Source organism: Melospiza georgiana, chromosome 3 (assembly GCF_028018845.1).
Source record: "Melospiza georgiana isolate bMelGeo1 chromosome 3, bMelGeo1.pri, whole genome shotgun sequence".
NCBI lineage: Eukaryota > Metazoa > Chordata > Aves > Passeriformes > Passerellidae > Melospiza > Melospiza georgiana.
In genome coordinates this window covers 51,499,473-51,571,561 of record NC_080432.1, presented here as the reverse complement: position 1 = coordinate 51,571,561, position 72,089 = coordinate 51,499,473, and the positions used below count along the sequence as shown (strand labels likewise).

Here is a 72,089-nt window from a genome sequence, read left to right as displayed (position 1 = left end):
CTAGCATGTTTTGTGCTGCCATGGTGAACTGATGGAACTCTCACAATGCTCAGGTGTAACACTGCTGACCCACCACTGGTTTTGTATCTCACAGTCTCCTGCTGGAGGTGAAGGACAGTAAGAGATTTAGCATACTCTCTTCAGTGGACTAAAGTGCCCAAATGAAACTTAATTCTCTTTATAGCATACACTTGAAATACAGTTTGCTTCAGGATTTGAAATACACTTTACTTCAAGATATGCACATTGACCTAACCATTCTAATATTTTTATTGTCATGATCTGAGTTCTAGATGTTTGAATTGTTGTTTTTCCAGAGATCTCCTAAATAATTTTGCCATTTGCCTGCTTAAAAAAAAAGACCTGAAGAACTATAACCAGAAAGGGGGAATCAGACTAAGTGGTGGATTAGTCTTTTTTAAAGAACAGATTCATCATGGCGATTCTTAGAATCATAGACTTGTAGACATTGGAAAAGACCTTTAAGATCATGTTCATTTTTAAACAGTGTTGCCATGTCATGCTTAAAAAAGCATGCTACAGGTTAATAAAGCAATACAGAAGAGGTACTTGAGTTAGTTGATCCTTAAAAAAAGCTAAGATATTTATAGAGGGGAAAGAAAAAGAAATATCTTTTTAATATCCTACTTACATTATGGTACGTGCACCTATCAACAGATGAGAGGCAACTTAAATCTCAGCAAGTAGAAGCAAAGACATACATGTCCTCCTGTGATTTTAATTCTGAGTATAATTATCTAAGAAGGAAAAAATGAGTACTTTAGGTATAATTTAGAGGTATTGCTAATGTATTCAGTGATTAGCATTGTAGGAAATTATTAGAAGGTAAACCAATGAGAAGTCAATAAGGAGAAGCAAAACTGTTTTGTTATATCAAGCCATGGAAGCTGTGCTCATGATCTAGTTGCTGCTCAGGATCTGTTTTCAAAGATAAGGTTGTTATGAATGGAATGCCAGACATGATTAGATGCTCTGCCATGTCCTGCTTTCATCATAGAATCACAGAATCTATGATTTGTGTTCAAAGGGACCTTAAAGATCATCCAGTTCCAATTGCCCTGTCATGGGCAGAGACCTTCCACTAGACCAGGTTGCTCAGAACCCAGTTCAAAATAGTCTTGAAATCTACTGATTTATACAGGTGTGAAAAGGGACTCGATGAACTGGGAATGTAGGAGAAGAAGAATGTAAGCCCTGGTCTAAATGGTTATGTGAGTTACTGATGTTGTCTTCCTTCCCTAACAGAAGATTCATGGCTTCATTTTTATCCCAGGACCCAGAATGACTGCCAGGTGGTAGTACCAAAAAGCACAGGTAATGAAAACTGCTCAGCTAAAGATTGCATCTTCTCAGTGCATAGTTAAATTGATTTCATTTCTGAGTGTCTTTTGTACACAGCTAACTGGATGTTAAAAAACCTGTGAAAAGAAAAATATTGGAAAAATATGGCAAATATTGCTTCTAGTTTAAACCTTTGGCCCAGGGTCTGGGAATCTCATACAGCCATTGCTACCAGATATCAGCTGGAGACTGAATTTCTATAACCTGTTGCCATGGATTCTGGGTCATCCCCATTCAACTTGTTGTTCCAAAGACCCTTTAAGATACCCTGAGAAGGAAATGCAGTCTAAAACTAAATCCTGCTTTGCTCTCCTAATACATCATGAGATTTGCAAGGTGAAAGGAGGTATGAAATCTAGCTCTCTCTGCTGTGTACATAGCTTGGTGGAAATTCAAGATAATTAATGTAGTCAGGCTATGCTGAGACTCTTCTATACCTCCCCAGAGCACTTAGGACATGTATATCAGAGAGGTCTTTAGAGATAAAAGAAATGTAAGGTGAGAGCTTTGATCTCAGAAGGGGTTTAATGATTTGGACATTCCTCATGATAATAACTACGAACACTCTAAAGAGGAGAGCACATTTCTGTAGTTATTTAAAGGATTGCTTCTCTCTGCCATGTTTTTTAATTGCAAACTACAAAATCATGAGTCTTTTTGTACATATAATAATGGACAACCGTCTGAAGAAGCAGCTTAGAAGATGAGATTATCCCCCTAAAAGACAGTATCAGAGAAAAGTAGCAATAGAGAGTTTGTTGTTTTGTTTTCTTTTCAAATTTAAAGAATGTGAAAACCTTTTAACTTGGTTAAAGGGCATACAAACACTAAGCAAAACAAAAAGTGGGGAAAAATAAAGCTCTAAGAACCAGTTATATTTCAATGAAAGGGACTGAAGTGAGCCATATGATGAAAAATTATATGACCGGCTTTTTCAGAGTAGGTTTCCATTTCCAGAACGGAAATTATATGAAGATTAATGGTTCCTTCCAAGACATTCTTCAATAAAGTGCTCAGCCAGTCATTAGCGACCAGAGCTATTCTTAGCTTGCAGCTTGGGTGTCTGTGGCTGTAGGGCAGTGCACAAAGATCTCCCTCCAGCTGTCGTGGTGGGCACTGCTGTCCCCACAGGCACATGGGGGCACTTTGGAGAGATCCTTAGAGAGGTGTCACAGCTGAGTGACAGCAGACACAGCCCCAGTTGGCATTACTGCTGCCTGCTTTAAAGGGCCTATCCAGCCTCTTTGGGAAGTTACAGGACGGAGTAGTCTCATGCTTCTAAATGAGCTGCTAGCAAAACTTTGTGCCATCTACCAAGGCTTCCCTGTGTTTCTTACCTGTAAAGTGTTAGTAATATATCTTCAAACTCCTGAAATTGAACAACCTGAGGTCAAAATAGTCTTCTTAATTGTACATAGCCATTTATACTTATATCTAGTTTTGTGCTTGCTTATATGGTCGTGGTCATTTAGAATGTGGCATCCTTCCCACACAGTGGTGTTAGAAGTAACAAATCTCTGCATTACACATAGGAGGTTGTTGTAGTCAGTATCCAAATGCTACTTTTTAAAATGGTACCTATAGTATAGTATGTATGCATGTGTGTGCCCACATGCAACCATAGCAATGTTCATGTGCTTCCCCTGTAGGAATCAAACAGGAAAAACGCAGGAGCAGGAGGCTCCTGCTTCTATTCAGCATTCCAGGTCCAGTGAACAGTGATGACTATGTTTACAGTGCACAAATTGCCCCTCTGAAAGGAAAAGGAAAATTGAAATTAGCAACATTCCCGAGAGAAATTTTTGAAAGTTTCCAAATATATGTCAGACTTTTACTGTCTGAAAGTGTCATTTGCTCAATGTTTACAAAAGGAGATCACAAGCAACAATTGTGGAGTATCTTCCTAGCTGCTAATTGCCGTTATAGTATTAGAAACAATTTACATGGCTGCAGGGAGGGAACACCTTGGAACTCAAAATGCATAATTAGTTTAGAGACAGCCATGGGTGAAAGGAGCCTTAATCTAAGTCTTAACTAACTTGGAAGGTTTCTAGCAGGCTATGGCAGTGAAAATGTAATGAATGACAAATGCTCAGGGCCAGCCACTGGGAGAAATCTCCAGTGAGTTCATTCAAGAACCTACTTAAAAATTTATGACACAATTAATATACAAACATATATATATATATATATATATATATATATATATATATATACACATATACACGCACACATATCCCCACAACAACACAGAATCCCAGCCCTCAAAATAACTCTGGGAAAGTTCAGAATATGAGAAGCAAGTAAAAAATCTTTGAACAAAGATTTTCCTGTGGAACATCTGTGTTGTACCTTTTTGAGTGACTTTTTGTGAGACTTGTTGGGAAAAGGCAGTTTGAAATAAATGAGTAATATTTGTTCAGGGGAAATGAAGAGAGGAAAAGCAAATGCTGATGGATTTTTCTCTGCAAAAGGGAAGATTTCAAGGTGACTTAGAGAAGCACTTGAAATGATAAAGGACTTTGTAAAAGCTGAAAAAGATAAACAACATTCACCAATGAGGAGATGAAAACATGGCTTTATAATAGCCTCTAACTGGATTTTGTGTTATTTGGGCTTCAGCTGGGGAAACGCAGGATCACTTGACAGCAGGAGTGACCACCCATAATTAATTTCTTGGTTTAAAGGTATAGGCTACCCAGAAAAACCTTTGCTCTTTTTAATGAAACAGTTGTTTCTTGGAACATAGATGAGGGAAGAAAGGGGGTTAGTTATGTATTTAAATTATGACTTGTACAGAAAAATTAAACACACTGGATAGAAAGATCCTGCACAGATGTGAATTGATCTTTTATGTGTCTGTACTGACAGAGAAATGGGCAAGCTGGCTGGATTAAATGGGAAAAAAGGTAGCTCTCCATAATGTTCATGGGAAAACCAAAAAGGTATTTTATTAGAGTCAGAAATATTTTTTGCTTTGGCACAAAATTTTGCTTTTTTCTTTCAGCAAGGGCAAAGGTTTCAGTACTGAAAATATGGATTTATCATTACCAAGTCGTTTTCTTGAAACAAGTTTTGGACAGAACTAGGAAGATGCAAAATCTGTTAACTATTTCATGGGGAAACTTAAAGTCTCTGGGATACTGTTCTGCCTTAACATTGCTATGGTAATTTTTGGTTGCTTTACAGATATTTGCCTTTATTTTAAAGAGCTAATAAAAGGATGCATAGAATTTGTGTGACTTACGCAAACCAGCGAAAACTAGGAGCATAAAGTCCATTTTCTCAACCATTCCTTTTAAAACACAAAACTCTGACTTGGACCTACTCTTGCAGTAAGGAATTGACACTAAAGCATCAAAGGATTTATCTCTGTGTTAGTCTAAGGAAGGCTGGAAAAAATGTGGAGCAGGCATCAGGAACAAATTGTGGATATAACTGCTCTTGGCATGTTTATACTGCAAACTAAGGCATGTTTGTGGCCTTTAACAGCATCTTTGGTAAGAACGTTTTAGGAAACTTCCCTGTCTGACCATTTAGGAGGCACTCAGGCAGTCATACTCCCACCACCAGTAGCTGTAGCTGCTGGGATTGAAGCCACTTCTCAGGGAGTGGCTCCAGTAAACCAATGGATGTCCCACTTGATTCCCTATGCACTCTCTCACAGTCAGGCCACGTTTCCTTAATGCCGTGATCCCAGATTTCCCATAGCAGTCTCATACCCTCAGTTCCGTTAATTTTATCATGGAGCAGCAACAGAATGAGAGCTCAAGCTGGTGCCTCTGGGCAGGGACCCCTGAAAAAAGAGAGAAACTGGGCTTTTTGCCCTCACAGTCTATGCACATGGGGGTCTTCCAGTGGTTGATTTAATTTCCTCTGCAGGGGATTTAGAGCCAAAACAGCTCTGCAGTGTGAAATGAAACATATTGTTTTGCTAAACAAATGACAGATCAGAAATCACTCAGGACTTCTGATGCATCTTTATCGTGTGCGCTTCCTGAATACTTTTTCTTAGACACTGCAAGTCATTAGTCAGGAGTTATTGTTTTTTTTATACAGTGGCAAATAATTTGTCCATAATGACTGCAAATCTCTGAAAATAGGATCTTCAGTATTGGTGAGGCCACACCTCAAATACTGTGTCCAGTTTTGGGCACCTCACTGCCTGAAGGTTTTTTTGCTTTTCTCGTGTGTCCAGAGAAGAGCAATCTTGTGAGGTGAATAGCAAGGCAGAATACGTCATCTGTGTCCAATCTTTGTTTTTCTCATACCACCTGCACGCTAAAAATTGATGAGTTTCCAGAGTTTTCTGAAATATTTTGCCATATAGGAAGTACACACCTGCTGTGCAATCCTGTTGGATTTGATCCCACTAAACCCTCCTTTTATCTCTTTACTCCTTACTGCATATCGTGTGGAGCCAGATGAAACCCCTGATGGGTGACTGCAGGAGTTTCCCATTGTTTTTTTTATTATCTCATTATCAGTTTTGCTGGGATTATGAATAAAGGGATTATTTTTCTGAATAGAAATTCATATAGCCTGGGAACCCAATAGCCTGGATGCTGCAGGTCAAGCTGTGTTCCCTTCTGCTTCTCACATTATCACCACCAATAAAGAATCTGCAGCTGGGGACTCAGCTGACAACTCTGTCAGTGATGCATGGAGAAATAGAGACTATAGTTTCTCTTCCACGGCTGCCATAGAGCTATTGTAGGAACTGAAGCAGGAGCTTTTTTTTTCTCTTGTAAATAAAACAAGCAGGTAACAGGTGTCTACAAAAATATTGGAACTATTTAAAGTACTTGTGTACTGAGTTTGATTTCTAAATGGTCCCAAAACTTCATCTTGACCATTCTCTTGCTCTCCATATGATGTGCCCCAAGAGGTATCTCCTGCAACAGCTTTTCACTCTATTCTATCTTTATTCCCACTTTGTAGGTGCAATTAATATAATTTTTAGCTTCTGCACTGTGGCCAGCAGGTGCCTCTCTGTACTTGGCACTGGTGAGGCCACCCCTTGAGCCTTGTCTTCAGTTCTGGGCCCCTCTAAACAAGAAAGACATTGAGGTGCTGGAGCAAGTCCAGAGAATGGCAGCTGTGCAGGGTCTGGAACACAGCTCTGGTAAGGAGCAGCTGAGGAAGCTGGGATTGTTTAGCCTGGAGAAAAGGAGACTTGGGAGAACCTAGCACTCTCTAGAACTGTCTGAAAGGCTGTAGCCAAGTAGGAATAAGTCTCTTCTCCCAAGTACCAAGTGACAGGATGAGAGGAAATGGCCTCAAGTTGCACATGGGAAGGTTTAAATTGGATATTAGAAAAAAACTTCGGCATCAAAAGAGTTGTTAGGCATTAAAAGGTTGAAGTGAGGAAAGTGGTTGCATCACCATCCCTGAAGGTATTTAAAAGATGTGTAGATGTGGCATTTAGAGACCTAGTTTAATGGTGGACTTGTCAGTGTTGGGTTTATGGTTGGATTTGATGATCCTGAAGGTCTTTTCCAACCTAAATGATTCTATGATTCTATGATTCTCATTCCTCTGTTTGCACACCAATTACTGCTCTTCTCTCAAGTTTTTCAGAACTTCAGCAAAGCTGCATTCTTCAGTTTGAAAATACGAACATTTCCACTGGTCCCTGATTACTAATTTTGAGAGAGATATTCCTTTACCAAAGAAAAAAATTGTCAGGTATTATCCAATTGCTCAATTTATAATTTAAATTTGATGATTTTTTTCCCCTAGGTAAACTGGAGGAGGAACATTTTCTTTTATGAAAAAGGTCAAAACCTTTGATGTAAGAGGTGATCAGTTATGCACTTGCTGTGACTAAGACCAGCTTTAAAACAGTGCTAATATATCCAGGGGACACAGAAGTTCATATGAATGGACATAAGATTTTTAGGTTTTTGTTTCTAAATGGTGACTCAGGTGGGGAGAGACTGGGAAGCTATCTGATGATCTGTGTGAAGTTGTTTCTTGCCTTTTATGTTAATCTTGATTAAAAAATACATCACCAAAAAGAAATCTCTAAATTAACAAACCCTGCATCACAATCAGTAGCAATTGCCCCAGAAGGAGATGGCATATTGAAGAAGAAAAAGAACAAGTTGGAAAATAAACTACCTTCTTTTTTGTTAAGGTCAGAATTGAAGGGTTTGGGGTTTTTTTTGGTCAGACAGAATTTAACTTGCCCTGTACTTAAGATTTAGAATCCATGCAGTTTTTGTAAAAAAAGAAATTAAGAAAAAATATTCAGAAAGCAGAATTGATATGAAGGAAACATCTAAAATTTCTGTGTATTGGAAAACATAGGAAAAGGCAATCCTAACCCTGGGGCATACTTACCCCTCTGACTGTGCTTTATGCTTAAAAAATTCAAGCAGGGTTTTGCTTCAGCACTCAGCAGTGAGGGCAAAACATAAAGGTAGCACCACCCCTGATACCATGGATTCAGCACTTTTTGGTAAGGAGCATGACAGAGTAAAGAGTGGCTCTTTTCCAACCCAGTCTTATCCAGAGAAACAGGTTGTTCACTTGACATTTCTAAGGGAAATCATCTTTGTTCTCCCGTTTCTTTGCATCTTTGAAGGGCTCTCCCACTTTTATTTTCTTTATAGAGTTTCAGATCTTTAACTCCACATACCCAGAGAAAATCAAAGCTGCTATTCTCTGTTTTAGAACTTAACAGCCCTCTGATGAAAGTCTACTAAAGAAGTTGCTTGGCTTTTCTTGGTTTCATAGAGCCACCTGATGGGTGCCTGCTCTGCGAGCTGCACACCCCTGGGGTCATTCACTGACAGGATGTCATGCAGAGGAAGAAAAGGGGAGCCAGCTTTGATCACTGGCATCAAACAGATTCAAAGGAAAATAATAGGAACTAAAGAAAAATTTGAGATAAATTGAGGAACAGCAAAGGTAGCACTGAGTGAGGCTCTGTTCCCACTGTCAGAGGGATGGATATGAGCTATTCTGGAAGTGCAGTGTGGGGGTAAGCACTGGAGTGACATGGGAAATGGCACAATGTGCTTCACTTCTGGCTACCTTCAAGTGAAAGAGCCATCTCTGTACTGTAGCTTTACTGAAAAAGTGTGCATGTGCTGTTAATGCGCAGAAAGATGGGTGAGATTATTCCTTTCCTTTAACCACAGAATATTCTAGAGGGATTTGGAAAATGTTGTCATCCCCTGGGATCAGCAGGACAGAAAGAAAAATCACCATGTTTATTTCTGGGCCCTCCCTCCAAGGCTTTGCGGGTGACAGACCCAGTGAAAGCATCCATCTCCGCTCTGTGCTCAGTAAGCAGAAAATGAAACAGAAGAGTCAGTGTGACAGTGAGTGATTTCAAGCCACTTGTAAAGGCATGCATTCAACCCAAGGCCATCAGCTCGGGAGCCCTCACAACGATAGGGTAAGTTTTAATAAAACCACAGTCACCAGAATCCAAAGGGATCTTGAACAAGACAAACAACAAACACAAAACCTTCTAAAATTCATGCTTCTCATCAAGGTACAAAAGTTCCCCAAGGCACTTTGTCAGGATTTGAAGTTACTATGGGTATTTTTTCCTGTCCTTGTCTGTCTTCAGCCCAGCTCAGCTCAAAAAGTTCCTCCCAAAACAAACTGCACCAGCAGAGGATAATTGCTGCTCTTCTCTTTTTGTCTCGGGAGATCTGGATAATCTGCACCGCTCCTTTCACAATGCCTTGGCTCCCTCAAACCATTTGTTATAGGCTGCAAGTAGAAGAGTGACATATGTAAATCTTGGGACTGATGGAATTTTTGCCATTTGCTAATAAACTCACAATGTATTGCTATATGCAACATATATAAATACATTATTTGCCAGAAGAGACTACTCAAAACCACACTAAGGAGGCTCACAAAATTTTGAGATCACGTTCCCTTCAACTTTGAACAAGCATTGAAAACACAACAGGATCTTTTTCAGTGGGGTCCTGGATGCTTAGATAGAGATATGGACTCGCTCCAACATTATCAGGACTCCAGCGTTTGGGTTCTGAAACACAATAAAATGGCATTAATGGGATTAAAATACTAAAATGCTAAAACAAAAGACACTTTTTACCTGGATCTTCCTGAGACCTAATAGTGTCTTTATCCAGCAATCTGTATTCAGCCTTTCTCCTAATTTGTTCTGGAGTTTACACTAAACACAGCCAGGTGATTTGGGAGATGAAAGACCAAATTCTGTGATTTGGGAGATGAAAGACCAAATCCAAGTGCCATGTCAGGGCCAAGAAGTAGTTCATTTTTCTCTATGAAGTGGAAAAGTTGTAATGGGAGGCATTGAGAGCTTTTGAATCCATAACAGAATCAATGGGAGTTGGAGATTTGCAAGCAAAACTATGCAATAGACAGGTTCAGAAAGCTGCTGTGGGCAGGCCAGCTGGAGTCTTCAGGCTGGCTTTTGTGCATCTTAGGGGCAGGTTTTAAACATTGCCTGGTGGGATTTCTTGTCTCTTTCTTCTACTGGATAAAGACCAAATTTGAAATCCAAAATCCCAGCTTGATTTTCAAAAGGAAATTCCTGTTTACCACCCTGCTCTAATTTTCAGCTTTTTTTGAGAACGTGTGCTAAGACATGCTTTCTGCTGCAGCAGAGATCAATAGCAAATTATACCTTTGAAGAGGGAGATTTGAGAGATTCTGCAGGAAATCAAAGGAAACCGCATTATACTCGCCATTTCTGCCTTGTTGAACTCATATACTATTTGTTCTTTCCAAGCAGTGGCTAGGTGTATATATCCAAAACCAGTAAGTTATAAAGTTCTTAGAATAATAAAAAACAATTACTTCATTGGAGTTTCACAGTCAATGTATTCTGAAGGCTTCCTCTCTTGTTCCCCTCAAAAATGTGTTGAAAGGGAACCAAGAGTGCACTTTTCACCTTCGATAGCTCAGTCTATAAATTATGTAGGCAAGACCTTCCTACAAGTCTTATTTTAAGGTACAAACATGTATTGAGGAGAGAACTGTTGCTTTCTGCATCCGTTCTTCATGAAAAAATGCAAACAGGCTCTTTTTAACATTCTGATCTTCTGAAGGAACCAGCCTCATGGCCAAGATACTGAAAGGCTAATCTCTACCAAGAAATCTTACTGGGCTTCCTTCTCAAGCAGAAGCACAAAGGGAGAAAGCAGAGCTGAGAGGTGATGCTCACTGTGCGCAGTTGCATGCAATATATCTATCCACCACCTTTCTGAAGAAACCTATGCTTGTCTAAATAGTGACTTGTAGAAAGTCTTTTAGGAGTGAGTCTTCCCTCAGAAACTTGGTAAAAGTTGACCATCTCATCAAAGCAAATTATCTCATCTCCCTCAGTGACCAGTAGAGAGAGCCAAGCACCTTTAAAAATCAATCAATCCTTTTCCCTGGCACAAATTCCTTAAGTAGACGAAGCGGGGGTTTTTTTCTGCTTGTTGCCTCTTTATCCCCATTGACAGTAGGGACAATAGAGAGGAGCAATAGAAAGGGCAGGATATTAGGCAAACACACCAGAAAATAGCAGAGAATCTTCTCTTAATGTGTAGGCTTCATTGCATTTCATTCTGAAATGGAGGGGATTTGTTTGTTTCTCTCAGGTCTCTCCTACCTCAGTTTCAATCAACTGTTTATAAAAAAATTGGGGTTTTTTTGCTTTTGTTTTGTATGTTTGGGGGTTTGTCTTTCTTGGGTTTTGGGGTTCATTTTTGGTGGTGAGGTTTTTTTGTGGTTTGAGGTTTCTTAATATAGAAATGTACTAAAAAATGCAAATTTTGGAAGAAATTTACCTTTGAAAGAGCTGAGTTAAGCAGGGAGGGAATATAATCAGAAAAGACAGGCTTTGCATGCCATAAAATGTTCTGCAGTGCAAAAAAATAAGCACTATAGATCTGGGCATCAGTGTGCTGACAAGAGCTTACGAGTGTGTGTGTGTGTGTGTGTGTAGAGATACAGTGGTTGAGGAAAGGTTTAGACTGGATTGTGGGATAGTGATTTGCTTGAAGTAAAGCCTCCTGTATACCTTTCATTATGCTCTAATATAGAACACACCTGCATGGTGATTGGCACCTTTAGTATCCCCTTGGATCATGCAGAAAATGTTCCATGCCCTGCAGAGTTGCAGGGTCTTGTGTAAGCTTGCTTCAAAATTGATCCATATTTCAGGGAGTTCATATGCTAGTGAGCTCTGAGGATGACAGCTCAAATACACATGATATATATAATTTTTGTTTAAAAAAGCTTTCTCTATCAAGTTTCTACTAAAGCTGTGATTTATAGTGTGAATAGCGACCAAACCCAAACACTGGGATTGCAATCAGGTCCTTAATGATTACTTTTCCAAAAACACATTATCTTTGTAGTGAGTTTCAGCAAGAGTAACTGTGAAAGGATGGTTTGGGGGATTTTTTTTTTGGTCATTTGTTTGGTCTTATTGCTATTAAATTACACCAATTTAGTAATTTACCTATCTAAATCCAGTGAGCCAAATTTTCAGCCTGAAGTTACTGAGTGCAGGTACCCAGACAGCAGAAGTGTGGTGTCATTTTACAGTAAGGAGGACCTCAGCAGCTATGATGTGAGGACAAGATCTCCAAGTATTTGATAATAGTTATCAATAGCATGTAAGCTGAAGTGAAGAAAGCAGCATGTCATATCAAAACACAGGTGGAGTATTGTACACTTGAATTGGGATTTGGAACTGGACTACAGCAATAATGTAGTTTTTGCCATCTAGCTGTCTTCCCTTGATCGTCAAAAGTTATTAAGTGACCAATGTGCAAATAAAGATGATGGGTGTAATTTGTGGGTTTTAATTTCAAATATTGGTGTATATTAAATCAGTGTCTGTGCACTATCTGTTCCTTTCAGCGCAGCTCCAATTTAAAGTTCCAAGTATAAGAGAATGCAATATAATATAATTGTGGTCATTTTATTTTCTTCAATAAAAGCAATCATTGCCTGTAGCTGGTTTCAGAGTGTTGTGAGCAACTTGAAACTGTTACTGACTGTCTGTTAAAAGAAGTCTCAAGCCTGGCAAATGCCTTTGGAGAGTTTTTGTAATTGGCATTATATTTAGCTTTTAGATGGAGAAGCACACACTGTTCAGAACAGCTGGCAGTCACTGAAGTAAAATGAAAGGCATCGTTTTGCAAAAAACCTCAGGTGAGTACAAAGTAAACAATATCCTAATTATTTTACCTTAGTCAATTAAAAGTTAGTATGTCTATTAAGATCTTGATCTTTATCATACTGAAATTAATGGTAAAACTCCCACTGACTTCAACAGCAATACCAAAATGCAAGAAAAAAACCACATTTCAGAATGAGCTGAAAGAACTACTGCCTTCAAGTTTCCAACATTATATTTAATTACAAGAATAATGTTTTGAGCAAATGACTGGAAATCAGGAGCCCTGTATCATGTTCCTGGAACAGAAAACCGAATGCTAAGATTTAAGGACATGTCCTGAATGAAGCTACTTTCTGGAGTTGAAAGTTTTATTCTGATCACTGATCACTGTTCTCTGTGTCTGTGGCATTTTCAGTCAGGGAACCATCTTGCCAAAGTGGCACACACTCTTGCCATTGGTGTCAGGGTAATGTCACCTGGGTTAACTCCTTGCAGGTCCAGGATGTTAGTAAGTATCTTCATCTTTACAACAGATGAGCTAATGCAGATACTATGAAGCTAAATAATTTTATATGTTCTGCTGTGGTTAGAAATGAAGTGATATGTAAATGCAATGGTTTGCTGTGATATTAACATATAATTTCAGATGTGAAAGACATCTGGCTTCCCAGGATATTGGTTGTCTGCTTTAGATGTTTTTATTGACTTCTAAATGAACTATCTGATTAAGAGCTGAGCACTTTCTATGTAAGTGCTAACTCTCTTTCTTTGCAAGGTGGAGGACAACTGGGGAACATTCCAGTGTAATGGTTTGCCAGCAGCAATCTCTCAAAGTGCTTAGAAGTCTCTGTCTAAAGCTGAGCAGTAGTGAAACAAGGAAAGGGTGGTGATTAATAGAGGATTACTTATGCACCTTAAGAAGAAAAGCTGGAGCGATTAGTGAAGTTCCTAAATATGCTAAAGTGCCTTGTACATATTGCTTTTGCATCCTTGGAGTCTGAAACCTGATTTCAGTGTACTGTTTTCTTCCAGCGTTGGAAGCTCCTGCTTTGAAGTTGTGTTGATTCTAGTCTATTAACTGCAGAAGAGTAAAAGTCCTGTCTTATTCCACCTTCAGTCTGATCATAGCCCTTTCGGAAGTTTGTGGTCATGTCCATATCCAAAGGTATGCTGAGCTCTTGCCTCTATTCCTTTTAGCTTGGTTTTCTTGCATAAACCGCTAGACTGTTCTGAAAGTGCTCTGTGCTTTCCTTCCACGTAAATGTAGAGTTCTGCTTGTGTTTCTGGTTGTTTGTCCATCCTGGTTCTCACACATTCCTCAAACAAGGACCAAGGGGGGGCCCTGGATCACGGTTGTACTAACTTCCCACAGAAATGCCCAGGCAATTTCCCTGGCAGCAATGCTGACCAAACCACATTGTAACAATGATATAGAGACATAGTCATTGTAATAATGACATAGAGATCCAAATTGTAGGTAGAAAAGTTACAGCACTGGTTTACTTGGAGGTCCTGAGGTAGCTAATCTTTTACAGTCTTGCAACCTCAGTGATGATTGTTTATCACTCCAAGAGTTTAATGAAGGGCAAAAAAACCCTTGAAATAAATTCCCCACAAGTTACAAGTCTAGAATGTGGAATGGTACCTTGGTTTTAGCTTCAGCAATGGCTCATGGAAAGGCCTTGATTTGGAAGACAAGGAAATTCAGATCTAGATCTCAATTCCAGTGCTTGTATCCATTGCAATATGGCATGTGCTTGATGGAGCACTGAAATAGGAAATGAGAAAGTTAATAAACCCTTTTTTTCCAGTGTTATAGCCATGTTTAATTTCTCTTCACTGTTTGCATTTACAATAGATTTGAAAGTCTGGAATTTTACGGGAATATAATAAGACTGATAATTAAAGCAAGCTGAAAGAATCCAAGCCAAAGTCAATAGTTACCTATTTTCTTTTGCTTTTGTAAGCAGAAGCTTGTCAAGTTCAACAGAAAAATTTTCTTCATTATAATTTATTACAAAAGTTATAAAAATTAGATATCTTGAAAGAGTAAACCTGCAACTTTCTTTCCAAAACTGTTCTAGAAGGTTGAGGGAGATTAAACTGAAAGGGATTGTAATTTTAAGATTTCCCTGCCAAAAAAAACCCACTCCACAAACAAAACCCCTAAATGACACAATTGCAAAATTGGGCTCTATCCACAGAAGGGGAAATGCCTGACTGGGTTTCATATAGTGCTCTATGGCTCCTCTATGAGAAACTGGGCCTTGGGCAGGGACAGCTGTGCTGCTTGGGTGCCCACATCTACAGGGCACTGGGATGCAGTCAGCTGCAGGAAAGGAGAGGGGCTGTTACACCTGACAAAGGTACTAGTCTGAGAGATGGAGAATCTCATAGGCTGTTTAAGCATCTTGCAAAGCGTTAACATCTAATAAGAGAGCTTACGGCCCAAATGCTGCACTTCTGCAAACATTAATACAGGCTGTTGTTAGCCAGGGGAAATACTTTGTGAGGCTCATTAGTTTAATTGGTCCCTGTCATCTAGTTAAAAAGGAGGAAAGAAATGCTCCTGACAAAGGCACAGGCTCTGTGCAAGTGTTGTTTTGCCACTGTAGCTCTGCTGTGTGCTGGCTGGCTAGTGTGGGGCGCCTGCACCATCACAGCCTTGTCCTCCATTAGCACAGGGCAGAGCAGGCAGCAGCTCCCTGGCACAGTTACATGCCTGAACCACCACCACTATAACCAGCTTGGGTGTGTGCATGCCTCTGCCACTATGGCACAGGTTTGGGGTGCCACGTGCCTGAATGCTGTGGGTCTCTTTGCTGTGGGCAGCCATGGGTGTTTCTCCTCCTTCATCACTTCTGAGGGTGAGTGGCTCACAAAGATGTTCATCTCTACAATCATTGTAAGCGCAGCTGTGTGGGAAGCAAGATTCAGTAGGGACTGGTTTTGGAGACTAGTTGCATGAATGTCCTGTTGTATAAGCAGGGATAAGCCGTAGACCTCTATTTCCTAATCGGTGGTAGGGAGCTAATATTTACTTAAGGCACAGCCTATTTGGATGCAGATGTGCACGTCAGGAGACCCTTCCAGGGAGGGAAGGCACTGCATGCAGGTGATTACAGCTGTATCTGGCTCTCCACATTTTAGCGGTGACAGAGGGGCCAATGGCAGTGTGTCGCAGTGCTGGCCTGTGCTGCTCTAGGCTGGGCCCTGCTGAGCCCAGCTCACAGAAATTCTGTGATGGTGTTCAGACCCATGCAAATCTATTCCTGCAGGTGTTTCTCAATTGCAGCCCTGGCTGCTGTGAGGTTTTACTGAAATTTTCTTCTGTTGTAGTACCTAAGTCTACTAAGGTGAAATGTGTAGTCTGCTTTCTAGATCATTTAAGACCTGTGGCAAAATTAACTATATTGGTTTGGTTAATTGTCCACATCCAAGAAACATTGGTAGCTCCCCTGGGTCACTACAGCAACTTCTTTCATGCTGTAAGATGTTTACTTCTCTAGAGTGAAAATGTCTAGGCTGTCATTATGTGATTCTACAGTTCCACACCGATAAAGGCTACCTGTGCCTTTATTTTTTTAGCTAGTAAGAAACTGCCAAACTCACTGGAATAGTCCCAGAGTCTTATTTCTCTTCTTTCTTTCCATTGTTTTTGATTTGATGTTACATGATTGATAACAGCATTTTGTGCCATGGGAATCTTGCTCTCTTTGACTGTGCTGGTTACCTTTGCTTTTTCACAGAAGAAGCCAGCTAAGGTAAGTCTTTCCTTTTGATTCATGCAGGTTGTAAGGTCAGTTCTGGTAGGTATGATTTGTTAATGAATTCATGCTCCATTTCTCAGCTGGCTGGTTCTGCAAGTAGGCCTGGACAAATACGTTGACATTTGAATTTAAGGTGACATTGAGACTTAGGTAAAAAACATTTGATAATAGATTCAGAAACCTGTACAAAGCAAAAGAAATATTAAGTAGAATAAATAAAAACACTTTGATAATAAGAACATATATGTGTACGTATATATATCTCTATGTTACAGATTACAAAGTTTATATCATTTCATATATGTCAGCATCAATCTGAGGGATTCTCTGCTCCAAAGAAAAGTGAAAAGTGAAGCACAAGCAAAGGAAGGGAAAGGGTGTCATGTGGCAAGCAGCATTTCCAGTGCATTCATTCCTAATGTGGTAAGAGCCAGCTCAGAGCTGACTTAGAGGGTCACTATTGGGTGTCATTTCTGAGGAGCACACAGGGGGTGGGACAGAGCATGGGCAGAACTGAGTACATCGCTCCCCCTCACAGCACCAGCCACCCCAGCTGGGTCATCTTAGCCAGGTGAAGCCTAGTCTGGATTAACTTTCCTACTCCTGAAATAGGGAGAGGCTAGAATTTGAATCCCAGGCTGCAGTTGAACTTTCAGCACTCACCAAAACTATGCCTGAAACTGGGAATGGATTATAGAGGCAGGATCTCTCTGTACCTAGGCTGTTTTTTACAGTCTTTGACTCAGCTCTGGAAAATTTTTCTTTGGTTCAGAAAAGGTCAGTCCAACAGATGATACAAGGGTAAGGGGGCAAGACACCACCAGGGACTTCAGTTTTGGCTGAATCTTCCAGTTTAGAGTTGTACTTCCTATGTGAGTGTATTGAAGCTATTTAATTTATCCATGCCTCCATCCACTCTGAGGTGAAACACAATGTGCAATACTGCTTCATTTTATTGCTATTTGTTTGTAAACAGCTCAGAGGGAAAAAAAATCTGTCTCATTATTTCCTTTAGCAATGTGCTCTCCATCCTTAAAAATTATTTTTGGTCCTCCACAGTGTTAATTAGAAATGATTAATGAAGTGGTGGCTTTTCAAAAGACAGCAACATTGTGTGCTCCTTGGGACATAAATGTGTCTCAGAGGTAGAAGGAAAATAAGAATATCTATGAGGGAAACCCCAAACTTTATCTCAGCATTCTCAGTGGTTCTGACCAATACAGATTTTTATAATTCATTTAGGGTACACCAGGAGTGTTGGGCTCACCCAAAACACAAACTACAGCTTAATTTCAATGGTGAGAAGGCAGCATCTCATGGATAGAACTGGCAACTGGCTTTGACTCACTCCTGGATCAGAGGACATTCAAAACTACATTTGCCACTTCCAAGGAAGGTGTCCTAAATACCATATGGGAGTAAGAGGTATTTTCTGCATGTCATGTTGAAGTAATTTTCCTGCAGGAAGGAGACATCCAGAAAATTTACTGAGAGTCAAGGACAGACAGAGAGAAAGGCACGGAAAAATAGGGATGTAATGCTACAGTGGAGAAAAGGGGGACAACAGTGAAATGGGACAGCCGTGCTTACTCTGTTTCTATATTTTGTGCTAAATGCAAAGTGAATAATATGTCCTACTGTTATCACCACCACTGTTAGCTAGACGTATTTTTTTCCTTTTGCCAGTCATTACAGGAATGAATGGCATTAAATGAATGAATGGCTGGAGACATGAATGAATTCTGAGCAAGAAAATGAGAGGCCATGCTTCAGGAACAGGCTCCAAACAGAATGTCCCTCTTTGCTGCTGGTGCATAGTGCCAGAGCAAGAGAAGATTCCATGTTTTTAGTTTGTTGCTACTTTCTAGTCCCCAATACAGAGTCCAGAATCTGGACTCGGAGTCCCCTACATGTTGTGAGAATCTGGCATTTGAAATGTAAATGCTGTTGTGCCTAATTTCTAACCACCAAGATCTATTACAGGTTCTTATTCCTTCCCATGGAATTAAATCTTAATCCCTTTACTCTCAGATTCAAGGTAATAGTCTGAGTTTTCTGGAGGATCTCTGATATAAAACTCCCTTGATTTTGCATAGAACACACCACAGATATAGTTATCTAACATGCTCAAGAACACCTGGCCAAAATTAATTTTTTGGAAGAACTGGTAATTCAATTTCTGTGCAATAATTTGCATGTAAATAGGCATGCAAAATCCTAATTTTAGTTTCTCTGAAATCACAGCATTCAGTGTAGATACATTAAGGAATTTCAGTGGAGCATAGATAAGCTCCAGAAATATTGAATCCTTTCGATTACCACATTTGTGCTATCATTTAGCAACTAATTCCATTTTTGGTGATCTTGCCAAGATGTTCAAACTACATTAATTATGTCAAATTCTTTGATTGGTATTTAAACTGTTTTCTCTTCCTTTCAAAAAGGTTGCCACTTTAACTGCCCAAGTGTAAAACATAGTTGCAGAAGGGTTTATGTGTGGTAATGAGACGCACTAATCTTACCTGCGCATTCATGTAGATTCAGATTTGTGTGTCTGAAAATAGTATAATGTGTATGAGATTAGTAATGAAGTAATGAAGTAATGAAGTACTCTTGCTTGAATTATGCAGAAGTAGTGCATTAAAATAAATGCATTGAGATTAGTGTCAAAACTTCTTTTCTTTTAGTGGATAATATCTTGAGGACAGGGGTCTTAGGTTCAAATTAGGATAATTGCAACTAATTGAATGTAATTTAGAAAGCAACATCTTCTAGAAATGGTGGTCAGGTAATGTGTAGTCCAATACATCTAGCAGACAGATTGTTGACTGCCAAGCAATTAATTTGATGTTTCAGTGTCATTTATCTCTGTTCCCACATAGCAAAGTGAACACGGAACTCCAATGATACACAATGTCAGGAAACAAGTAGGTGCTGGATTTTTTTGGTAATATTATCATTCTCTGACTGGCTTCTTGAAGCAATCTTTACTCACAAGGTTCAGTTTTCATTCCTTCTGGCACTCAACCACAGGACCAGATCTCATATAAATAGTATTCAAACAAGTTTCTTACCAAAATTAAAAGGTTGTTTTAAGGATAGAAATTATGTATATTCAGTTGGTGTGGCAAGTCTTTAGTACCAGGGGTGGCTTCAGACAGAAGATGCTTAAAGCTTCCTGTGTCTGACAGAGCCAACTCCAGCTGGCTTCAAGACAGACTGGCCAGGGGCCAAGGCCAAGCCTGTATGTGACAGTGGTAATGTCTCACTGCTAAAATACCTAAGAAAGGGGTAAAAAAACCTGCAAAACAACAATTGCAGCTAAAGAAGAGAGGAGTGAGTGTATGTGAGATACAACATTGCAGACACCAAGCTCAGTGAAGAAAGAGGGAGAGGGCTTCTTCCAGGTGCTGGAGCAGAGTTTTCCCTGCAGCCTGTGGTGCAGACAATGGTGAGGCAGCTGTGCCCTGCAGTCCGTGTACTTCCACAGGGAGTAGGGATTCACCTGCAGCCTCTGGAGAACCCCATGTAGGATCAGATGGATGCCCAATGGAGAAGTCGGCACTGGAGCAGGCTCATGGCAGAACCTGTGGATGCAAGGAGAGAGGAGCTGATGCTGGAGTGTTCTGGCAGGTCTTGTAATCCCATGGGGGACCCACACTGGAACAGCCTGTTCCTGAAGGACTGCACTCCATGGAAGAGCCCCATGCTGGAGCAGGTCGTAAGGAACTGTGGCAAGGACTCACTTTGGAGAAGCTCATGGAAGATTGCCTTCTGTGAGTGGGATCCCATGCTGGAGCAGGGCAAGGTTGTGAGGAATCCTCTCCTTGAGGAGGACAGAGTGGCAAAGACAACTTGTGATGAGCTGACTGCAGCCCCCATTCCCCAGTCAGGAGTAAAGTTAAGGTTTGCACAAAGGGAGAAGTAGGGGGAAGGTGGTTTAAGATTTGGTTTTATTTCTCCTTGTCCTATTCTAATTTGATTGATAGTAGGTAAAGTAATTTTTTCCCCAAGTCAAGTCTGTTTTGCCCATGACAGTAACTGGTGAGTGATCCCTCTCTGTCCTTATCTTGACCCATGAACATTTTTAGTATATTTTCTCTCTTCTTGTCCAGCTAAGGTGGGAAGTGATAGAGTGGTTTTGGTGGGCACCCCTTGTGTCGCCAGAGTCACCCCACCAGGAGCAAATATTCTGTTCAACCAGTTCTCATTAACAATAGCCTTGTTGGAAACCGATCCAGTTTTATTCATTTTATAACATATCAGTTATTAATCAGATTCATTCAGTGACCCATGTCTTTACATGGCAGGATAATCACTTGTGCTAACACATGGGAAAATTTGGCAATGAGCAATTAAGGCAAAGGGATAGTGGCACTCCCTTCAGTGGTATCGTTGTCCTTGTGCTTGCCCTCCTTGTCTGTAAGCAAAAGGACAAGCAGAAGGAGGTCTGTCCCAGCCTAGCCCATGGCTTGATAACAAGGAGGATATTCTTTCTTATGCTGGACATGTCAGATCTCTGCTAGAACAAAAGGTTGAATCTGGGTTTCCTAAGCACACCAGACTCAAGAGGAAGGGAGTATTAAACAAAGCTGCAGAGAGACTAGGCAATGACACAGACCTGCTCAATGTGCAGCTATATTTTTCTTTACAGACAATGTTATATGCTGGGATAAATACTTGAAATAGCCACTAAATAGGAGGCTGGCAGCAATCAGTTGTCTTTGTCAAAAAATAACAGCTCTCTGAATTGCAAGGAGGAGGTGAGCTACTTCTTAAAGTATCGGACTTAAGAAAAATCACAGGGAGAAAAGGTGAGATAAAATTACAGAGCCATGAAAATAGCTGCTTAACCACTCATTTCCCTACTTCAAGGTGCAAACTCTACTGCAATAAGTCCACAGTTGAGAAAAACTGGACTGTCTCTGTAAACCCAGGTAGTTATCAAAAGCTCTCCTATAACAGACCCTCTAACAACTCAACAAAGCACAATCAGTAAGAAAGCAAAATAACCCATCTCAAATCAGCTGTTTTTATGCTTCCTTTCCTGTCCCATTTTTTGTGCCTCAGGACATTTTAAAGACTGATCACGGAGATTTCTGGGAGAGGTGAGAAAGGTGCAACATCAGCAAGCCAGACAAATGTGCTGTTATGTTTTGGATGAAGAGCAGCAAGATATTGAGATGTACTGAAAACATCCAACTGCATATGGTTCTTCTCTAAATGGAATGTTCTTACTTCTGACAGGTAGGAACCAAGAAACAAGATATTTTGCAGAGCAAAAAATATTCCTTTTTCTAGGGCAGAGTCTCTAAAAGATGTCTTGAATAATCTCAGCGAAGATCCAGGATCCCAGGAGATCATTTGCAGCTCTTTAACAAAAAAAGGTAAGGTGTTTTTGAAGAGTTTACATCACCACCTGAAGGATTGCTGCTTTTTAGAGTTTTTTGTTGCCTTTTTCTCTCTTACGTTTACTTTCCTGGTAGTACATTTAAGAAGCTTCTGTTTGACAATTGGTTCACCAATAATCATGATTTTAAAGCATAGCACCATTTACTCTTACACCAGCCAATCACCATATTATTGAGCATTTTTTAGAGAAGTGTTTTATGCTAGTGTTAATTAGGATTCAGCAAACTCAACTACCAGGAACATTGTACCCAAGCTGAAATACAGATGATCTTCTGTAATACATCTGTAAACTGGTATTAGTGTCAGTGTCATGTAAACACTAGAGCAGGACAAGAAATACTGCAAAGATAAATTAATTAAAGTTGGTGATTTTCTCCAGTGTTACAGTAAAAGGAAAAGCCTTTCTTTGAGTGGCGAGAAAGTTGGGCTGCATGCTGAGTTTGAAATGATGGGTTAAGAATCATTACCATCTATACTAAACTATCTGGAAGAGTTCCTCTTTTTCTACTCATCTGATTTCTGACACCACCCTAGGTCTAAGAATCATGGAAAGTTCTGGTACTCATTTATTTTAGATTTTGGAGCACCATACATTTTCAATTGGTCCTGAAGTGCATGAATTACTTCACTGCAAGATGTTTTAAATCTTCTGAACCATTTTCATAGGGCAGTCCTTCACACAGAGTGACTGGAAAGAAGACTCGTTTAGGTGAATGTGTTCCTCTCTTTGTTGCTCTTCTGCTAGACTCTGGTAGGAGTTTGCATTCCTATATCAGTTGAGGCTTGTCTCAGCTTAGAAGCCTTCATTTCATTGTGACAGCCTCATAAAATCTGGGGTGCCGTGTCCTGTCTCAGAAGAAAAAAAGGATTGCAATCAGTGTTGTGGGAACATATTGGGGTCTTGGAGAAAAAAACAGGAAACACTGCTGTGGTCTTTGGGAGTACAAACCATGGGAGGAGCAGCACAGCAAAGGAGAATGGTGAAAAGACAACCTAGAGTAGGATCAAGCCTGCCCCACAGCCTCACACTGAGCTCCTGTGTGCCCTCCTGCTGCACCACCACCGGGGCAGTCTGGTGCGGGCAGGAGGGCACGACCCACAGCCCAGGCAAGCTCTGCAGTGGGGCACTCTGAAGAGCAGGGCTGCCCCAGAAGAAGCTTGCCCTGCTAGTGAGCCCAGGGGCAAGGTCCCCCTGACAGATTGGAAAGAGATTCTGGTATTAGGCAGCCCAGGGTGGGGGATACACACCAGGGCTAGAAGACATTAGTTTTATTCGTCCACACAAAAATTAGCTTTTCTCAATCCAAGTTAGTGCATACCAGCTGTCTCATTAACATTAAATAGATAACATGATGGGGAAAAAGTCAGAGGAAAACCTACCTGAAGTTGAAAGTGTTTTGTCTAGTTTTCTTTTTAAATGGAGACCTGCTGGAATCCAGAAATGACATTAAGCTTCCTTTTAGAAAAGGTAATTGAAAAGAAAAAGGCAATCAAGGGATGAACAAATGAAGCCTTTTCTTACTGCTGTATGAATAAAAAAATGTTATTAATAAGCCCTTTCATTTCAGGCTTACACTCCACAGTCACACATTTTGAATGCATAACCACACAAATGAAAATGTTTACCTCTTAAGTCCTTCACACCACTCCCGATGTTTTTGAAAACAGAGAAAGGGAGCCAAGAAGGCATGGACAGAGAGTGACAGAGGAGAGTGGGAATAGAGATTTAATCAAAAACCCCTTAAAAATTACTCTTTTGTTTTTCAGTCTTCAGTATTTATATTGCATAACCAATTATTTTATAAGAATAGCCTGTCTCATTTTGCTGTTTTAATTTTTTAAATTTTATTTCAATATACATTTGTGGGTGATTAAAAAAAAAATCAAAATTTCAGCAGTGAGAGCAGCACCTATATGTTTTGGTTCACATCCAGCTGTTAAGACCTGGAAAAGCTAGAAACAGCAGCAGACTGGCAAAATAAGGGTAAGAAAAGAAGATAAATCAATATTGTGCCATATACAGTTTCACCCTACAGAGCCTTTCTCTCTTTACACTTCTGTGAGGAAAACAGGATTTTCCTGTATAATTTTTGGGTTTATATCTAAGCCTGAGTTTTTGTAAGATTAGTCTATGTCTTTAAGGACATGCTGACTATTCATTTTGAATAGTCACAGTGCAATGAGAATATAGCAAGTGTTCAGGGGTGGCAAATGTTGGTTTCTGGAGCAGTCTTTTGAAAAAATATTGAACAAAACTGATTTTGTCTCTTTGGTACCCTCGGCATGGTTAAAAGCTGGTGTTTGAGTGTGCATGTCATTGACTAATGCTGAAGCTAAGACTGATTTAAGAGGGTTCCCTCAGACCCCTGATGGTCATAGCAAAGAAAAGCAAGCTCTATAAATCTAATTGGCTATACACTGCAATGAGTTTATCCCTATTGTTAATTGTATTAACCTACAAAAGGAGTCAAGGATTAATTAGAAATAAAGACCAGGAGATGAACTGAAGATTCCCAAGGGAGGCACTGATACGCATTATCCTTGAACTGTATAATTATCGAAATCTGTACTATTTTAGAGTGGTGTGCTCACCTGAATGTAACCCTAATTGCCTCTTTTATTCTTAGCTCCATGTTTTTGTACAGGTTGCTAATCATATTTCAAACCAGAACCACCTGCTGAAGACCTGCAGAAACAAAAATGGAAGGATTCTTAATGTCCTAATTTGAGAGGAGGTTATAGTGCAATATTATTAAGATCAAACTGCTTCATGCTTGAAATCAAGAACAAACCACTCTTCTTTGACAAAAAGGTAGGATTCTTTCCCTCAGCTTGTACTCAGATTTTCCCTTAGGTTAAGCTTTTGTCAAAAGAGAAGTGGTGTCTGATTAAAAGGTGGGATAAATGAACTCAAATGCTTTCTGAAGGGAAAAACAGATCTTAGTGCTCTCATTTTGATGAGTGACTGTAGTACTACATATATACAATGTTGGGCTTGTCCTTAGCACTGATCTATCCTAGTCCAGAGCACTACCTAGCACCTGTGAAAGGCCACAACAAACCCCAGCTGGGTATAATGGGAAGGTACCAGGGACTGTTGCTCTGGAAAGATCTTCTTTCCATCCCTGTCACTTCCCAAGGGCTTTCAAAAGCTTTCCTCCCAGGCTGTGACTGCCTTTTTGTACCACTGTATATCTAAGTGGCATCCTTACAAAGTGATGGCGCTCCCTTTTAAAAAAGATGTGTTAAACATAAAAGTAAGAAATTCTGAAATACATATTGATAAGCTTAAAAAAAAAAAAGGCAGCAAAGTACCTTGCAGCAGTCTTAAAAAAAGGTGGTAGAATAAGCCTTTAGATCTGTTTCTTTCATCCAAGCTCCCATTGCAATGACTGAGAAACCTTGCTCATTCATGTCAATGCAAATATGTGACTGTTGTGTTTGAATATAAAACAACTAGTATTCTTTCTGGCTTTTTTTTATGCCAACAAGAATATGATGTATTTTACTACTTCTGAGAAGAACTATTGGTACTATACAGCAAAATTAAATTTTGATATTATGCTGAACTAAATCAAGTAATATTCCTGTGTCCTCCCTCTATTTAAGCCTAAATATACATTGGGAATTCTGGATATTTGGGGTCCTGATCCAACACTAACTCAGCATCAATATTGTGCTTGATTACAGGGGAAACTCTTGGAGCCCAGCAGTGATGAATCTTGAAGTTCTCAGCTGTTAAACAGACCTGAGCATTGCCCCAGAGTGAAAGAGTCCCAGTAACCACTGCTATTGCAGCAGCGGCTGTGAGCCTGCCCACTGCTTGATGTGCAATGCATTTGTCATACAGCCTGGGCTGAAAGAAGTCAGAGTAAAAGTCTATTGTCTGAAGATTCAATCAGAAGGGAGGTACCTACTTAACTTCTCTCCTGATGCTGATGTGAACACAGCATGTACTGCTCGTAGGTGGTGACTGATAAGAGGATCTGTGGTGGGGCTCCTTACCTGAGGTGAGGTTTTTATTGTAACTCTAGGTAAGCAAACATTATTAGAGGGGTGGATTTGAAATCGCAGTGCTTGAAGCTGTTCTAGAAAAATGTATTAAAGCAAAGGGATTGGGGAGGGAGGGACAGACAAAGAGAGTGGATTTTAGCCCATTATTTTAGAGGGATCAATAAAAGCCCTTCTCTCCTCAAGCAGAGCAACCTTCTCTGAGTAACCCATGGCTCTTTTGGGCCATTGACTTCAGCTGTTTGGAAAACACTGTGTCTTACTAAGACTATGTACTAGTCAGGTGACAAGAAGGACAATCAGCTGGCAAGAGTTATGATCCACATTTTTTGCTGTAATTATATAGACAGGTACCATCTCTGATTTTTTTTTCCTACTTTGTCTATTTGTACTCATAGAATGATTTGGGGCAGATGAAATGTCACAGTGCACATGACTGAAATGTGTGAAAACTTAATTAACAGAATAATTACACAGTAGATGTGAGATCTTGCCTCTGTGAAAATCTGGCAGGAAGCTTGGGCCCTATGGAATATGAGTCCACATATGTAGTCAGGGGAAAAGCCATTAGTCACAAAGTGGCTGCATCTGCTGGAAAGAGTTAATCAGGCCCCTCACTTCAAAGAACATGGTATGCCTTAAAATACCCTTCTCCAGCCTTCTCAGGCATGCTGCAAATGAATATGTGATTTTTCTCCCAGCTACCAGGGTAAATCTGCATACCTCAATTAACTGCAGTTGATTTATGCCAGTTACACCAACAGAGGATCTGGACAGAACCTAATAGCCTCTCTGTATCTAATAGTCCAGCACAGCGTATGAAAATTGGGCATTATTCTGCATCAGCTATCCCTTTGCAGTCAGGATGAATAGCAGAAGGATTTGTGATTTATTAAATGAACTCCTTCTCTACAAAGTTGAATCTGTGCTGCTTCCCATGAGTTTCTGTACTGGCAGACCATGAGTTTCTTCTGCATATCATACATTTTCTGTGAAAAATGTTAAGATAATCAGACAGTGTAATTTTCTTGATATCTGGTTAGAGACACATTGCCTAATCATTTTACTCTTATCAATCAAAATTTGCATCATGCCAGAAATTGAACACTTTCCTTTTTATTTTTTAGCCTCCTAAATTATTTTTATTTTTGCCTGTTATCAGATTGAACTCCTAATAATTAATTTGAAAATAAATTACTACCAATATTAGTTGCAGTTCATTTTTTTAAGCAGACTGTGACTATAAATCTAGAAGTTTTTAGTATTCCTCTTTCATGTTATTATACATATAGGGCAATATTTAGGCCACTGAGTTGAAGCAAATCCTGAAGTGTGATTATCTTCTCATTGAAATGCTCTCTATTGTGCCTATTTGTTTGATGTGTTTTTCTTGTATGTTGTATTTCTGATGGCTTTGGGCTAAAATAATCATTATATGTCACCCATACTATCTCTTTTAATCTCCAGAAGATTAAGCATGTTTATTTAAAAACTCCTTTGATAGTGTCTTTACTAACTCAGCTATTTTGTAAAATTGGAAATAATGAATCAAGGAGATGCAATTTTGATAATGCCATTTACACAAGTCCTATGAGGCTAGCTAGGAAAATAACTGGGGTAAGTAAGTATCTGACATACACAGAGTGAGAATGGGAAAAATATTGTAATTTCATGTAGGTTATGAGGCACTGGAAAAATACAGTCAGCAGAAGCAGTTCAGTTAATGAATCACATTCTTCAGGGACTGCTGGACTCAGGAGATGGGTCATGGGATCAGGAATGGCTCCTTTAATCTCTTTGTCACTGGTTCAGATCCAGTCTCTGGGTCACTGGTTCAAATCCAATAGATAATAATTAGATAGATAATAATTAGAAGTCACTGTTATTTGAGGGCTCTGGGATGAACCTTTTGAAATGGAACTGGGGAGGGGACATTGCAAAACAAACCACCCCAAAACTAGAATATCTGGAAAAATCACATGCTTCATAGCCAGTAGACAAACTTCAGAGACTTAGTGGAGCTGGGTGTGGGCTGCTTGTGGTCATTGACATGAAACTGATACACGTCCATGACTCAAGGGACACACTTGTGAGCTTGTGAAAGAGAGGGGGCACAGACAATCACTGGTGGTTCTTCCTGAGCAAAGGTTACACACTGCTGGGACGTTCATACCACTCCCCTGCAATCACAGCTCTTGCCTGGTGCTCCATGGAACACCACTCCTCCTCACTCAGCTTGAGGAGGTTGTTAAAGTCCCGGGCTCTGGGAGCTCTCTAATGCCCAGCTATCCTCCACAAGCTGGTAAAGACAGGGCATGCTTTATCCTCTGGGATTCCTGAGTGTTGGGATTGACAGCATGCAGTGGTGTGAGGACTAATGTTGTCCATCACCAGTCTGGAGTTTCAGACTACAAGAGGGAACTGGGAGGTCCCAGTGCCCCCGTGGTTTGCAGTGTTTAAGTTATCCCAAAGGAGGGGTGCAGAGGAGGCCATGTGGGTGGAAAGGCACATAGAGGACATCAATGCCGGTCAGCACTTTGGCAGGCTACAAGAGGAGGTGCTTTAGAAATAAAATCTGTAAGGCTGAAATATACTCAGATTGGACAGGCGAACTGATTACACCTGACATCAAGGGATTCAGGTTTATACTTTTTTTTCCCCCAATCAATGCAAAATCAGAGTAAAGGGACTTACGAGTCAACCATGGGATCATACTGTCTGCTTTCCCAAAAAACACTTCTTGACAGGAGCCATGTTAGGTGGCACAGGACTATGTTTTTTAAATATATGTAGCCTTGTTTTCTGAAACTTTTTATGCCTTTAATCTGTAAATCCAAATTCTCTGGAATTTGTATAAGACTGTGGAAGGAGCTTTTGTTTTTGTGAAGTACAGGACTCTGTAGCAACCAAATCAAAAACTGGAGAGATTAATCTATTTCAGCCATCTGAAACTGTGATTTGGCATACAGTGAGAACAGCTGAGACAGTGGGGGAAATTTCACACAGATTCTGTCCTGCTAGCTGTTAAAGCAATTCCATTTGCACTCTGCATTTTGTTATTTCCTAGAAAATAAACTCACAAAACTACCCAGATTAGCTGGTCTTGAAAAACTGAGGTTACTTTTAAGGCAAGAGATATTCTTATTCCCTAAGGAGAAAAAAAAAAGGAAGGAAGGAAAAACACTCAGAAAACCAGCAAAACAGGAGCTGGGTATACTGTTAATTAAATACCCCAGTCTATGCCTTGGCCCAAATGTGAATTTCCTATCCTCATAGCAGAGGGAAAAAACCCTGGCTCATATTCAGATATGTGAAAACACAAAATTTCCAATAAGCAAGACATATCTCACCGGGCTCTGGGAATGCTTTCCACAATGACCTGCATAATTAAAGTCTGCATTGCCTTCTTGGCCCAAGAGAAGCTAATGGCAAAGCAGCTGCTAGCATCCATTAACTGTATTTAAGTGCTGTTTATAGGGAAAGACCAAGGTGCCCTTTTGGGCTCTGGGAAGTAAGATATAAATACATGCTAGCCATTATCAACATGCATACTTGTAACAAACTGCCTTCAGGGACTGAAAGCTGTAGTCACATATTTCAGGTGTCACTGATAACTATATGAGCAAAAAGAGCAACCCATCACAGGAAATATACTCTAGGGGTATGTTTTTGCATTTGAATATGAAATGAGGCCTTCACTTAATGACCAAGTTTCTTGGACCTTTCAGTCATGTTGCCTGAAACATCAAAACAGAGAAATTATCAATTAGTTTCATGTCAGTGAATATATATGAATGTTTTGGAAATAAAGAATTTTATTTTCCTATTTCTCTTAGAAATTTTAGCTTTTTCCTACTGTAAAAATTATTCCCTCTATGTCAAATCTCAGTTTTTACTAAATCTTCCTTGTCAAGGCAATCCTTGCTTTCAGAAAAATTAACAGGCACCAGTGACACACCTTCATGATCTTTTTTTTTATTTGTACCTAGGCTGAGTTTTGAAAATCTATGAGTAGAGAAAGAAAGGAAGGAAGGAGGCAAGCAAGCAGAAAGAGAAGAAAGACAGAAAGAAAGAGAAAGAAAGAGAGAAAGAAAAAGAGAGAGAGAGTGAGAGAGAGAGTGAGAGAGAGAGAGAGAGAAAGAGAGAGAGTGTGAGAGAAAGAGAGAGAGAGTGTAAGAGAAAGAAAGAGAGAGTAAGAGAGAGAGAGAGAGAGAGAGTGAGAGAAAGAGAGAGAGAGAAAGAAAGAAAGAAAGAGAGAGAGAGAGAGAATTGAGAAAAATGGGACATTATATGCATTTCATTTTTGTAATACATTTAGGGATGGAAATAAAAAAAGTGTAAAGAAAACAGGAGAAACTGTTCCGTAAGCTGTTGATATAGTGTGTTGGTTTTCCTATGGATTTGAATTTGTGGTTGCTTAGAGCTCTGATGGAAAATCCCTAAGTACTGGAACATTTTAAAAAAGTGTTTATTTCTTGCATGAACTCTTTGATGTTTAAATGTGTGAATGTACATTGCTGTCTCTTCTCCACAGAGCCATTTACAGGGTCTCACTCTTTCTGCTCAGCCTTCCAAAGTTTATTCTGAAGATAGCCAAGAAATAAGCAGAGCCTTCATTATTTCTGAGGATTCTGTATCTTTCACTTAACTCAGGAAAGAGATACAAATTTGAGCAAAGGAAGGACCAAACTGATATGCAAGCAGAACTCACGATTATTTAAATCAAGAGTTTTCATTGTATTTTTTTTTTCATTGATGGCACTCAGTGTTTCAGTTTTGCTTCAGATTTCTTGTAAAATATAAATGAATCCTACATACTAATGATTTTTTTCTCCCTTCTTTCTGTCATAAAGTTCTATCTGCTCTTTTTTAAGAAACAGAGAGTCAAAAAAATGTCCCTCCCTCCTCTGGCCCCAAAGCAGATCATTTGTTTGGCCAGTCCTGAGCTGACCTGGCACACAATGGGCTACTGAGGAGCCTCAGTTCAGAGCTCTCACTGGCACCAAGGAGAGGCTCCTCATGGCTTTTGCTGCAGAGATCAGGATGACTCTTGGACTGGGACTGTCAGTACAGGTGGGAATGAGCCCTTTACTACCAGATGGCAAATAACATTGACTGATATATAGCAAATATCTTTTGCTTTTGCCTGTCACTGGGGAAAACTTAGTTCGCCAGTAATTCAACAATTCCTTGTAAGCCATTTTTTTTCAGGAATGGCTTTTTTCTGTGGTGTAGGCAAAAAAAATATTCCCTCTGGGATGAATCCCTGTTCCTGCCACTTACAAGTAAATGCTCTCCTCACTCTCTCCCAGAAGGTTGTTCTGACAAGACTGCTGAAAGCAGTGGGCTTCCCATGACAGATGTTCCACAAGAAGGCCAAAGCAAAGAGCTACTTGACTTACTGGTGCTATCATACTTTATAAGTAGCAAATTGTTACAGAGACAAGATGATAAAGAGGTGAAAGACATAGCAGGCAGTCAACTTTAAAGGTCTTCTGTCTTGAAAAAGCTCCAGGAGGGCCTGGCATCTGCTTCAATCTCCACAGCAAAGACCTTTGTATGGATACAGATGTCAAGCAGGGGATCTTTGATGGTAGCTGAAGGCAATACATCTGTCTGCTGCTTTTTGCTGATTTTCTTTTTAGGTCAAAATCAGAATGCAGCAGCCTGGCTTGCCCAACACACTTGGTACAAAAGTTTCCTCTGCTGAGCTTTCTGCCAAGAGTGGGCAGGAGATCAACCTTCCCCAGAGGGATTGCGAGTAGCCTGGTGGGCAGAGAGTGCTGCCTCTGCTGGGCTGGTATGGGCTCTTTTGGGGTGGCTTTCTACAGCAGCAGAGATGGTGGTGGTAGGCAGCCTTGTGTTCTTTGCTCTAGAAGCTGTGGCTTGTCCTCCTTCTTGGCACTTTAGCTGCCCTCAGTTTGACAAAGGCTGCTAATTTTCATTTCCCAGTTATACCAAGGAATAACATTATCTAGGAAAGCAAATAAGACTGTTTGGTGTTTCACTATAACATCTTTTCTCTCAAATATGGGCAAAACCATCTAATGAGGATTTTATATAAATACATTTATATAGGTATGGATAAATAAAGAAATACATATTTAGAACATAGATAGAAAATCACTTCAGCGCAGGCCTCTTCCACTTAGATCCTGAGTTCCTGACACATGAAAGGAACAAGTAGGCATTACGTGGTGCCATGAAACACAAACAGCTCTCTTAGCATGAGCACTTCCTTGCAAAGAGGAGATGACTGTGGTGAGCTCGCATTGCTCTGCTCTCCTGGACTCCAGTGCCCCATGGGTGACAGGCTCCCATCAAGGTCACTGCAGTGGGCACATCTGTGCTTCTGCTTCCCAAGGTTTGGAAAGCAGGCATGGGCCATGATATCCAGAGTTGTGGTCAACAGCTCATTGCCCACATGGAGGCCAGTGACAAGTGGTGTGCCTTTGGCCAGGACTGGAGCCAGAAATCAGCATCTTTGTTGGTAACATGGACCGCGGGATCATGTGTGTCCTCAGCAAGTTTTCTGAAGACATCACATTCTGCGGAGCAGTCACCACACTGGAGACAAGGGATGCCATCTAGAAGGACCTGGACATGCTTCAGAGATGGGCCCATGAAAACCTCATGAAGTTCAACAGAGACGTGCAGGTTCCTACCTGATGTCCCTGGTGTAATCACAGACACATCTACAGGTGGGCAGAGAAGGGATTGAGAGCAACCCTAAAGAGAAAGGCTTGGTGATGGTTGATGAAAAATTCAATACGAGTCAGCAGTGTGCTCACAGCCCAGAAAGCCAACCACATCCTGAGCTGCATCAAAAGCAGTATGGCCAGAAGGAGATAATTCTGCCCCTCTGCTCTGCTCTTGTGAGACCCCACCTGGAGTGATGCACACAGTTCTGGTGCCAACAACATAAGGACATGGAACAAATCCAGAGGAGGACCATAAAGTTGAAAAGAGGAGTGGAGCATGTCAAACGACAGGTTGGGAAAGAATCAACAAAATATTCTAAATTAAAAGGGACCCACATGGACCTTTCAGTCAAACTCCAAAGTGCATTACCTGAATAGGGTTTAAATAGGGTTTAAACCCAAAACTTTGACACTACTAGTGCCATGCTCTAACCAACTGAGCTAATCTCAGGGCTGGGGCTGTTCACCTGGAGAAGGTTGTGTGGAGACATCATAGCAGCCTTCTAGTGTCTGAAGGGGACCTACAGGGGAGACAGAGAGGGGCTCTTCCTCAGGAATTCTAGTGAAAGGACAAGGAATAATGTGTATAAGCTGAAAGGGGGGAAATTTATCTTAGATATTAAGAAGAAATTCTTTACTGTGAGAGTGGTTAGACACTGAAACCAGTTGCCCAGGGAGGTTGTGGATGCAGTGGTCACAGCTAGATTGGATGGGGGCCTGGATCAGCCAGGTCTAGGGAGGTGCCCAGCCCATGGAAGGGGGGTTGAGACTGGGTAATCTCTAAGGGCCATTCTAACCCCTTAATATTCTGTGTTTCTGTGATCCAGCACAGCCAGCGAACAGCCAAATCAAGCCCAAGGATCCCATAGAAGGGAGAGAATATTCAGATCCACAAAGTAAGTAGCCTTTGATGCTCTGGGTATGTCAGGTTAACCTTCGAATGTTAATTCACTAATTAACTAATTGATATTTCTAAAAAAACAACATCCAAGTGTATTATGGTGTGCTAAATAAAGGTATCACAGTAGTGCCTCTAGCTATTGTAGCAGTAGATGAATTCCAACTGTCCATTAAACATATTGTTTTACATAAATCAGAGTATTTTGCACAAGTTGAATTTCTTTACTTTTTATGGAGAAAATTCAAAATACAATGTTGAGACATTTAATTTTGATGGGTTGTTTAAAGTATTGTAAACAGTTCTTATCTATTATCTGTGTATTATATAAGGTATACTGAAGATGTACCAATACAACACTGAATGTCATAAAAAACAAAATGAAATGGTTCAGAGGAAAATAGTTTGAAATGATCCATTACTGACTTGACTGGTTTAAGGGACTTATTTAGGATGCTGCTGAAACAATCCTTGGCAAAGTCATTAGATAGCTCTAGGAATTTGTGCAGGCTATAGACTCAGTTTTGGGTTGCTGGTTCAAGTCCAGAGGGCCTGCATGGATACAAGGAATTGTTGATAGCATGACCTTGGCCATGTGGTAAGAGTTTACCTCCCTGGGTGTAGGTGAAAGTAATAGCAGTAATTAGTCCACCTCAGTATCTCAGCCAAGGTCTGACATGGCAAAGCAGAGAAGCCTATTGTGCTTCAGACTGAGCTGGGCTTTCTTTGTGGAAAAAAATATAGCTTCCCTATTCCAGGTCCAATCCAGGTTTTATTAGCACTGTTGGTGTGATGCCAAAGGAAAAGCTAGCAAGAATAAGAAGAAGCATCAGACTAGGTAATTGGTTAGAGATGGTACCCTGGGAAGACAGGGACAAAAGGCAATGAGCTGTAGCCAGCCACACAATCCAAAGTAACAAGCAGTCAGCACTGGATTAGCAACCAAGGCAACATTAATAATTTAACTACAGCATTCACAATGATTTAACCATGCTATTCAGAGCACAAAGCTAATGGTGGTATAGTGAATGAAGCTAGAAGGTGGTGATATTTAAAAAGTTTGTAAGTGTCAGCACATAAAAGAATCTTTATTGGAAAAGGCAATGTTCAAATTTTGCTTTCTTGTTTTCTGAAAAACAAAAAAGGCAAGCATTTACATTTGGGTAGTTGCTGTTTAGTATTTTCCAGCCATGAAGGGGTGGGCTGTTTCAGAAGTTCCTATTGACAGCCAACTTACAGAGTGTGATAGACCAACACATTATGCTGTCTTTGAAAACTGAATAACAAATGTTTTTGCTATTTACAAGTCAGAAGTGAAGGAGCTAAAGAGCTACAGAGCACCCACCCAAAATATACAAACCTCTCTCAGCATGCCCCACCTGCAAATTCTGCCTTCATTTAAGTCAACATTGTGTTATAGCTCATCCTAACTCATGGAGGGCTGTAAAAAGAAGTACAAAGTGAGAGCATAGGAATGTGATAGCTCAGAATAGGCTCTCAGAATTTATCACTTGCCTACACACAGATTTCTACCACTCTACTGCTGTGATTAAAATGGTAGAACCCTTCTCTAAGGATTACACCCTCTATCACAGAAGATATTTGCCTGAATTAAACCCACAACTGTCCCATGTTGCATTCTCTCAGTCTGTGAAGTTAAATGCTTTTCTAGAAGTGAACATGTAAAATGGCTGCTGTTTTTACACCTGGCGTGCTTTGTGTAGGTGTTCATAGGCAAAGCTTTTACTGTGGTGACAAAAAAAAATGGATTTTTATAATACTTTACTTGCACTAGTGTTGTGGAGTCCATACAGTCAGGACAAAATGAATTAGATTCGATTGTGCTTCACATAGCCTGACTGAAGCACTACAGCAAACTCCAACTGCAGCAACAAATTTTGCTAATTACATTGTGCAAACTAGCTACAGAGCCTGGACTGAAGGAAAATTTAAACTCCCAAGGAAAACACATTATTATATTACATACTGCAGGCTGCTCTCAACTTCAAGTGGCAGTGGCCCACCAAATAGCACAGTCTTGGAGCTCTGTGAATTCCCTCTGAGCTGGAAACTATGCAGGTCTGAAGTGCTCACCAGGTGCTGGGGATATTTTGGTTAGCTCTGGGCTAGTTCTAAGTGCACATTACAGGAAATGGTTTCTGCTCCTATTGTCAGCATTTCTCTGGAAGAACTGTGTTTAAGGAGTTTAGTGGAGGCACTAGGGTAGCAGTGGGGTTACAACTGTAATATTTAGGATTTGCTCACTTTCTGTGCAAAAGCTATGTCAGGCTAGATTTTCTTCTGTGGTAGGCAGATGAGAATGGATCCAGGGAGGCTGGATCCTAAGGTCATCCCTACATCTCTAAGTACATTGCAACTGCTCTTGCTAAATTTGTATTGGTCATACCTAGCAGAAGGGTAGCCCCAACTGTTCTGGATCTTATAGATAAAAAAAGTTAGTCCTATAGAGATGCTAAAAGCAAGGCTAGATTTGTCTTTGTTTGACAAAAATGTAGTATGAGCAGTATCACTCCACTTTTTGGCTCAAAGCTACATCTACATAACAATGAAGTGCTGTCATTAGTAATACCACTCCAGGGCATCTTTTCTGAGTTAACAAAAATATTAGACATGCTATTAATACCACCCATTTCACATGTTGATGTGACAAATGATTATTTGTACTGCTTACCTTCTATGTAATTTATATTATATCCCAGTTTTTGGATAAGTGAAGTCTCTAAGCATTCCTGCCTTGAGCCCATACACTTGTGCATGGGGTCTGTAGATCAAACCCAAAGAAAAGCTGAATAATCATATTCCTAGCAAGAACAAATGTCTGGCTGAGCCCATGGTTCAAGGTATGAAATTTGGTCCATGAGCATAGAGTGGGCTTTGTGCAACCTGTACTCAAGGAGCATCCCTTCCACAGTTAGCTGAGTGTCTGGCCCCCAGCAGACTGACAGGGTTCCTGCCTCCCCTCCACTGCTGAGCCTCTACTAGAGAGCGAAAATGTTGAAAAGTGAATTTATTTGGAATTTATTTGGATTTCTTTAACTGAAAAGAAAAGATAGCTACAGAACAAGTGGTTGTGGTTGGATTATATTCTATCCCCTTAATCTCCTATGTGTCTATAGCAGTAACACACTAACACACTCTGGTAAGTCAGATTTTACTCTTCTACTCTGTGCTTGGATGATTTTTCCTGCTCATTCCTGTTTGTTCTGTCCTCTTCTCTGAGTGCTTATCTTTGAGGAGCAGAAACCAGTCTTGGCTTCCTACTGAGAAAAACACATGCAAAGAGGTGCCTTTTACATCTCCCTCTGAGGACCTCATGTCACAGCCAGCAGAGGAATTGGCATTAAATTGCCACAACTGAAAATCTTGAGGTGTGAGCTCCCTGCAGCCTCAGTGAGTGTTGATAGGCAAAGACTTGCAATAGAAGAAGTCACTGAGGAAAGCTCTGCAGAGCTGATGTTGGCAGGTGACTAGGAAGCCCTAATCCCCTTGGGCCAGGATACAGCCATGTACTGAAAGGATCAGCCTTTGGTTTATAGAGAAAATTATGATTCTTGCTGAAATTCCTCGATTGTTTCAGACAAACTAGATTCATCAGAAAGACTTGTTTTTACAGGTCATTCTTATTTTTGAAGATTATCTTCTGAAAGCAAGAGCCTTCTTTGCTGTCCTTTTGATACACGTGTTTTTGTCATGCACATCCTTTCCCACTTGATTGAGTAGTGTTTTAGAATTTCAGACCTCTGGATTTTAAATGTACCACAGTAAATCCACCTTGGGATGAATCTCCGTGATAGAAGCCATACTGCTTTCAATGATTGCATTGAACATAATTTAAAAATATATTTACTGATTTTGCAAGATTTTAATGAGCTTTGGAAAGTTATTTAACATCCTTTGAAGAAACTTAGTATAAAAAGAAAATGTTACTTATATAAAACACATCATTCCGTATAGCAAGAGCCATTTACTGTGCTCAAAGCAGATTTAGGACTCAACAGTATGCTGAGAAAGTTAAACTGCCTATTAGCCAGTGCCAGCTGCACCAGAGGCTGTTTTCAGATATATTTAATGGGCAGGGATCCAGCATTACTGTCATATCTACTTCCATCCTTTGCCTGTCCCTGCAGTATGTAGTGATATTTTCGTATTGCATAAAGTCTATTTAGTAGTGAAGAGCACTCTCTTGAGCTACTGAATAGTTTCAAGACTTAGGCAATGCAAAAGAAGAAACACAAGCACCCCCCCTTTCAAAAAAAAAACAAAACAAAACAACTTTCCCCACATAAAGAAAAATAAGTCCATCAATTTAAAGCATCTGTTCTAAAGGGGTTACTCCTGCTGGTCTCCTTTTATTTTTTTCCTTAGTTTTTAATTACTTTTCTCTTAACAGATCCACATGACAAGATATCTCTCTTCCCAGCCCAGAGGGAATGACTGAAGCTCCTGTTTGACTATTCCAGTGCTTTTCTGACAGCTGTACTGCTAGCTTTGCCTTCTTATCTTTGTTGTTGTTGTTTTTTCCTTAGCTCTTGGGATTGGCTAATAGAAGATCTCTGCTGTGAAGCCCATCTACAACATGGCAGGGTCGTTGTTTCCCTCTGGCAAAGGAGATTTTGTTTGCAACAGGTGAGGATGAGTTGGTGAAAACTGCAAGCTGTGTGTAGTAGTAACTCCACCAACTTGGAGGGTCTTTATCAGAGAACATCACTCAGTGATTCATACAAAAGAGGACAAGAAGCTCATCTCTGGAAAGGAAGCACAGAAAACCTCTGAGCTTGTGCCAGACCTCAGTGAAGTCCAAGTGAGGGCCCAAGAGTTCCGTCATTGTTCCGTCATTGTCCTCTCCTGTTAGCACATGGAGCACAATGGGACAGCAGTCCTACCAAGAGCCTCTAGGGGCTACTGCAGTTCAATAAATCACAATATATAAAATGCAAACCCGGTTTTTAGTCTGATATGGGCTGTGTTAATCTCTGGTGTGCTATCTTGGACTTCAGAAGAGTTACAAGCAATGGAATATTGCCCACTGAGCCTTTGCTGACTGTTCTCACATTGCCACGAAGGATAAAGGATCACAGTGAGTAGGAATATTCTCTTAGGACACAGTGTTTTGTCTTGTTTTCCTGGGGGAGGAATTAGTCTTTCTGTTCTCTTTCTTTCTTTGTTCCCTGCTTTCTGATAATATTATAAAAGTAACATGTTTAGCTTATGCTGGGTTCTGCAGAGAACACATCAACTTTGTGTACATCACAGATTTTTCACTCTTTGCTAGTGCTTTAATGATATTTGGTTTTATTTGAGTTAATAAGAATCAATGTTTTACTAATTTTCTCTTTAAAGATACCCTGCACCCTTGATAATTCTCTCCCACCACATGGGGTTTAGTTTACTGTGAAATGTTTCACGCACCATGTGAGGCATAGCAAGAAAATGTGCATGTGAGAGAAGGAGCAGTCTTCAGAGCAGCATATTTAAGAAACTCAGAATTTAGGAGGAAATCTCTACAGGATATCAAAGCAAATTTCACTCCAAGAAGGTTTCAGTTTGTCAATAGATGTAGCACAAAGGCTTCCTGTTGTTTCACAAACAATGAATCTTCTCCAGCCTATAAATAATGTAAAGGCAAGTCTCAAGATTTTTTAAAAATTCTGCTAGCTTGAGGCTACCTACCCAGCATGCCTCCTTGTTTACAACTTCCCACTACAAATGTATATTGTGTTTGTTTTCAGGCAAACATCAGCTTTCCCTAGTCCTGCAATTAACCTCCAGTACGTATTAGCAGCAGCCTTTTAAGCAGTTTTTACACCTAGTGATACTGGGCAGCATTATCATGGAGTGGTTGGCTCTATACTATAGAGAAGTGATCTGTGTGGTAAGAAATGTGAGGTGCAGCCCATTCACCTACAGTGCTAATGAGTTACTGCTATCAGCTGCCAATCCTTGGGAAGCACCTGCTCTTCAGGTAAACTTCCCTGGAGCCATTTATAAAGGTAAAAATGAAACAGTGCATTGAGTGAAGGTGCTGCTACACCTTACATAAGTCTCGGGGATATAAATGGGATCTGCACAAAGGAATGGATTTGTAAAGTTCAATTTTTTGTCCAAAGGTTTGTCTTTTGTGTGAGAGGGCCTGAACTCCCAACATCTCCAAGAGTGCAGGTGAGTGCCCTTACTGCTTCTGATTTTGTTAGTCTCTCACATTGCATTTTTCTGTGCAGGTACAGTAAGCCCAGGGGGAGGACCTTGGGCTTAGGCTAGATGTCCTGCCAAGGTTAGGGCCCCTTGCACAGCATGGAGGGATGTGCTTGGTCTCTGGCAGGATGCTGAGGGCATCCTGTGCATGGCCCTTCCTAACCAGCAGTGTCTCATAGGAAATACAGGTGCTTGTCTGGTTTGTTTGGTGTCTGATCCTGTCCCTGTGGGCGAGCTGTACTCTATAACAAGTGTTTGTTCACAAATTTTTCAGAATCTCATTAGATTGTAGATGCTCAGAAAGAGGTTTTGTGTGCAGTCAGGAATACTGGGCATTTTTAGAGCTTACGGAAAGGCAAACAAAAGTCATGACACTGATGGAATGTGGGCAACCAAGGAGATTTGGATAGCAAGTCTGGAGTGAAGCAGTTAAAGTCCACTTTCTTTCAAATTTATCCACATTCACACTTAACTGGGATGATCCTGAAACACATTGTTCAAAAACTCAAATCTCGATCAAGGACAATTTAGTCCTTACCTCCACATTTTACATGAAAATTTTTGAGTGATGAAAGGCTTCTGTCTGGGATTGGAGTCTTGGCTAACTCTAAGCATCCTCACAGTTTCCTCTCTGTTCTTATCCACTCTGTTTTCCCTGGAGGCTTTTTACACTTGAAATGGAGTTTTTAAAAGTGAATGCAATTTATTTAAAAGCACATTTGAGGTTCAACAACAGAGATGTTCTAATTAATTGCATTCTAATATAATGTTAGACCAACACTATAAGAGAGTATGGCCCATAACAAAGATGTGGATTGATTGTTGGGATCAGCCAAGGAACAGCTGCAAGCCATAACCATCCTTCAGATTTCTGATGCTGTATAGGAAGGGGCATCCACTCAGATCTTTCCAGTTTTGTAAATCTTGGCTGACAGGTGTCTGTCCACACAATGACAGCAACACAATAAACTGCTCAGCTACATTCTGTGACTGGGCACAGAGGGAAATTCCCCTCTCCCCTGCTTCAGGCTGATTCACCCAGCATAAAAGGAAGCAGTTTCTTGAATGAACTATGACTGAACCATTGCACTAGTGACACCCATTTAGGAGCTTTCAGCCTGGCAGTTGTATAATCATGAAGTGTACCTGCAAAATGTATAAGAAAGAAAAAGCCTTGAGTCGTGTGAATTTAAGAAAGCAGCAAAGGGTGGGGGGGAAGGTTCACAAAGTCAGATGCTGTTTCTGTCCATCCCCATGAAGGTGAACTGTTCTCAGGTTTTCATTAGCTCTTAAAATTCCAGCTGCATATCTAATTTCCAGTCCCTACATATCCAGCTGAGGTATTACTTCCTTACTGCCCAAGTCAGGTTTTGTGTTCTACAAATGCTCTACAGAAATATCATTATAAATCCATAGCTGAAAGGGCCTGTGCATCTTAAGTGCTCTATCGTTTTCTACCTCTGAATATTCTGCCAGCAGAGATTTAGAACATTGGCTCTGTAAATGCTTTCATGTCAAGACTAAAGGCAACACTTGTTTAATTCATTCTTTGACCCAACAGCAGCTTTATCTTAGGTTATCACTTGTTAAGCTCTCTAGAATGTTTTAAACATGAAGGGGGCTGCTGTGTATATATACCCTGTCTATTGTATTTTACTTGCAGAAATTTGACAGTAGTGATTCATAAACATTAGAACCATTTCCCTTTTGTGCTGTAAATTATGCTTTTCTTTAGCTCCATTCACAGGGTGTGTAACCCATTCCAGACAAAAGAACAAAAAAAAAAAAAAAAAAAAGAAAATTGTATTTGTCTCCTATCAAATTTGTAGTTCTTTATTATAGATCACTAGAGGTCACAGATTTATATTTATATACATCTGCTTCTGTGTATATATTTTCATATATACTTTTGTGTATAAAGTTTTGGTGTGTGTATACATATACCTGTATGTACAGTTTGGGGACATATGTATTTATAAGTATAAATATGCGCACAAATGTGCACAATTTTATGTGCTGTGGTGTAAATGGAGGACTGGAGTTATACGTCAAATGTACTGCGACCTGATTAGAATAACAACTAAGGTTTGCTGTACATCAAAATAATTTACACGACTCTGTGTAAACCCATCATTTCTGTAAGCAGGGAATTTATCTCTAAGTTGTCAAAACAAAACTGTGTTTAAAATCAGCATCTAAAAATGACCCCTCAGAAATTACATCAACAGAATCCTTTTGGGTTTGCATTACATAACACAAATCATAAAATCAAAAATTTTGTATTATTGAGTCACAAGACTGTTGATATCAGTCTGTATTTTTACTGTCAGCAATGGGACAGACAACTTTTCATCTGAATTCATTCTCAGGTTGAAGTCTGATTCCTCTCTGAACATCATGAGGATGATCTGAGTACTTGCCATCCTCTTACTGGCTCTTTAAAAAACCCCAAATAACCAGCCAAAACTAAAGGAAAAAAAAAAAAAAAAAAAAAAAAAGGCAAAAAACCCTGATTGGGTGGGAACCTTGTGGGGAGGTTTGCAAAATTTTGCAATACATTCCCCAATCCAGATAAGCAAGGACCAGTGCAGACAGAGCAGTTTGGCCCTGTGCAACCTCTGTAACTAAGTGCCAATCGGCTGGGACACAGGCACTGAGAGCAGGAGACATCTGCCAGGTGCCTTGGTCCTGAGTAATTACTCAACAAGATATGTTAACAGGAATAATATGAAAAACCCACCCTGAGTGGAAGAACAGGACAGCAAAAGTAACAGCTCCATCAGGAAGGCAGTAGTTTAGAAATGTGGGAGATATCTAGACAAAGTTTAAATTGTCTGACTTGTAACTGGAAGTAATAGCTGCCAGCAGCAAGTGGGATACTTAGAAGAGAGATTTCTTTTTGACACCTGCTTGTTTTGAAGCACTTTATGGTTTTAATAGTTTTCAGGTGGTGCAGGAAGAAAAACCAATGAAAATACAATATGGAACTGCAGAAAGACAGTGCCTCATACAGAATTAACTGATTGTGGCAAGTGTACAGAACAGACAGGAGGTGAGCAAGAACAGTGTGCTAAAATGAGTTGGACCCAGCCCTGACAAATAAAACCAGCAGAAGATGTTACCTACAGCGGGATTCAGCTCCACTAGTCACAGCTGTCAGAAAAGTTAAATGTCTAGTCAAATCTAATCCCTTATGCTCTAGAGGCTGGTGAGGCACAAGCACAAAAGATGGCTCCACAGGTTAATGAATCCCAACTATTCGGAAGACAGCTTAAACAGAAAGATCTGTCCTCTCAAAGAAGTAAAACCAAACACCAAGGATAAAGCCTCCTCACTGTTTCCACATCTGCACTAAAATGAGGTGAACCCCATTTATGACCCAGGCTGCATCTTTCTGTAAGTAAAGAACAGTACCCTAACACAATAGACATGCTGGAACAGCCAAAATCCTCAGTTTTTCATGTGTGGTTGTGTTGGAGGGAAATAAATTCGTTAAGTACTCCAACATCAGGCACTGCGAAAGATGCAGACAGACAGTGGTAGGCATTTCCCTTAAACTCCTATGCCATGAAAGCTAAAAGGGTTTTAAACATACAACTATTACCAAAATATCAAGCCCCAGACAAGGTAGTCTGAGGTCCTTGATGAACCAGACACTAGAAAAACTTTAAATTGCTGGAGTTTTAACTCCCTTTTGAGTTCAGAATGGCATCTATTTCAGTTTGCTGCCATAACCTGTAACAAAGGAAAATCATAGCTCATACTTAACAACAAAACCATACCTCCATTTATTTTTTTGAAAGAATATATGCATATTTTTAAGAATTATAAACAGTCAGAAAGCCCTGAGACCAGTTGATGCTAATGATTTTCTAATCAATGCATAGATTTTTCTGAAATAAATAGATAAATCATCTGTCAATACTGTGCTTATTCTTCCATTAATGTCATAGTCATGAAAAAGGTATGACAAAGGAATAATTTAATATGCTCCCCTGGCACTGAGGCAATGACATCTTTTTAGAATGTGAGTAGAAGAAATTATTTCAGATATATATTTTGAATATCTATTTGAAGCTATCATGTTGCAGTGAATAAAATGTGTTTATCCCTGCTTAGTATGCAATCAAGTGGCTTAGCAGGCTGATGTTCTCATAGCTTTAACTTTCTTGCTTGGCAGGGGATCAGCCTCTCTTTGCTGCTCACATTGAGCAAACTTGCAGATTTCAATCCTTCTGGAGTCCTTCTCTGAGATAATGAGCTATAGTGTACCTTTTGGCCTCCAAAGAAATTGTGTCTGAGACCATTCCCCTCAGACAGTGTAGGACCTCAGAGAGGGGCTGTTGGTGAAGAAACTTTGCCATCAATGTCATTACAAAAAATGTGGCTTCTTAGCAAAATGCTTGAAACACATGCAGAGAACTAAATTACCCATGAACAACAACAAAACCCTGTCTATCACCACTGTAGATAAAAATACCCAGATGGAAGCTATGGGACTAAATAACCTGAACTTGAATGCAATTATCTGGGGCGTTTTGTTTCCTTGCAGGTCATATAGAAAGAAAAAACAGTGCTACACCTTTGATGTAGTTTTAATAAATATTCAAAGTCCCTTCAATTACTGCCTGAATAATTATTGTGGATGCAAATAAAATGGGGAAAACCAGAATGACTTTCTGGTCTTCCTCAGGGGAATGGACTTTGGAAGTAGCAGCACTGAATTGGATGTGAGGCAACTTCAAAAAGAGAGGAAAGGAGAAAGCTGAGAATAGTAGGTGTTGTATGCCTCTCAAAGGCATTACATTGGTAGTTATGCATGTAAAAGAGTCTACATTAGTACTACAGCCTTCCACCATGGTGAGTGGCCAACTACAGTTTTGGAAATGATACTTTCTTTTCTTTGTGACCTGAGGGAAGTCTCTGCATTCCCTTGCTGTCTGCTTCAGTGAATCCTTTACAGCAAAATAAACCTGGCCGTAAGAAACAGAAAATACTTGCAAGCCAGAGCACCCATGAACACACTTCTTTTGCTAGTGAGAGTTGATTTCCAGGGATCATTTTGAGTGCATCTTGAGCTTTGATCCACTACTAGGGTAGTTGAGACCAGCCTTTTCCAGAAGCACACCATGATCCTTCTTGTGAATCTCCACAGAACTTCAGCACCACCACTTCTCTCATGAAAACATGCAGGACTTTGTGGTAGCTTCTTTTTAAGCCATTAGAGTTGAGGAAAATATTTTTTACTGTGCTGGTGAAGAACACTGGAAGGTTTACATAGTGTCGCTAAAAAGTCTGAGATCACCTAGTAATTGTTCTCTCATTCTCTTGGACCCATAGAGATCCAAGAAAGCCTTTAATTTATATTGAGGAACAGATATCTTGTGTTATTATTCCATCTGGACTACTACTATTAATCCAGCTGGACTACCTTGTAATCTCCTACTGTCATTGTGGAGATTACAAGGTAGTAGTACGGTCCTGCTCTCCATTTTTTTCATTCATTAGCTCAGTGTCCTCATTATAGCTATTACTTCACCTGACTGTATTTGCAAGGATGGCATATGTCTCAGTGGACTCTACAGCCCGCCAATTTTCTAAGAATTCTATCATCACACACTGTATGGACATGTCCTCTCAGTCTCAGAGAATCAAGTAGCAATGACTCAACATCATGTAGATACACAGTCAGCTCCTGTGGTGCTGCTGTCTCCCAGTGAATCGGAAATGTTCTGGTCTTAGCAATAGTAGAATTTTCCTAAAACTTAAAAATGCAGACAAGGGTTCAAATACTTCGTGCCTTGGTCAACGCATTTGAAAGACTTAGGAATTATGAGGGTGAAGGATAAACACTCTGGAAATCAGAACATGGATATGAAAGTTATCATTCTGTGCTTCAGCTTCCTGGTTTGCATTTTATAATTTCTTCCAGCAGACAGCTGCATAAGGGGGCCTATATGGGGAATGCTGGGCTTCCTCTATTCCTGTTTCCATATAAAGGGCAGTATCTGCTACTGGCTCTTGAAAGTCACATTTGTGTTTTCGGGAATGCAACTCACATCAGTCAAAGCATGTGAGTGACAGGGAATTCTGCACAGGAAACAGGGTCCTTCTGTTCTGCTGTTGCTGGTTAAAAAAAAGACTCTCTTTCTAATTCCAGTGATCCACAACTTTCTGGTTTGATTAGGAGATGTATTTATTATGTCTTGCCTTCTTCTGTGACTCAGCAGCAAACAGGTTTCGATTCACAAACAAATGTAAAATGACATCAGCAATTGTCAAATACAAAAAGAACTGACAAAGACATTTTGCTTTAATACTTCTAAGCAGATACTGCAAGTAACAGAATGCGCACACACGCACAGGGGAATATTCAACATGGAATTTGAAACTGTTGCCAGCACTCTGTCTTAGAGAAAGAAGTGTTGCTGCCTGTCATTTTGTGGTCAGCTGCCCAAAGACGAGCACAGCAGTGTCTGTGGGCAGCTGCAGCAGCTGAGCCAGTGAGCCCTGGCACAGGGACAGAGCCAACAGGTGTCAGCCAGGCAGGCAGCACCCATGCACAGCAGCAGCCTCATATAAAACCTCAGCAGGGCGTGGTGCATGACCTCTCAGCTATGTTAGACATTCCTCTGCTGTTACAGCTAGTTTCTGCATGGCCAATACTGAGAGAAAAGGAATGGCCAAAGGCAGGGTAATTGTGGATCTCTGACTGTGCTACTCTGTGTATTGTCACTGAGCTCCTGTCAGTGACCATGTCATCCATGTTTTCTGCAGACAAACTTGCCCACTAAGCTAGGGAGAGACCATATGCCGGGTTTTTATGGAGCAGCTCTAGAAGCACTGCTGAACTTTGTGCCTTGAGAATCACTTGGAGCAGTCAAAACAATCCTGTATATTCCTTGTCAGCATCTAATAATTTTCTGTATCTTTTTCTATTTTTCTATGTGACTCAGAGAATCATGAAGCTAATTAATTCCATAGATGAGCTTTCTGCTATAATCAGGTATCCTGTTTGGCATTTCCTTATCTGATCAGATAACCAATTATTTTCCCTTGTACAGAAGGATGAGTACATAAGGACCACTCAGATGAGAATTGATCAGGACTTGTTCCTCAAACAGAGCCCAAATCAAACTCTTTCTGATGCTATCAGTGGAAGCCACCTAGGTTTCAAAGACAGGTGCTCATATATCTCTGACCTTTCCTTCCCACCACAGAGAAAAAGGTATTCTGACACACAGAGAGAAAGGTATTTTGCTATGGGCTTATATTCTTTCACCCATGCTTCTCTTTCTGCCTCTCCTAGATTCCCTTGATCAAGAATCTCTTGATCTTTTGGTTCTGAAAGTCATCACACCAAGTTTCAAACATATCCAGTCATTCATAACTTCTCCCTCCGAGAAATATGTCAAACTCCTTTTGTATGTTTATCTCTTATCCTCTTTACAGATACATTTAAGAGCTCCCCTACATTAACATCCCTAGTCTTTGCCTTGCTTCAGATGATTCCTTTGTCTTTTCAAAACTAAATGCCATTTTTATTTTGATCTCAGGAATGAAACTGACTTCTTACCTCTGTTTTTTCAATAGCTGAGAGGAAGTATTGCCACTTTTGAAGCTTCCAGCTCATGGTATTTGCTGCTTGAACAGAAGTTTAAGCATAACGAAAGGATGGATCTTTCACCTCAGATAATATGCCACTTCACTAAGGGCAAGAGGCTCAAATGGGCATGAATTTTACGGAAATTAGCTATTTAAGACCAGCTGAGATTCTGGTGGGAGAAATCAAAGGCAATTTGTTCTAGAAAGAATGTACAGTCAAGCAATTGATTTTAAGTTGCTTTTCTTGTCAATGAATACCTTTGGCTTGAGAATGTCAAAGAGCTTTCTTCTGAATCTTTGTACTATTTTGTGATTCTATTTGGGTATAATTTCACCTTCACACTACATATTCACTTTCACTCGCATCTTGCTTTTAGACTGGGTGCTGAGCTGACATGTCTGTGAGAGTTGTCTGACACATCCTATGGCTGTCACTGAGCAAGACTGAGTGGCCTCTTTTTCTGCTCATTGGTTTCTCATCCTTCAGTGACTCTCCTGTTCATTTTTGGAGGGCCTTGTAGCTCCGCTCCACTTCCTACACAAACTAGCTGCTGCAGTTGAAAGGTTTCATGCCCATTTTTCTTCCACATATCCCTCTCTTCATGCATTTTTGCACCCTATCCAGTGGAAACAATGACAGAGTTAGGTGGTAGAAGTTTTCAAGTCCCAACAAATAAACACACAGTTAAAGCTCCTTGACTTCTTTTCATCTTTCCTAATTAACAGTACTCCTTTCTCACATAGTTGGGGAGGTATGCATCAGCACTGTTGCCTGGCTGGTGTATTTGGGAAATGGAATTTGGGGGAGAGGCAAAGTCCCCAACAAAGAAACAGACTGGCATCTCTGGAGTGCTGTGATGGCTCTTCAGAATTGAAGCATTTCATGCAGTTTCTTGGTTTGCCTGCTCAGGTTTTCAATGAAAAATTGAAATGTTCTCTGGGAAGCAGAACCATTTCATGAATAATTCACTGCAACTGAAAGCTTGCCTCTCTGTTGCAAAACAGTTTGAAGTAAAACTTTTCAGTTTCTTCCAATTAGGACAAATGTAGAACTCTCCCTGTGCTGTCCTAGGGCTCAAAAGGCAACACAGCTGTTGTCCTGTATCTTCAGTAGCAATGAACATTTGATCAGCTTGTGTGCTTAAGATACAGGCATGAGAGGAAGGAAACAAGGCCAAATTTACTGGAAGTCCCCTTGAATTCTCCTCAGAAATTATACGACTTGGCATTCTTTAGGCCGGGAATAAGGCTTAGCTTTTTCTTGCTTGTTTCTGTTATATGTTTGCATTGCTCAAAGGCCTATATTTTTTCCACACATTTGTTTGAAAATTTCCAGTCTTATTTCCTATTCTGCCATTGCACTAGCTTTGTCTCCTGTTTGCTGTAAATTATATTTTTCACTGAGGTGATTAAACTATTCAAATACCTTTATGCTGATGTGCTTCTAAACTACATTCTGTAATAATTGCCAAAGATATATACTGGAAAAAATAATTATTCCAGTTTTGGTGTAAGAGAGAAAACTGAGACTGCCAGTTGCTGCATGGACAACCTCAGCTGAAAGATCAACAAAGGCCACCATAGTTGGTTTGGGAAGTTTTGTCTGTATGTATATTAGTCTCTCTTCCAGCAGGATATAAGCTTTTAATGCTCAGGACTTCCAGAGTCAGTGGGCACCTTTTCCCTTATCATCTCCTCATTTTCTACCTGACTACTGGAATATGGGTAACATTTGGTAGAGGTGGTACATAAACCCTCTAGCTGCTTTCATCATTCTGTCAAAGGGAGGAAACCAATCAAAGTGCTGCAGCAAGAAAACAAATGGCCAAGTAGCTATTGAAGCAGGAGGTTCCAACTCACTGGAGCTCAGCTTATTACAGGCCATATGCCTGAGTGGCTCCTCTCACTGAGTGCTGCACCCAGATATGGAAACAAGTTTGAAAGTGCCCGTGGTTCATCAGGCCTGGTTTGCTATAACCATATGCAACTACTGAGAGCACAGAAAATAAGAACCGGAAGAGGCTGTGGTGCTAACAGGAGAGAGAATTCTTGACAAAATATAGCATTAATATATAAATTTCCCAAATATTTTTGTGAAGATCATAACAGGCGATAATAATTTGGTATCTCAAGCTCACAGCAGATGATCTTGTTTTAGTCCACAAGCTATATTCATAAATGATGCAGCTTAACATGGGTAGGGAAATAAACTGAAATGCTCTTCTACTTTTAAATATCTAGATATTTTTAAATATCATGGGGTTGAATTAATAGTTTCTCTTTACAGATACCATTAGCTCACACCCTTTCAGCTATGCTCAGTGTTTGGAGGGCTTGATGTGTAAATGAGGGACTAAGCACATGACTCAGGTCCTGAATGATGGATGACAGAATGATGGAGACTGAATGACAGCACTGCCAGAATAAGGAGAACAGAAAGGATGGAAGAAGTCAGGTTTTTTCCTGGCATTTCAGTTATGTTTATTTGGCAGAACTCTTTCCAAGAGCACTGAAGTGTCAGGCCCCCAGCCAACCATTTCTATTTGGTGTTACGAAATCTTAATTACCTAGAAAAGGGAAGCAGACACCAGCAACTAAGAGCTTGTTGTAGAGCTGCTATATTTCCCATCCTCTCTGTAGAGTATTTATTTCCTTAGTTGCTTAAGGACTTATTCTGGAAGACATGTCACTGTGAAAATGGTGTTGCTAATTTGGGGAGAAAGTATTCTTAGTCAGAATAATAAGATGTGTTCTTTTAGTTATTCTGGAGGAGGTGCTGCACTCTAAGTTCATACCATGTCCAATTCAAAAGGGTTTCCCCAAAGAAGATGGTGCTTTGTCTTTCATTATACCTTCTATATTTCTGTGGCCAGCTGTACAGCTCTGTGGCCCTTTAATCCTCTAGACTGGAGTTATGTCATCTGTCTAGTAGCTCTTTGCACACATAATTCACAGCACTGCCATAATTCACTACAGCTACTACAGTCCACCCACATTTTGTAAAAAGGATGATGACAAGCTTTATTTCATTTCATTTAATTTCATTTATACTCACCCTGTATGTGAAAGACTCCTGTCCTACCTTTGAAACCTTTCCCCTTTATTTTCCACTTGGTGGCTTGTGCCTCCCCTTTTATACTGCCCAATTGAAAGCTTTTTTTATGGCTCGAGTGCCTCGCTTAACTTTCCCAGCAGCACATCAAGTAAGCATGCCCTTTATAACTAAAATGAGCTGTACTGACAGCACTGGTCTGCCTCTGGTTTGGTTTGAAACACTGTTACATGAAATGCTAGGAAGGTGTCTAGACACAGTGCAGAGCAGGCACCACACGCACACGGTTAGAAGACATTAGTAATCCCTCAGTGTCAGCGGCTGTCCTCACCCGTGTTAGTTCAAAGGGGAAAAAAAATTATAAAACAATGTTTTCACCTGCACAGGGTGGTTTAAACAGCCTTTCTTTTCATGTAGCAATAAGCAAAACTAGATATGGAAAGTTGGTTTCTTAGAAATTAAAAATATCATCTTACCGGTCTTAATAAATTTGCCATTCTTTGCTTCTGTGTTGAATAAAGCTCCATTAATTATGCTGCTGTCTCTGAACATGGCTCCAAAGAACAGGGTGACCACCTTTTTCAATAAAATTGCAGATTTACAATTTTCCAGCTCAGTGAATTGCTGGTATTTAAATATATTGAAAGGCCAATGCCAGACTGTTCTGCCTCCCTGTACTGCATTTTACCAGGAAGAAGGTGCTGGAAGGGTGCATGAGGAGAGAAAGAAAAGGAGCAGAGAAGAAAAAACAGGGCAGGGAGACAGGCAGATGTGATGATAGGAAAAGCCTTCAAATCAGAAGGAACTAGAGTGCCCGGAAGGACCTAGGGCTCAGAGTTTGGTGGACCTTGGTGTCTCCTCAACCCTTGTCTTGCTCCCAAATGAGAGCTATGAACATTGCTGGGACCCCAGAGAGGGCAAGGCTGATATCTCCCAGGAGTTATGGTCCATCACCCTGGCTGTGAGATGGGGACCAAGCTGGTCTAACTGCCTTTAGCCTCTTTGCCCAGAGAATATCAGAACAAAGCACAAACTCCGTGCTGTGCCTCAAATCCAGGTACATGGCCACACAAACATGTGGGATGATTCATACTTTCTATCAGCTCTCCTTGGCTGGGAAGGGGAAAGATGAGTCCATGCAGGTTTTCCCTGTAGTTGTCTGCAACTGAAAATTGGTTTTAAACATCTGCAAAGCTGTACATTCTTTTGGCAACAAAGAAGGTAGGAAGAAAAAATAGGAAACAAGGGTAAAGTGACTGAAAAAAATATTAGTGTTCCTCTACATAGAAATCATCAGAAGGTAAAGGGATGGGAGGGTAGCAACTAAGGCAAAGCTGGGTCTTATATTTTTGTGCCTCTGGTTTGTGTTTGTATTTTGTGCCATATAGCTAAGGAACATCTTGTGTTTGCCTTACCTGAGTATGGAAAACAGCCTTTCTTACAGACACAAAATAATAAAATATCCATCTCATAAAGCTCACCCTCTCCTCTCATTGCTTATGGAAACAGTAATACTCCTGAGGGCACTTGAGTACTGCTGGCATTGGACACCACTGGTGGAGGAAGCAGAATGTAATCTTCTGCTAACAGCTCAGCTGAATCCCAGGAAACTGATTAAGAGGTGAGAAACGACTTTGGGTACGTGGATCATCTGATGAAAACAGTGCCAGCTTGTGCCTGGTTTTAGTCATGGATGGACCAGCCCAGGACCATCCCTATTGCCTGGTTGTGCTGAGAGGAGTGACCAGACTGTGCCCAGCACAAACGCCCTGACACAAAGTCTCTCCGACCATTTTGTTTTGAGGGCTGCAGGGACAGAAGACAGTCTCAAGGACTGTTAAATATTGGTTCCCTGCTTTTTCTTCCACTGTCTGTTTTTGAAACTCAGCTGCTGTGATAACAGCCAGGAGGGCTTTAAGTCTCTCCTCCTTTGTAGGAAGGTATAGTGTAAATTCACCCTGGCTTCCAGATTGCACACATAGGATTCTGCTGTGTGTGGGACTGAAAGAGGAGACTCAATTTCACTGTGGTAAAGGCTTTCAAGAGCTTCTGAGGGAAGTCCTATTGCTAAAATAGCATCCTTCTCTTTCCCCTCTTCCCATCGTCCTTCTTTTTCCTAATATGCCACACTGCAAATACCGAGCTCTGTTCACACCTGTGCCCTGTATTACTGGACAAAGATTTATTTTTGGTTAGCTTGTGTCTGGCACTTGGATGACCTTGATGCAAATCTCACTTGGAGTGCAAGTTTTCTATGAGTTTGGCATGTAGGGTGGAAATTACCTGAGGGTCACCTCCCCACAGATGATTCCGCTCTATATCTGAGACTGTAATGTTTGTCTCCCTCTAGAAGCCAGAAATTAAGATAAGGAAACATGTCAAAAGCACAGTGCATCAGACTTACTTCATTCCTGTTTTAGGATGAGATAAATATCTCTCAGAGGGAACTGTTTCTTTCTGGCCACCTCAGGGAGGCCATGTTTGTAGTAGGCATCTCCATTATGGATAGCTCCCTTTAGCCAAATAAATTGTAATGTAGCCACTCCTGTCTTAAAATTTATCCTTTATTATCAAAGGAGGCACAGACATTGTCCTTTTGCAGAGATGTTGTGAAACTTGTTTTCAGATACACAAAAGATAATTGTTTCCAGATACAAATCAAATTTGTTTCTTCAATATATTTTGGTACATTTGCCCAAATCTCTAACAGTATGCTCTCCTGTACTGCTCAGGTGGATCTGAAAGAGTGCTTTCCCTCTCTTGGCCTCTCACAGGCACACACACACATATGTGTGCACACATGCACAAACACAGACCAGGGCAAGTGCACAGAAAGTTCATCAGCCATTTCAGTATGTGATAGGCCCCACAATTCAAAGCTGGATTTTGTGCAAGGGGATTAGGACTTTGACTGTCTTTCGGTGGCATATGGAGAATGAAAAGTACAATAAAGCATGCTAAAGACTAGAGACCAGATAACAGCACATCAGCAGCTAATTGCTATGTACTCTGTACAGCTGCAAATGAAACACAGCAAGAGACTTGAACAGATTATATTATAAAGGATTATAGCAATGGTCTGAGAACAAAGCTAGAAATTCAAAGGAAAACAACCCAGAAATTCCAAACTAACAAAACAAACAGTTGGAAGCCCTATGGGATTTTTAACCATTTTGTTGTTGGAAGGGTCTTTCTATAATTATTTTCCATGACAGTTGTATCTCCCTGAGGTTGGGAAGAACAACTCCTGGCTGCTTTCATAACCCAGAGTAGCAGCAGTGTTGTTTATGTCCTGCAGTATCCTAGACTTTTTCTCGTAGCTACTCTGCACTGCAAGAGTGAGAGCTGAAAGGGAGCTGAATCTGGGCACTTGTGTAGAGCAGAGAATGGGGCATAAAGAGGCTGTTTAAGCTTTGTCTGTGCTCACAGCATTAAAACATCACCTCTGTCACGTTCTGCTGTACCTATGGGGTGTTCTTGTTCCCTCCTCACCAGGCAGCAGGGGAAGCAATGGAGCTGGTGCCTTCTGGGCTGCACACAACCCAGTGCTCCAGGGCTGTCCCCATCCTTTTAGAAAGTCTGCCCTAAGACCCTCTTTCAAGCTTCACACAATCTGCAGGATCCACTCCTCAAACCTTTGGACATTTGAGTGCCTTTCAAATGTCCAAATGGGGCTTCATCCTGCTCAGTTAAAGAGGGTATATTGTTTTATTTAAATTATGTGCAAGGTCCTGTTGGAATATGATTTTTTTCGTGGAGGTGAGATGTATATGCCTTTGGGTAAAGGGAAGAATATCCCTAGGCAACGACGTCAGCACAAACAGAAATTAAAGCACTACCAATTTCCTCTATGCTTGCATAGCAGAGTGGGCCAAGTCTTCTTATGTGCGAAGACAGTAGAGAAGCTGCTCAAAGGAATTTTAGATAAACCACTCCTGTATGACTTTTTGAGAATCATTAATATTGGAGATGGATGGTTGTCAAAGACAGACAATTACTTTCCATTTTGTTAAATGTACAATTTAGAATAGTGCTAGTCTTCATGATATTGTATAGTTTGGGGTTTTATTCTTGTTGTTGATAAAGGCTATTTGTCAAAAATGTGGCTATTAAGCCATTTTCAGTCCCTCATCTACCTTGCACATATGGCAAAACATAATGAGTTTTCAAACTGGAAAAATATTCAGCATCCTGAAAATGATCTCTAGGTTAATTTGAAGAATTCATCCACCTGTTGTCCTGAAGCTTTTCTGAGATATGTGTACTGCTTCTGACATGTTGTATATTATAGTGCCTTATTCAGAAATACAAACACCTTATAGATAAATAATAGCCAAGGGGTAAATAACATTTCTGTTTGGAAGATAACTTTTCTATTGAAAATATTTTTACCCCACTAAAAATAGAAAATAGACTAATTGAATGAAATGGCTTTTAAAGCAAACTCAAAAGTTTACAGCATACAATATATTTGTTTAATATATTTTATATATAATTTTATATATAATTTTTGTTTAATTTTCCAAGCTGTTGGCACTGCACAGTCCTTTTCCACAATGTGGCCCCATGCAGCCTCAGCCCACAGCCCTTCCTGGTTCAGACTCTGCAGCCAGGCTTTGAAAAAGAGTATATTCTTCTAAGTGTGCTGGTGAGCACCCATGGTGGCTGAGTGCTCAGGTTCCCCACCAGGAAGAACTCATGCTGGTTCTCTGCAAACATGCTGCAGAGCTTACAGGTGGTCACTTTCCCTGCAGGGAGAATATTCATACAGTGAGATGCCATTCAAGGTGACTATGGATGGCAGAAGTACCAGTCAGTGAGCCACAACAGCCCACAAGCTTATATGTCATTGTACACAGCATAAGGGAGCAACACATGCTATGAATTCCCCAAAAGGCTTTGGAGTAGTTGATGCTACTTCAGAAATGTGTTTAGGGCAACCAACATTTGAATCTGCCTCCAATTTGGTGAGAAAGCAGCAGCTGGTTTCAGACTCAGTAGATGGCAATGGAAGAGTTTCTCCAGGAAATTTATCAAATTTATCACTTATTTATATTTATATAATAGCTACAATTATATATATATATATATATATATAGTAACGTGAAGTAGGAAATTACATTTCTAAGCTCCGGTGGGTATAATTTTACAAGAATTGAAATTATGTGAACAAAAAATGTGAGCCTGGTTTGGTTCTTTTGTTTTCTCCCCAGTACAAATGTGGCACTGTGCAAGCAGCTCTCAGGTGCCGACAAGTTAAATTTTCTGTCTCTCCGGAGTAAGAAGGCAATTTCATTGCAGCTGAGAGTTGTGCAGACAGGGTGGCTGTAAAAATCTTCAGTCATTTGTGTTAGTCACAGAAGTAATAACTTTATTACTGGAACAAAGGCAGATTGCTGATGTTTTAGGGTAATGTTTTTTCCTCTTCATATTTATTGTAATATCAGACAAGGCTTTACTGGTGTCACACAGACATTTGCTATTATCATGCAAAAGGGTTTGGTCTTCTTGAGAGATTCTGAGTTAGATAATTTGAACATCTATTATTTATTTTATTTCTGCATATCTTATAAAATATTTCCTTATAATTGTTAAAATGTATCATTTTAGCATGCTGATTATTATATCTTCTCCTTTTTACCACACTGAACTTTTTTTTTCTTTATACTCTTTGGTAGAGCTTTATATTTCTCCTCTTTCAGGTAGGTTATAGCTATGCTTGTATTTCTTTTTTTTTAATTTTGTTTTCATGCTGCTAAGCAGAGCTGGTAATTTGGATGAACTCTTACTGCATTTTCAGGAAGAAGAACTGATTGAGCCCAGCACAAGTGGTCTGTAAAGCTGGGAGGGGTCTTTTCCACACGTTTGTGTACTCCCACACGCATAAAATGGAAAATTGGTGAAAATGGAGAACAGGATCATGATAATCTGTGTAGACAATTCAGATGTTTCATAGCAGTCCCCTGGACAAAGGCAGTAAGGTGGAGCCATGCCAAGTCAAGAGACCTAAAGTTTTGTTACAAGAACTCTTACCTTAACATACCAGCACTCGTGTCCTTCAGTTTTAACCTGCTGGAGTTATGTATAATTGATGCAGGGGTTGAGAAAGTCATCTGACATCAGCATAAGGAAAATGTTAAGCTTTCTCAGTTTCTAGCACATGATTTTTAAGACATTTTAATCCCCTCCCTTTCAAGTGTGGATTCACTGTGGAGGTCAAGGGGTCATTAACACTTCCCCTGTTCCTCCACCATTAACAGGCAAACTCATCAAGGACTGGTGTTGGATAGTGTTATTTCATTAATGCACATACATGCATTTGGGTTTTTTTCTAAGCCAAAAGAAGACTTTTTCCTCATCATCCTATTTCTTCAACATTATTTGAAGTTCAGAAATTGTCTTTCATTTAAATATCATCAGCTCAAGGCTCCACTAACAGACATTACTCTTTTTAGATGTTGCAGATGTTTTAGGAGGAAGAAAGGAGGCTTGCCCAAAATTGTTCTGCTTGCTATTGCAAGGACCAGAGCCACAACAGAGAAGATATTTCATCCTGTTGCACTGTACATCCCTCTGTGGGCAGTAGAGAGGGGCAAGTTCATCACTAGGCAGCCTGACAAAACAGATGAAACTACAATGGGATAACTGTCACCGAATAAAATGTGGTAAAGCAAGGATAGTTCCTCTGCCTGCTGTAGAAGCAGGCTGATACCTGCCTACATATGTCTTTTTGAAAGTCACTCAAGGATGCACAGTTTTATACAGCCAAATACCCCTCTGTATGTAAATTTATTTAGTCAGTGTCATTTCGTGATTATGTACACAAAGGCAGAAGAATATGACATCACCAAGTGCACCCTCAAACACCAGGTGGGGTGGTATGGTTGACACATCTGAAGGAAGGGATGGCATCCAGAGGGACCTGGACAAGCTCAAAAAGTGGCTGCATGGGAATCTCCTGAGATTTAAGAAGACCAAGTACAAGGTCCTGCACCTGGATCAGGGGAACCACTATGAATATAGACTGGGGATGAGCAGATCAAAAGCCTGCCAAGGGGGGCTTGGGGGTGCTGGTGGATGAGAGGCTGGACATGGCGTGGCAGTGTGCACTTGCCCAGAAAATCAGTCTTACCCTGGGCTTCATCAAAAGCAGGGAGAGGATTTTGCCTCTCTGCTCTGCTCTCATGAGACCCCAGCTGCAGTTCTGCATCCAGCTTTGGGGCCCTTAGCACAGGCAGACACCCACTTGTTGGAGTGAGTTCAGAAGAGGGCCACTAAGAAGATTAGAGGAAAAGGGCACCTCTCCTGTGAGGAAAGGGGAAAATAATGTGGACTGTTCAGCCTGGAGAAGAGAAGACTGCAGGATGACCTATCTGTGGCCTTCCAGACCACAAGACTGGTGGAGTGAAATTGTTTACAAAACCATGACAGGACAAGGGAGGATGGCTTCAAACTGACAGAGAGAAGGTTTAGATTAAAAGTTCTGTAAGGATGGTGAGGCACTGAACGGGTGTTTAAGGTTGTAAATGCAAGATGTGGCTGGGGATGTGTATTCTATTGCCATCTGTTAGAGGTGGGGCAGTTATCTTCTGTTAATTGGGCCACCTGTTAAAAGCAGATGGGGCAATTTTCTTTATCTCTTCCACAACCAATCCTCCCTCCAGGAATATCTTCTGTTAATGGACCACTGAGTCTCACTGAGAAAATTACATCATCCCGTTGTGAGCTGCTCCGCCCAGGGGGAGGAGCCAGAAATTCCTATCTGGATATGATCTGAGAGTTGGAACACCACAGTCAGCCTTTTCCCTGGGCTCTCAGAGGAGTAGCTTTTCCCCACTAGATTCCCAGAAGAAGACCAGGCCCATTTATACCACCACTGGACCTTCAGAAAAAAATTACACCTTTCTACAAGATCATTGTTTCAACAGAACCATACCTGTTACTCCGCGAGGACTGCAGCCACCATTTAATCAGACTGCTACCAACATCCTGACCCACAGGGTGTCAGGTCGTATTCTGACTCTGTCAGTGTTGTTTTGTATTACTGCATTTTTATTTTTACTTTTATTTTTCCAAATAAAGAACTGCTGTTCCTACTCCCATATCTTTGCCTGAGAGTCTCTTAACTTGAAAATTATAATCATTCAAAGGGAGGGGGTTTACATTTTCCATTTTAAGAGAAGCTCCTGCCTTCCTTAGCATACACCTGTCTTTTCAAACCAAGACAGCTGGTTTCCCAGAGAAGTTGTTAATGTCCCAGGAAGTGTTCAAGGCCAGGCTGGATGGGATTCTGAGCAATCTGGTCTAGTCAAAGGTGTCCTTGCCCTTGACAGGAGGGCTGGAGCGGGATGATTGTTAAGGTCTCTTCCAACCCAAACCACTCTGTGATTCTATGATTCTATGACATGGGGCCTGTTAAGCCAGTAAAGGGTTTTCTGTGTGTCTGTTCTTTACTGTTTTCTTAAGGGTAAGCTTGTTTGCCTTCTAGATGGAAGAAATCTGTTTCAGAGTGTTTGGGTATTTTGGATCACTTGCTCTCTGGAAATACTAAAAAAATACCCACAACACAACCCACGTGAACTAAATATACGAAGTCAGAAAGGAACTGACTTCTGTTAAGTACTTTAATGCAATAGAAACTGAAATGATGACCATATAATGTGTAGTGAATGCAAGTTATATGGAAGAAAATGGCACATCACCTCAACATTAATTACTTAATGACACAAAACTGATGATATAAAAACTGCTGTAGGTGGTCAAAGTTGAGTATAGTCAGGCTAGTGTAACACTCTGAATTCCAAATATCTATTTGACATTCTGCCTACGGTTATATTCTTTTTTTTCTCCCTTCTTGAGATGACTTCTTTTTCATTCTTGTTTTTGCATCTTCAGAGTTTTCTTCAGCCTAACCCTCCTGGGAAAGACAAAGATAGAAAAATTTCAGTTTGTTGCTATTTTACTCTGTTTTACTTACTGCTTTAGAGACAGTCACTTTCTGGTATGTGAGGGCAAGATGTCATGAGGCACATAGTACAATAGTAAACCCAGGCTTTGATCTATTGCTAGAAGTGGATGTGGGAAGAGAGAAAAAGGTTGAGCTTTTCTAAAAGATATATATATATATATATATATATATATATATATATATAAACCTACTATATATATATATATATACACATATATATAAACCTACTATATATATATACATATATATAAATATATAAGGTTTATATATTTATATATATATATATATATATATATATATATACATACATATAAACCTACTAGAGTCTTCCTTGGACTTAAGCAAACTAGCTACCAGCCCTGTTTAGTATTATACATAGGTTAAAACTTACTGTGTGATCATTATTTTCATCCAAAACCAGGGTTACCAGACCTTCCATGTCACATGATCTCAGCTTCATGGCTTTCTCAGTGAGGGCTTGGCTCCTCTTATCCCCAACTGCCCCATTTAGAGAAAAGCTGAGCAGATCCCTGGCAATTTGCTGAGCTGCGCTGGCCATGGTTTGCAGAGAGTCCATCACCTGCTGACATATTCCTGCCATTCATCTCCCATTGAAATCCTTCACTCAGGTCTCTTATTCACAAAAAGGGGGTTGGAGGCAAAAAAGAAGGCATTATTTTTCCCTTCTAGATGTATTGTAAATGTGACCTTTTCTCCTGCTCAGGTTTGTTTATATACATTGGCACATCAGAAAAATGACTGGCAATGTTAAATACTGTGATTTGAATTAGTGGTTTGTGTAGTATCCAAATAATCTGAATAAAGTACATTACAAAAATGCTGGAAATTGACATTACATCTATGTTGATGCACATTTCGGTTGCCAAGAAAAGAGCAGTTTGGCTGGAGGATCCAACAAAATCTGCTTAGTGGGTCTTCCTTGGCGAGAGCCCACAAAGCAGATTGCTTTCATACAGTACTCCCTTAATCACTGTAAAGAGGTTTCAGAGAGATTAATAATAACTAGTGCAGTTGTTACACCCACGCACAGTGACTCAGACGCACGGCCCAGGGAGAGTCTTTACCTGTGTGGGCCACACAGACACATGCCAATATTTAGTCCAATAAAGTTGTCTTTCCAGCAGCATGAATGATAATCTTGGAGGTAGATGATGACAGGGCCTGTCAAACAAGCCCCTATACTGAGACACAGCCCAATATATAACAGCATCTCACTAGAGCCACATTAAAGACTGCAGTGAAATCCTCTCACTCTCCCTCCCTTTCCTCTCTCAGATATCAGCAGCACTGATTAAAACAAAATAATACCTAGTCCCAGCATCATGCTGTGCTGCAGTGAGAGGACTCTAAGAGTAATGAGGGCCCATTTGGTTTAAATGAATTTTTGGCGAGTGTTTCTGAGCCCGGGCTGAGGCAGCTGGCTGTTAGTCAGACGCGATGCAGGCAGGAGGCGATCAGACAGTGCTGTGGTAGCGGGGGCTGTGGAGGAGTTCTGAGCTGCTGCTGCTGCTGCTGCTACTCCTCATGCTAAATGTGTGGATAGCCTTGGTGCTACTGACTGTCCTGGCCACAGCAGACACCCATCCATGGTTTTGTCTCTTTTGGACCTGTTATTTAGCTTAAATTTTGTGTGGTTTAAGTTATCTCATCGCCTATTTCTGACATAAATGAGGAGCAATTGTGATTTGATTAACCTCCCTGGGAACAGGGAGTGCTCAGGAATACTCTATCCGAGACTTTAGTCAGCTACAGATTAGCAGAGAATAATAATTCAGTGGCTGTTACAGAGCAAGTTCCATGTAGCAACCAGAGTTAAATAATTATGGATTGCCTCCGGCTTGCAGCTCATTTGATAGCAAAGCTCCTATTGACTTCAATGGCACGGGAGATTGTGGAAGCCTTGGAATAGTGGCAGGAATAAGTCAACCATAACATTATCTATGGAAATAAAAGCCTTCCAACAAGAGAAACAGAGATAAATTGAGGACAATTAGGAAGTATTTGAGCTCTCATTCCTACCTGCAATATGGTAGGAAGTCAGGCTCTGAATTAATTAATTTTGTGGTCAAAAAGACATAAGGCAACAAGCCACTTTGGAGAGGAAGAGAAAAGCCAGATCCTGTTTGGCTAATTTGATCTCCTTCTATGAGAAGGTAACCCACTTGCTTGAGGGAAAGACTTGTGGCTGTTATTTACCTGGACTTTAGTAAAGCTTTGCCACTGTTTTCCACAGTATTCTCCCAAAAAACCTGGCTGCTCACAGCTTAGATGGTTATACTCTTATCTGGGTAAAAACCCGTCTGGATGGCCTGGCCCAGAGAATTATGGTGGATGTGCTTAAATCCAGCTGGTCACTGGTGGTGTTCCCAGGACTCTGTTCTGGAGCCATTACTGTTTAATGGTTTTGTCCATGATTTGGGTCAATTTGCAGATGACATTAAGAGTGTTCATCTGCTGGAGGGCAGCAAGGCTCTGCAGAGAGGCTGGATCAATGGGCCACAGCCAACTGAAGTCCAACATGATGAGGCACTTGGGTCACAACAACCCTGGGCAGCAATACAGGCTTGCGGAAGAGTGGCTGGAAATCTGCTTGGATGAAAAGGATCTGGAGGAGCTGATTGACATCCAGTGACTGTAAGCCAGAAGGTGTTCAGGTGGCCAAGAAAGCCAATGGCATCCTGGCCTTTACCAAGGATAGGGTGGACAGAAGGACCAGGGCAGTGATCATGCCCCTGTACTCAGCACTGATGAGGCCACACCTTGAATCCTGTGTTCAGTTTTGGATGCCTCATTACAAGAAAGACTTTGAGGTGCTGGAGTCTAGAGGAGGGCAACATAGCTGGAGGAGCATCTGGAACACAGTTTTTATGAGGTGTGGCTGAGGAATCTAGGGCTGTTTAGCCTGAAGAAAAGAAGGCTTAGGGAAGTTTTACCACACCATGCAGCTGCCTGAAGGGAGGCTGTAGTCAGCTGGGGGCCAACTTTATTGGACTAAATCTCTTCTGCCAAGTGACAAATGAAAGGATGAGAAAGAATAGCTTCAAGTTGTACCAGGGGAGATTTAGATTTGATATTAGGAAACAAATCTTTACTGAAATGGTTGTCAAGCAGTGGAACAAGCTGCCCTGGGAAGGGGCTGATTCACCATTCCTGGAGGTATTTAAAAGACATGTAGGTGTGGTTCTTTGAGACATGGTTTAGTGATAGACTTGACAGTGTTACATTTGTGGTTGGACTCAATGTTATCAAAGGTCTTTTCTAACCAAAATCATTCCATGATCCTTTTCTATGAAAAGCAAGAGAAACTTCTTTTCTGACCTTCAATGTCTCCCTGTGGAGAAGGGGCACAGAATTTATTTGGGGCAGTACAATGTTGTCTGGCTTACCTAAGATTTTCTTTTCAAGTGGTTTCTCTAACCCCTCCACCCCCAGGCCAAATCATACAGAGAAAATGACAGGAATATGGAGAGGGGCAAATTCACAACAAAGTGTGAAGTACAATGTGAAAGTGAAAAAAAGGTTTGATTTTCTTGTTTTAAGAGAAGAAGTCAAACAGAGATTGAACTTGAACTTTTGTTTTAAGTTTTTGTCCTTTTGGCAACCTGCAGAAAAGCACAAAGAGCTTCAATAGTCAGAAAAATTTTCAGATCAGAAATCACATCAGTAGATTTCTATCTATCCTGAAGTTGTATGAGCTCACTTCCAAAATTTTTACTGTGAAGTAGGCTACTTCTTTAAATTCATAGTGTTCAGTGCTGTCATTGTCTGCATTGTACACAGCTAATCAGTTTAGTTACAGACTGGCTGGATAAGAGCAGTGTTTCAATAGCCAATCCCCTAAATGGCTCTATAGACCCTAAAATAAATTAGCAACTCATATATTATTTTGAATTCCAGGCTATTTGCCAGAAAAGTAACATGCAATACATATGATAAAGTGTGAAGGTGCCTGCCTTTATGAAATGTGAGTGTGGGAAGATATAACTGATTTTTTTGTTGTTGTTTTTCTCAAATTTCTATATATTTATTGGAATTGGCAGCTTCAATTAATTTACTTAGTTGAATTAATTTGACTTAGGTGCAAGGCACATGTGTTTTATAATTGTGTATGTTGTTTGTCTCGTTTGTTTTGCATGATCTGTCAGGAGCTGCATTGCAGAGGGCCCCAAAGTTCCTCTGTGGCATAAATGGCATGAGCTGTTATGTACAGAAGCCTCTCTTCACCTGAAGGAGCTTTTCATGCATTGTCAAGACTTTCCAACTCAACAGGAAGAGTTGTAAAATAAGAAAGAATAAAGAGCTCAGCCTATAGGCGTGTTTTAATACAGTAGGGAAAAGAACAAGTAAATTGGTGAAAAGGTTAGAAAGATGAAGGGAACAGGGAGGAAGGGAGAAGATACTGACATGATCAATAGTTTGCCGAAGGAAGCGCTGCTGCTGTGAGATCTGCACTCAGTTATGAGATAAGAGAGAACGATAGACCTACACCACCAGAAGCGACATAAGGTCAGGGAAAACCCACAGAGAGTGTGGGCTGTCCAGTGCACCATGTGGAATAGCAGTGATAAGGTGGTTTAATGGTAACACAACTACAGAAAAAGTGTAGCTTAAAAGACACTATTTAAAATTATGAAAAAGCAGTGTCACTAAAACTGTTATGGGTTTTTTCCCCTGCATTCATTTGTAGCATTTCCTTTTAAGTAAAAATCTCTCTGATAAAGACTAGGAAGAATAATTTTAAAATACATAGCATATTGGGACATCGATACTTCATAGATTTATAGTTGCTAGTAAATTTAGTAAGTAAATTTCCAGCAATAAAAATTTAAATAGTTAATTTGAACATGTAGTCCATTTATTTCCTGTCCACAAATCTGCTTGAATATTCTTTCCTTTTCATTTTAGCTTACTCTGAGAATAATTTCCAAAAACTATTGGTTGTTTGTGAGCATCTTTCTGTAGGTTTACAAAAAAAACCTCAAAACCCCTCAATCAAACCAGTTTGGATTTAATGTGTTATTCACATGGTATTTCTGTGACACTACTGAATAATTATGTGTCTGTGAAAGTGTTTGGAAGAAATTTAAAGGATTCAAAATCTGCTATCAGTAAAAATCTTAACTATTGACTGTGCTGACGTACATTCTTGACAGTAATTTTTTTCTGCCAGAATATTAATAGGAAGCAAACATAAAATGGACAGAAACACAGTCAATAAAAAAATGAAAAAACTTTGCCATTTCTTTTCAGACAACTGCAATAGTTCATTATCTTCTTCCAACTGGTGAAAAATTCCTATTCTAGCTGGTTTTTGAGGATATAAACCAGAGCCATGTTTGAAGTACCTTTGCAAATCAATGTAGTGCTTAATTGTTTTGGGTTTTTCCCCTTAAAAATTTTCCTCTATGCAGAGGAAAGGAGAGACTAAAATTTCCACTTGGTCCCCTCCTTGCCACATCTAACAGAAATTCACAGAGAATTTCAGTATGTTTTATGTACTCCGCTGTCCTTTCCCCTGCACACGAGTGTGAAGAGTCTGCATATGACGTCATTATTGGGGATGAGCTTATAATGAATGCAATAATGTAAGCAAAATGGCCTTTTCAGCACCTGCTGTGCCAGCTGCAGAGGCTGCTCCCCTTCACGGCCTGGTGGTGCTGTGGTTCCTCACTGCTGGCAGGGTGGGATGGGAGAGCTGTGTGACTGACACCTCTGTCTACCACGGCCTGAGAGGAGCCTCAGGACCTCTGTACCAGTACAAATCTGTGAGTGCAGTGAATCTGTGTGAGGGGAACCTCCCATGAAAAAGATGGGACTGGGAAGAGCCTGTGTATCCACACCCAGCCTGGCCTGCCTTTTCTGAAACCAAAAAAAAAATTACATGCATGTTCTATTGTCACTCCCAGACTGCCCTTCTCTCTTTGAGAGTTAATAGTGTGTGTATCCCTTTGCAGCAAATGCTGTGGTGGGAATTAATGCTTAGGAGAGTCCACACAGTGTTGGAGGTCAGAGAGTCAAAGATACCCTTCTGTTTATCCCCTTGCAGTAAGGCAGGATTTAAATGCTCATTCTGAGATTCCCCCTTCCAGCCTCCCTTGATCCAGTCTGGAGTTGGCTGACTAATTAAAAGGGAATAAATATGTCAGTGCTGACCCCAGGGATAATGCAGAGACAGGTCTTAATTTCCAGTTTTCAGATGTTGAACAGTGATGAAATGGTAACAGTGATACAGCGCTTCACAGTCCTATTAAATCTACTTCATACAGCCAGTACACAAAATCTGATGGAATGAATGACCTTGACTGTACTTCCCTTCACTCCCTAGATATAACCCAATATATCCTAATTGGGAGAGATGCTACTGGCATCTCAAACAAACGTTATTTGTCCCATCATAATTTTTTTTAGCATCTCAGCATATCTGCTGCTCTTATGTGCCCTTGCCATGACCAGTCCTTCAGTTTTCTGGAGGGAATCATCACCACTACTAACCACAGTCCTACTAGTCCTTAATTTTCAAAATTGCATGCATTCCTGTGTCAGGAATTTGCACAGAAGAAACTGTGAGGACAGCATCACATTTGGTCTGTGAGGAGACACCATATCAGAATTTGCCACAGCAGCAGGCACTGTGATTTAGGAATCAAGAGGCAAAGCACCAAACTGATGCAATCATGAGCCTGCCTGGCTGAGCATATAAGCCAGTGAGGTAGGCTGCCAAGCTGAAGGAGTACAGAGCTGTAAACCTGCCTTCAAAAACACCACAAGGTGTAAACTTCAGGCTTGTCAGTCTGTACCACTGTCCAATACTACAATGAATAAATCATTATGTTAGAAATTAAACTCAGCTTTCAGCTTGCCTGGGATGGTGCCAGCCTATGTCTGAAGCGTGCCTGAGGGGACAGCAAGCCGCGGGCTGGTGAACTGAGCAATTCATGACAACTTGTGCTGGCACCCTCAGCCCTCCCAAGCAGGTCAACAACACAGAGCGTGTTCAGAGAAGAGACTGAGACAGAAAGATAGCTCAGAAGTGTATCTTTCTCATTGCTGTGATTTCCCCCCGCCCAGTTCCTGGGAACATAACATATATTTTGTAGATCACAGGTGGCAGAAAAAATAGCATGGGCCACTCCCTATCCTTCATTGTGTGTTTGCCCACGTTTGTTCATTTGCCCCTTCTCTATCTCCTCTGGTCTAAGAGGCTTTCCTCATGACATCAGCTGCTTTGACTCAGTTACTTTTTATAATCTACACAGCCTGTTATTGTTTTGTTGGCTTTTTTTTAAGATGAGGATGGGACTATTTCTATATTGTGTCTGGATTTGAGAAACTATTTGTAAAAAAGAAGGGAGAGTTGAACTCACACATTGGTGAACTGAGACCCCAGTGCACATGACGTTGGGGCATAACGTTGTGGGCTCCTTCATTATGGGAGCCCAGAGGAAGAGGAGACAACTCTGAAGTTATTGGATGACTAAATAAATAATCCATGCCTATTATATGCCTTCAGGCCTTCCAAAGGGGCCACATAAAGTAGCAAAAGTGCCACATAAAATGTCATTGGGTTTAAATCACTGGAGATTAGCCAGTTGCCAAACATCATGATAGCAAATCAACTCTGATATCTAAAGCACAGAATCTAAAGAGACTGAGCTGCTATTCCACTGAGCTTCACAGGACCATGTAAAACTATGTCTAGATCAGCTGAGTTCAGTCCATTGGGCACTATTCTCTCAGCTGCACAAAGCACTTTCTGTCCTCCTCTCATTGATACTATACTGAAAAGGGGCTTGTGTGTTGAGATTTTCAGAAAAAAATTTCTGCCAGTTCTGCTGGTGTCGCTGAAATGACATGAGCTATTAAAGCACTATAGCTGTCTATAATTCAGCACAGAGAAGATACATGTACTGGACTGTGTACTCCTTTTCAAAAAAACCCTCCAAAAAACAAAACAAAACGAAAAACCCAGCAGGGTTAGGACACAATGAAACGTAAGCCCTTTATTTCTGACAGAATTATTTGCTTCTAAGCACAATGTTGCCAACATGGGATTTTAGCAAGGTGTTAAGTGATTTTAAGGAAATCAATCTCCTTCTACTTCCTTTCTATGGAAACATGAATTTACTGAAATTGTTGCACTTTTAAAGCATCAATCATAGTGAAAAATAAACTGATAAGAAACATATTTGTTATCTACTTTCAGGCTTTTATTCTTTCCAGTCTAATATTCTGCTAATGACTAATCAGTCTGATAACTTTTAGGGATAGAATTTGCTATTTTGGGCTATTCCCCTGGATGAAAGTTATTTCTATAGCAGTTATTCTTAGAAGCATTTATGGAAGAAAGGGAGCCAGTGAAGCACCAGCAGAGCAGTGACTCACCACAGCACTACTAATTGCCAACCAAAAAAAATTCTTTTGCTTTGCGAATCAGAAAATCAGCTGCATTAAAGGAAAAACAAATGTGTTATATATTTGAGAACCAAACACTGCTCATGATCTTTTGCTATTAAAACTATGTGGGATGGGTGCACAACCAAAAACAGTGACTGACAAACATCTGAAATTACTCCTTTTGAGATCTACATCTCTCCACATCATTTTCCTGCCAACCCAATTTCCCATTGCTCTTGACTCTTTATCATCTCTGCGACATCTGTTTGGCTTTGACTTTTTCATCTTCCGTTGTTCCACAGCTTGAAATATGTTAAGTAAAAGGCAGCTAAAGGGACTGCTAGCAGCCTGCAAAAATTTCAATTTCTAGGTCTCTGGCTAGGATCCAGGTAGGTTAGTGGCAACTGAAAGTGATTACCACCTCATGCCTGCTTGCTGACCTCAGTGACATTTCTTGCTGGACTGGCCACAGCAGTATTCTCAGCAGGAATCACCCACTCTGTGCTGAAATCAAGCCATTGTCCCCCCTGCAGAGTCAAGGTTGTGGCAGGGCTGTCTCCAAGAAGCCACAGAAACAAACATCATCTTCATCTTCATCTTCATCTTCATCTTCATCTTCAACTTCATCTTCCTTTTAAATATATTAAAATAACTCATTATTCCTATTTTCCAGCTTATACAGAGATAGCATGAGAGCTAAGGCTGTGCAGAGCTGTGACTGTGCTTAAATACACTGGAGATGACTTAACAATAAGCATTAGTCTGTGTAACTGAGTAAACTAAATAAATATGGGTATAAAGCTCAGCATTTATTGAGGTGACAGTGACACATGTTATCTCTCTCTCCAGGCAACTGGTTTGCTTGATGTGTCCAGAGAAAGAGAGAGAGAAGAAAAAGTCTCCCTGTCTCATGCTGTTTGCAGGAGAGCTGAAAAGCTGTTTTCTCCTTTCTTCCTCTCCTCCTATGTTGTGATCTGTCAAGACCAGGAACTGGTTTGTTGTTTGCTCTTCACATATCTAAATTTGAAACTTCCTTCCTTCCTTCCTTCCTTCCTTCCTTCCTTCCTTCCTTCCTTCCTTCCTTCCTTCCTTCCTTCCTTCCTTCCTTCCTTCCTTCCTTCCTTCCTTCCTTCCTTCCTTCCTTCCTTCCTTCCTTCCTTCCTTCCTTCCTTCCTTCCTTCCTTCCTTCCTTCCTTCCTTCCTTCCTTCCTTCCTTCCTTCCTTCCTTCCTTCCTTCCTTCCTTCCTTCCTTCCTTCCTTCCTTCCTTCCTTCCTTCCTTCCTTCCTTCCTTCCTTCCTTCCTTCCTTCTTTCCTTCCTTCCTTCCTTCCTTCCTTCCTTCCTTCCTTCCTTCCTTCCTTCCTTCCTTCCTTCCTTCCTTCCTTCCTTCCTTCCTTCCTTCCTTCCTTCCTTCCTTCCTTCCTTCCTTCCTTCCTTCCTTCCTTCCTTCCTTCCTTCCTTCCTTCCTTCCTTCCTTCCTTCCTTCCTCCCTCCCTCCCTCCCTCCCTCCCTCCCTCCCTCCCTTCCTCCCTTCCTTTTTCCCTTCCTGCCTCCCTCCCTGGGGACTACTTGTGAATATTTTTTGTAGTGCAAAAGCAAACCCCTCACTCCCTCAGAGAACTTACACTAGCATTAGAAAATAAAGTTTTCAATTTCAGAGAACTGTACTGCCAGATTTCCATTAATGTTTTACCCTTTTCTATGCTCATGAGAAATCTCTCTACCTTTCTTTTTCTATTTTTCCTTCCCCCAAGAAATCTCAGCTACCAATATGAGAATTTGGCCCTTTTATTTTCCCACTTTCTTTATTCAGAAAAGGACATGAAAACATAATCTCTGTAAGCAAAAACAATCAAAGGAAAAGAAATTTAAAAAATAAACCTTTATTAAGGTAAAAAAAAGCAATCCATAGTTGAAACTACATCAGGGATGTTTAGAGCCTGCCTCGACATTTTGTGGTGCTTTGTGGATAGCCAATATTATTTATATCAGGTTAACCATGATTTAAAGGTCTTTCTATTTAAACACACAAATCACAATTGAGCTGAATTTTATTCCCAGAATAATGTCATCTAAGTCATCTTGGTTAAATTTTTCCTATTCATTGTCTTCAGATGTTAACTTTCAAATAAATATTTAAATAATTTGCTTACAGATAGCTCCTGTAAAGGACTGAGTCACAAACATTCAAATTCAGATATCTAAATCTGAATTTCCAGCGCTGGAAAATTTTGGCTCATTGTTGTGTAGCCTCAAGGAAGGGAGATGACATTTATGAGTTCACAGTTCCTGACCTGGGTGTGGGAGGTGACACACTGGCTGCAGGCAAGGCACATCACAGCCCCTGGTCTGGGCGATGCTCTGATGGGTAATGGCTCTGCAGCTTTGAGTCACAGAAATCTGAGACCCAGGGCTCAGGGCCCATCTCATACTCCTTGACAGCAGGTTCAAAGAGAGGAGGATGAGACTACTTTAACAGGGAAGGAATAGCTCATGCCACCAATTAAAAGCCAGGAGAAATCATTTCCATTATACTTTTATCCAGCTGACGGGCCAAAATGAGCTGATCTGTTCCTCTGCTGTGATGGCTTTTCATTTCCCAAGGCTCCTGCAGAAGAAGCATACTTCCAAGCTTGAATCATCTAATACAGGCACTGAGGTCCTCTACACATTCACTGGGGAACAATTCAAAGTGCATGAGTAAGGAATATCTTGAATAAATTAAGCTCCTTAGCATGAACACAGACATAGTGGGTCAGTCCAAAGAGCCAGCTAAGCCACCTCTCTGCCTTTGACACAGCCAACAGAAGATGCTTGGGGAAGAGCAGAAGAGTAGGACATTCATATCTAAATTTTCTTCCTCAGTTACGTTTTCACCGACCGGTAGTTATATATCATGTGGACTTTCTAATGTGTCCATGGTTTGTATGAATTTAGAGAAGATACTCATTTTCCTGTCTCTCTTTGAACCCAGGTAAATATTCAGTGTCTTCAACATCTAGAGGCAGGATTTATAAAGTTTAACTATGTGAGAACTTTCACAGGAGATCACTGGAAATCTGTGACACTGTTTGCTGTCTGTGGAAGCAAACTTGAGAGGCATGAATGAAATTGGGAGCCAGAGGACAGTGAAAGCACAGCAATACTTTTCTAGCCCTTTTCCTACCTCTGAGATGCACTCAAAGCTTTTTGTTGCATGAAAGGCATGCTAAGTGCAATGTGAAAATGTGGAGTAGGGTCCCAGGGTGATGAAGTGCATTGATCAGATGCCACATACGGTTCATGAAGTTTTTTTATGTGACCAGCTTAAGGACATTTTTTATCATATCTGTTATCATCAGACAAAAATAGCTGTCAGGAATCTAAACTAAGCTTGCTCAGGGTCTAAGGAACAAAGAAATTGGGTCGGTGTTACCATTTAATTACTAACAATCTACTGGGCAATTTGGCATCTTTCCATAGATTATACTCTTTCTCCTTAGACTTGTAAATAAATATATGGAAAAAATTCTAAAGTGTAAGCTCAATTTTAGGTCACATATGCCCAATGATAATTTTTTTATCAATTTCTTGCATTGCGCAACAAAACTGAACTCAGCTTGCCATAAAATGTCAACAACAAACTCTTTTGGTTGCAGCACCTGTGCTGTGACTGGGGTTGTTGCAGGGTGCATGGATTCAGCATGAAGGAAACTTGTTATCTACTACAAAATCATAGAAGTTTTTTAGGTTGGATCTTTAAGATCATCAAGTTCAAGTGTTACTCTCACCAAGTCTAAACCACCAAATCAGTTTTCACAGATACAGTATAATTAGCTTGTAGAAAGTATGATACCAATTTCAGGTTATAGAAAAGTTTTAGTAACCCTTTGAACCTTGTCAGGATAAGCACTCACTATAGTTACTCTAGTTTTTAAAAATTGTCACTCATAGGAATATATTTCTGGTTCTGCTTCTGCTGTAAAAAAATTATCCCGTAATGGATTGCAGAGATCTTTTAGACAGAACACACTGAAGCTACTAAAAATGTGCAATTGGAGGAGAGCTTCAGTGGGCTGTGAAAAGGCATACACTCAAGAAGAAACAGCATTTGGATGTGTAAGAACATAACCTAAATGAGGTGCAGACTGGACTCTTGAGCCATGAGCACGGCAGGCCACTGCTTAGGGTAGGAGAGTGCTGGGATGTTGCTTGTGCCAGTAAATTTTGCTTCTGCCAAAGGCTCGTGCTTCAGACCTGTCAATATCCGGGTTAGTTTTGCATGCTGAGGGAGAGGTTGAACTATGGATTATGCCAAGATACCACATTTTATATCACTAGTTCTCAGGCTATATAAAATGAGGCAGGCTCTTTCCCTGAGTCCTTACCCCTCTTCATGGAATCACAGACTTGCTGAGGTTGGAAATGACCCCTGGAAGACATCTGGTCTGACCGTCTTGCTCAAGCAGGGTGACCTACAGCAAGCTACTGAGGACGGTGTCCCAATGGCTTTTGGGTATCTCCAAGGAGGGAGACTCCATTTGCTCCCTGGATAATATATTCCAGTGTT

The 72,089-nt window shown here is 40.5% G+C and overlaps 1 long non-coding RNA gene across 1 annotated transcript; it reads left to right on the top strand.

Annotated features, from left to right (window-relative positions):
* Positions 1 to 38,286: 38,286 nt before the first annotated feature.
* Positions 38,287 to 68,522, top strand: LOC131081571 (uncharacterized). The gene is made up of 3 exons (XR_009114271.1): positions 38,287 to 38,386; positions 39,417 to 39,468; positions 68,391 to 68,522. It is a non-coding gene; the product is annotated as an uncharacterized LOC131081571 (long non-coding RNA).
* The last annotated feature ends 3,567 nt before the right edge of the window (positions 68,523 to 72,089 follow it).